Genomic DNA, 72,089 nt, shown 5'->3' with positions numbered 1-72,089 from the left:
TTGAACGTGTGTACATTACCGGTGTGCTCAACCTCTGGGCAGTGTGCTGAGATTTTTGGAAGTGGAACCCGGTGATGAGTGTACACATTCACAAGTTCCCACTCGCAGTTGGACCCAATGTAAACAACCCAATCTCCATTTGCGCCCGCCCAAGCCTTGCCCTCAAGCGATGGCATCTTAACATCATACATATCATTATCAAGCGTCATCAACTTGCACAGGGCGAGGCCTTCGTCGTGCCGGCGCCAGTCATCATCAGGGTCACGTGTCAGGACCCCGATTCCAACTCACGTCGATCTAGCCGGTAACACCTCATATCATTTTGCAGCCTCACGCACGGTATTCCCACGGGTGTCGCCTTACCATGGCCCAGGACCGTTTGCATCTTTTGGCTCACGTATATGATAGTGTTGCTAGCATCCATATGACAGAGAACCCGGGCTGACATGGCTAGTCGTGAACCCAAAGCGGCACTAACCTATGGGGACAGGCATACATGAATCACATCGAGCATGTCGGTCAGCAGCGTGTAAATCCGGGCTGTAGCACTAGGCTAACAGGACTCCGGGAACCCGGGCTGTAGCAGGCTAGGCAGGACTCCGGATGTTACTGCTTGACGTTTCCCTGAAGGGACAGACATAGGAACAAAGTGAAACACATGCCGGCCAGTCAAGTGTCCTGAGCAGTAGTGCTGGGCTAACAGGACTCCGGTGAACCGGGCTGTAGCGGACTACTATGGCTCATGGAAGCACTAGACTACATTTCCCCATAAGAGAAACTGCCAAGGATAAACAACTAGATTGTCGGATCCCACACATACCAAGCATTTCAATCATACACACAATATGCTCGATATGTGTAAATACAACATGGCATCACAACATAACCCTACAACTCAAGTATTTATCCATTAGGCTCCGAGGAGGGAGATATTACAAACATGGGTCTCATGACCCAACAATCATAGCATACAAGTCAAAGCACATGCAGAAGCTTAACATGTCTGAGTACAGACATCTACAAATGAAAAAGGCTGAGAAGCCTGACTATCTACCAGATCCTGCCGAGGGCACAAGATCGTAGCTGAGGTATCAAGCTAAACATTGAAGTCCACACGGAACTACTAGCGAGACTGACGTCTCTCTGCAAAAACATAGAATAGGCAAACGTGAGTACAAATGTACCCAGTAAGACTTACATCAGAACTAACTACATATGCACCGGTATCAACAAAGGGGGTCGTGGAGTTTAACTGCAGCAAGCCAGCGTTGACTCAGTGGCTAATCTGAACTACGTCTGCAAGCAACTCTTTTGAGGTGGTGCACACGAGTCCACATGTTCACCATTCAATACACCACTATGGATCCGCTCTCGTCTCCCTACGAGAAGGCCATCCATAGCACTCACACTTATCTTGCGAGTTTTAGAGTATCCACTTTCACTTGTCTATGAACTGTTATAGGCAACCCAGAAGTCCATTACCGCGGACACGACTATTCGAATAGATGATGTTAACCCTGCAGGGGTGTACTTCTTCACACACGCTCTCACCACTTATCGCCGTTTACACGACATGTACTCGGCAACCTTCAAGCGGAAGCCCAACGAGGGTGTCGGCCACAGCCTACCTAAACACTCAAGTCTCTAATCCAGGTTTATCGCCTATCCAGGTTCCATCCGCAGGGAGTCCGGCCGAGGTTTCCACATACAGCCCCGGACAATGTGTACAGGGTTCCGAGACAGCAAACGGGCGCCCAGCTTGCCCGGCCACGGTGTATCTACCGCATCATAGCCCACCCCTAGGGTCAGCGCTACGCACGGCTGCCAACACATATCCTATAAACACCAGAAACTAGTTGCAACTCCTGGACAGAGGACAAGGGTGATCAAGAAGCCGAGAGGGTCCATTGGTTTCGGGCCCAATGTGTGGTAGTAACTGTTTCATGGATCACAAACACAGAACTCAGTTCCTAAGGACGGTTTCAATGAGACAACCCACCATGTACTCCTACATGGCCTCTCACCGCTACCTTTACCAAATCATGTTCACACACTTAGCTCACACACAGTAGGACATGTTCATCACTGTTCCAATTCATCCCCGATGAATCAGACCTGACTCAACTCTAAGCAGTAGCAGGCATGACAAATAAGCATGAATGAGTAGGCACATCAGGGCTCAAACAACTCCTACTCATGCTAGTGGGTTTCATCTATTTACTGTGGCAATGACAGGTCATGCAGAGGAAAGGGGTTCAACTACCGCAACAAGTAACAGATGAATCGTTGTTGTCCTAATGTAGTAAAAGAGAGCAGGAGCGAGAGAGTGGGATTGTATCGGAGTGAACAAGGGGGTTTTGCTTGCCTGGCACTTCTGAAGATATCATTGGGTCTTCATCGGTGTCAACGAGCACAACGTCGGTACAACGTCTATCGAGAGGGGACAACCACCGGCAAACACAGAAAGAACACAATCAATGCAATGCACAATATGATGCATGATTATGACATGTCAATATGCTGTGTTTTCAGCTAATGCAACTAGCAACAGGTTAAATGGGGTTGGTTTGAACCCTAAGTTCAAATTCAAACTCCATATGTGATTTCTTAAATGCAATTTAATTGGATTGTCCTAAACAGCAACTTTAAGTTGTTCCAACATGCATGAAAATGCCAGATTCAGATTCTTTGGATTTTTCTGATCATTTTTCATATATAAATCTTTACATTTGGAGCTATGGTTGATTTTCTATGATTTTTTAGAAGTTTTGACTATTTTCTGGAATTTCCTGTATAAGAATAATTCCAGTAATTTAATTACTGCGTCAGCCTTACGTCAGGGTGATGTCAGTGGTCAACGGGGACGTCCAGGTCAAACCTGACTGGTGGGTCCCGTGTGTCAGTAGTTAATTAAACTAATTATTTTTAGTTAAGACTAATTTGATTTAGTTAGCAGAGGGGGCCCACTTGTCATTGACTCAGGGGAGTCAAACTGGGGTCAAACCCCAGGTCAGCGGGGCTAATCCCGCCGGCGTTGAGTCGCCGGCGAGGCCGAGACGGCGGAGGGCTTCGGAAATCGCCCACAGGCGACCAAATCGACCGCGGTTTGGTCCTACGCGTAGCTGGGGCTCACGCGCATCTAGTGGGGCAAGTGGGAGGAGCTGGGGTGGAGCGAGCTCGCCGGAATCGAGCTCGTGGCGGCGGCCGGAGTTCGGACGGGGTTGGGTTCGACGCTACGGTGCATGGGAGAAGGAGTTGGTGGTGGCTACGGGCTCCTGGTGCTGCGCTGAGCAGAACGGTGAGCTTGGCTTCGAGCCACTGTGGCTCTAGCCACGACGGCGCCATGGCCGGCGGCGGGGAGCTTTCGGGTGCGGTGGAAGTGGCGACTACAGAGGCCAAACGAGCACGGGAGCTAGGGGAAGAGGAAGAGGAGCTCACAGCGGGGTCGGAGAGGGGGTCAGCGAGCTCGGGGAGGTCCTGGCGGCGGCGAATCGACCGGAGATGGCTCGGGTGCCCGAGGTTGAAGACGAGGGCGAAGATGGCGTTCGGCGGCGTTTGGAGTCGCGTGGGTCAGCGGAGAGGTCCAGGGCGACGAGGCGGAGCTATTGGGCTCGTCGGAGGGGCGAGGGGGTGGCTCTGGTGGCGTCTACGGCGAACGGCGGCGAGGCTCGCACTCGGCCATCGTGGGAGAGGGTGAGGGAGACGAGGGGGAGAGTGAGGGAGGATGAGAGGGGGACGTGGGGGTCGCGTGGCATCCCTGGACGTCTCCAGGGCGTCGGCAGAAGCAGGAGGTGGCCGGCGTGTGGCCGCGGGCGCCGGCCACGCGCTCCTCGTCCTTCTGGCGGGAGGAGGACGACGACTGGCAAGCCAGTCGGCTGGGCCTAGCCAGGTGGGCTGGGCCAGCACAGGTAAGGCCCAGGTGGCTTCCCTCTCTCTCTTTTTTTCTGATTGTTTCTGTTTTTCTATTTAACTGCAACCGTTGGGCTTTATTAAAAATACTAAAACGTTTCCAAAAATCCTGAAAATAATTGTGGGCTCTGGTTAGAATATATCCAACATCAAACATTTATTTCCAGAATTATTTGAGCATTTAAATTATTTTATAGCATTTAAATGCCCAAATTCAAATACTTATGATTTAATTCAATGACCTTCTGTTGACCTAGAAAATTGTGCACCAGTTTTGCCAGAGGTTCTAACCCAAGACAAAGAGGGTGAACTTTTTAGAAGGGCATTTCAGGTTCATTGAAAATAATTTTAGTAAACCCTAGTTGTTTCCAGGGGGTGTTGGGGGTTTCTGCCTTCCCCATTTCAAATTTATGAGGAATTTAAACATGATGCACACTCTAATGCTTGAACTAGCTAGGGTGTGACAACTCATCCCCACTAAACAAGAATCTTGTCCCGAGATTCAAGCGTAGGGTAAGATAAAGGGGAACGCAACTAACACAACCTTCTCGATCCAATTGCACTTGATAAGAACGTTGATTCGACCACCATCATTGTCTCGATGTCCTGCTCTGAGAACTCCAACTAACATGACAAATGAGAGGAAAGGGAAATCTCTAGAAGGATCGATCTTATCGAAGATCGAACAACTTAGGATTAACTCATGGAGCGAGACGCTGAAACATCTCTCGAGCTGAGACACGGAGCATACGTCCAGAGGGATGGAGTGAAACACATGACAAAGGATCACTAGGTGGGCAACAATTCCACATGTAAAAGGGTGGTGAACGGTTGCCAACGTAGCGAGGAGTTGAGTTTCCAAGACACCGAAACAAGACATCTTGGAGGAGGGTGTCCTGTAGAATCATCCCTTAAGTGGCAAAAAGAATTACTTTTGATCCAGAGATCAATAAAATTCTCTATACCAGCCTAGGGAAAATCTCGAGCAATCGTTTGGAGAAGTTCGAAAGAATGACATACCCTGACTAGAATGGATGATGTGGACTACCTTGTTGAAGACAAAGCAATGGAGGATTTTTGCTGATCACCGGAAATGGATGGGACCCGTGGTAGGACCACTTGAGGATGATCCTGGTTAATAATTACTGAGAAGGGTAGTCTGTAGTAGGATGACACAATGGCGGTGCAAGTTGGGAACAAAATGCAAACGCTAGGAATGATTCTAGTAATTGGGGAGAAACCCAACAGTAGAGAGAGATTCCACTGTTTGAAAGGTTATGGCATAATTGAAGAAACTGAGAACGGATCCCAGTTAATGCCGACGATAAATCCTAGTGCTTACGCGTTCTCTCAAGAACTTGAGCATTTCCGTATTCATCAAGGTTTTACCAATATCCGTGTCAAGGATCCTGGCAACACAACATGCTACCATGATGAATAATGGTGGAAGATGCAGATGCAAAGAAAGATAACACTTTCTCAGATTTCACCTTAGCGAGGCCAAGGGATCAAAATCTGGATGATCGACCGAGAGACATTTAGCGCTCCGCTTCTAATGCTCTCCTTGATGTGCTAGCCTAACCATTCTTTGAAATGGTTTGGTATCTAGAACATCAAGTAGCAGGTCGGACTTCGGAAACACAAAAATCCATAAGGAACTACTATTGGAATAAATTCTACGAGATCCTTATGGGGAGGTGGCCAACTTACTCAATCAAGATACTACAATAATAGGTCTTCCAGCTGGGTGTGTTGGTCACGACATCCACTTTACCGGGTTACAGAGAGATCAATATTATAGCTCTTGGGAAAACGTCCCAACCATCACATCTGCCTGAGATTCAGATCTGGTTGGTGTCAGGATATTCCAGACTCATCGAGTCTGGAAAGATAATGAAAGTTTGCAACACAAATCGACGAGATGACATTGCGAGATTCTCAGGAAATGGACTATGGTAGTAAGCTCCAAAACATGAACTGGTTCTGCTAAACACATGTGAACATGTTGTCCCAGACAAGCATGATCACATAGTAGTCTTACAATGAATCACTGCCGAGTCCTAGTTGGGAACCATCATCAAGGATATCGAAGTCCTTGCATAAGTCATATGATTAGCTCTTATGAAGAAACTTCTTTTCCCTGAACAAATCAGCCAGTGGCTTGGTGTGATAGGGAATACAAATGGAATGGAGGTAGCGAGCCTGTCAAACCATAGCATACTTTGCACATGCATGACTGACTTGGGATGGTACCAGAGGAAACAAAAACAACCTTTCTCGAACTCACAGCGGCAACTTGCATCGTTTGCACGTGAACTTAGAGGAGGTCACTACTTTCATCCAAACATATTCTACATGAACGGGGCATGAATAAAATGCTTACACAAGTTTTCAACACTAGCTGGATGTTCAACACAAATCATGGAGGAGACAAAATGCTGCTGATGGGCTCAACAGCAACTCATCGGAATTTCCATATCACTGGACTTCCACCATCATGTGAACACGGTGATAGCATTGGTCAGCCCAAAATATGTAGTGGTGTATGCTCGAGGGATCAACCACGAGTAAGGCAACATTACGAACATCGTTGGTTCTGATTTGACTTGACGATAGCCCATACTCAAGTCAAAGTTCTGACAAGGCAATAGATCCAACAACTGATCACGAGGACCAATCGATGGAGATATCATCTTTCTTCATCACACACACACACACAAAGATATCCCTTAACATGAACTAAGTCAGACAAGCTTTATCTTCCAACTCTCCAAGTTGTTGTTTAGCTCAACCAACTAGCTCAGGGATATCCAACACAGATTCTTGGAGAAGGGGTGATTTATAAGAAAACCCATTTAATCACGAACTCAACATACCGGTTAGGTGACAACCAGGTAATACTTCCGAGAAGATCTTCGGAAAATCATGAACCATCGATATGTTACTAAACTCGAGAACAATCTTGCTTTTCAGGGCAAGACGATATGATCAACTAAGCAAGGATAGACACAGTCCCAACCCTTGATCGAAGAGTGCACCAGGAAAATGGACTAGGTAGCACGATCAATCTTAGAATGATGATTCAATAACCAACATGCTAAGAATGAGAATATTGTCCATTAACTACTAAGCAACAGAGTTGCTAGGAGTATTGATTTCACACATCACGACTCACTTGCCGGCATTCCGGTTAGAATAACACGGGAACCGAGGAATGAACAATGATGGCAAGAAGTATCACTGCGTCAAGAATTCATAAGAGAAGGTGCAAATCTCATGACGCTCCTGACATAAAGTGGGTAATACTTCAGGGTAGAACAGAACCAAAAGCTGGGTTGCATTTTGATCTGCGGAATACAACTACTTTGACCCAATCCTGGATATGGATGAGGTACTGGAGTTTGTTTCTCCTAGTCATTCTGAAATAGAACGGCTTGACGAACCACAAGAATACTAGGCATCGATGAACACAAATGCACACGTACTCTAGGCTATCAACTGATAGAGGATGGTCGGGATACAACTGAAGAGGAACCACTCAAGGGACATATAATTTTCTGGGTTGTGGACGCATAGATTAGTATGTCGAACAAGTTCAACAGGTTTCTTCCGGATAATCCATGCAGAAAGGTAGGACTAGCAGATTCACAATTCTTGAATGGAGAACCCATTAAGAGCACTCTTATTGTGATCTTTTGGTTCAAAGAACTTCTGCCTTAATGGTTCATGGTATTTGAAAGAAGGAAATACCACGGACCTCGAGGACTGTCGCAAGGTTACTAATATCCTAAAGGGACTAGCAACACTATCAACACGAGATAAGTAGAGTGAATTTTGGGCCAAGAACCCAGGAATAGAATGCGTACTAACTAAACGGCATCACGGGATGCTTTCGAGAATGGTGGCCAGAATCATCACACCGGAACACAAAAGATGGCTAGATTACTAGGTGACTCCCTAAAACACCTAGGGTCATAATAATAGCTCCAACAGATATGTCGAGGCAATAGAGTACCTCAACTGACCGGTTAGTGTGATTAATCTGGCCCAAATGGACATCAGGAACAGGAGGAAGGGGTTTGCAAATGCATCAGACTATTTAGAAACCTGGAATGACTCGGACACCATAACGGCTGTAAATGCTCAAAAAGATTTGAGACATCCTGCAAAATAGTGGCGTAACCACTTAACATCATCATATCAAGGGTCTGATTTGACTGACAACATACTAAAAGTAGTAGAAACTGAACTGAAACTCGGATCCAACAATCCTATAAGTCTATGGATTAGTAACACATCATCCCGATAGATAGATGAGAAGGCCTAGTTCTTAATCCCCTTAGAAGAGAAGAGGATGACTCAGATCAGAAGGGCATAAGATATAAGGAGTAAAAAGAGCCTTACGTTCCCTTCCACAATCAATTCCCTTATATAACTAAAGCATTTCTAGACTCGACTTCGACCAGTTGGCTTGGTAAACCTACAGGCAGTCAGGCTCTGATACCAACGTTGTCAGGACCCCGATTCCAAGTCACGTCGATCTAGCCGGTAACACCTCATATCATTTTGCGGCCTCACGCACGGTATTCCCATGGGTGTCGCCTTACCATGGCCCGGGACCGTTTGCGTCTTTTGGCTCACGTATATGATAGTGTTGCTAGCATCCGTATGACAGAGAACCCGGGCCGACATGGCTAGTCGTGAACCCAAAGCGGCACTAACCTATGGGGACAGGCATACATGAATCACATCGAGCATGTCGGTCAACAACGTGTAAATCCGGGCTGTAGCACTGGGCTAACAGGACTCCGGGAACCCGGGCTGTAGCAGGCTAGGCAGGACTCCGGATGTTACCGCGTGACGTTTCCCTGAAGGGACAGACACAGGAACAAAGTGAAACACATGCCGGCCAGTCAAGTGTCCTGAGCAGTAGTGCTGGGCTAACAGGACTCCGGTGAACCGGGCTGTAGCGGACTACTATGGCTCATGGAAGCACTAGACTACATTTCCCCATAAGAGAGACTGCCAAGGATAAACAACTAGATTGTCGGATCCCACACATACCAAGCATTTCAATCATACACACAATATGCTCGATATGTGTAAATACAACATGGCATCACAACATAACCCTACAACTCAAGTATTTATCCATTAGGCTCCGAGGAGCGAGATATTACAAACATGGGTCTCATGACCCAACAATCATAGCATACAAGTCAAAGCACATGCAGAAGCTTAACATGTCTGAGTACAGACATCTACAAATGAAAAAGGCTGAGAAGCCTGACTATCTACCAGATCCTGCCGAGGGCACAAGATCGTAGCTGAGGTATCAAGCTAAACGTCGAAGTCCACATGGAACTATTAGCGAGACTGACGTCTCTCTGCAAAAACATAGAATAGGCAAACGTGAGTACAAATGTACCCAGCAAGACTTACATCAGAACTAACTACATATGCACCGGTATCAACAAAGGGGGTGGTGGAGTTTAACTGCAGCAAGCCAGCTTTGACTCAGTGGCTAATCTGAACTACGTCTGCAAGCAACTCTTTTGAGGTGGCGCACACGAGTCCACATGTTCACCATTCAATACACCACTATGGACCCGCTCTCGTCTCCCTACGAGAAGGCCATCCATAACACTCACACTTATCTTGCGAGTTTTAGAGTATCCACTTTCACTTGTCTATGAACTGTTATAGGCAACCCAGAAGTCCATTACCGCGGACACGGCTATTCGAATAGATGATGTTAACCCTGCAGGGGTGTACTTCTTCACACACGCTCTCAACACTTACCGCCGTTTACACGACATGTACTCGGCAACCTTCAAGTGGAAGCCCAACGAGGGTGTCGGCCACAGCCTACCTAAACACTCAAGTCTCTAGTCCAGGTTTATTGCCTATCCAGGTTCCATCCGCAGGGAGTCCGGCCGAGGTTTCCACATACGGCCCCGGACGATGTGTACAGGGTTCCGAGACACCAAACGGGCGCCCGGCATGCCCGGCCATGGTGTATCTACCGCATCATATCCCACCCCTAGGGTCAGCGCTACGCATGGCCGCCAACACAACGTCGGTACAACGTCTATCGAGAGGGGACAACCACCGGCAAACACAGAAAGAACACAATCAATGCAATGCACAATATGATGCATGATCATGACATGTCAATATGCTGTGTTTTCAGCTAATGCAACTAGCAACAGGTTAAATGGGGTTGGTTTGAACCCTAAGTTCAAATTCAAACTCCATATGTGATTTCTTAAATGCCATTTAATTGGATTGTCCTAAACAGCAACTTTAAGTTGTTCCAACATGCATGAAAATGCCAGATTCAGATTCTTTGGATTTTTCTGATCATTTTTCATATATAAATCTTTACATTTGGAGCTATGGTTGATTTTCTATGATTTTTAGAAGTTTTGACTATTTTCTGGAATTTCCTGTATAAGAATAATTCCAGTAATTTAATTACTGCATCAGCATTATGTCAGGGTGACGTCAGTGGTCAACGGGGACGTCCAGGTCAAACCTGACTGGTGGGTCCCGCGTGTCAGTAGTTAATTAAACTAATTATTTTTAGTTAAGACTAATTTGATTTAGTTAGCAGAGGGGGCCCACTTGTCATTGACTCAGGGGAGTCAAACTGGGGTCAAACCCCTGGTCAGCAGGGCTAATCCCGCCGGCGTTGAGTCGCCGGCGAGGCCGAGATGGCGGAGGGCTTCGGAAATCGCCCACAGGCGACCAAATCGACCGCGGTTTGGTCCTACGCGTAGCTGGGGCTCGCGCGCATCTAGTGGGGCAAGTGGGAGGAGCTGGGGTGGAGCGAGCTCGCCGGAATCGAGCTCGTGGTGGCGGCCGGAGTTCGGACGGGGTTGGGTTCGACACTACAGTGCACGGGAGAAGGAGCTGGTGGTGGCTACGGGCTCCTGGTGCTGCGCTGAGCACAACGGTGAGCTTGGCTTCGAGCCACTGTGGCTCTAGCGACGACGGCGCCATGGCCGGCGTTGGGGAGCTTTCGGGTGCGGTGGAAGTGGCGATTACAGAGGCCAAACGAGCACGGGATCTAGGGGAAGAGGAAGAGGAGCTCACAGCGGGGTCGGAGAGGGGGTCAGTGAGCTCGGGGAGGTCCTGGCGGCGGCGAATCGACCGGAGATGGCTCGGGTGCCCGAGGTTGAAGACGAGGGCGAAGACGGAGTTCGGTGGCGTTTGGAGTCGCGTGGGTCAGCGGAGAGGTCCAGGGCGACGAGGCGGAGCTATTGGGCTCGTCAGAGGGGCGAGGGGGTGGCTCTGGTGGCGTCTATGGCGAACGGCGGCGAGGCTCGCGCTCGGCCATCGCGGGAGAGGGTGAGGGAGACGAGGGGGAGAGTGAGGGAGGATGAGAGGGGGACGTGGGGGTCGCGTGGCATCCCTGGACGTCTCCAGGGCATCGGCAGAAGCAGGAGGTGGCTGGCGTGTGGCCGCGGGCGCCGGCCACGCGCTCCTCGTCCTTCTCCTCGTCCTTCTGGCGGGAGGAGGACGACGACTGGCAAGGCCAGTCGGCTGGGCCGAGCCAGGTGGGCTGGGCCAGCACAGGTAAGGCCCAGGTGGCTTCCCTCTCTCTCTTTTTTATTTGTTTCTGTTTTTCTATTTAACTGCAACTGTTGGGCTTTATTAAAAATACTAAAACGTTTCCAAAAATCCTGAAAATAATTGTGGGCTCTGTTTAGAATATTCCAACAGCAAACATTTATTTCCAGAATTATTTGAGCATTTAAATTATTTTATAGCATTTAAACCAAATTCATACTTATGATTTAATTCATGACCTTCTGTTGACCTAGAAAATTGTGCACCAATTTTGCCAGAGGTTCCTAACCCAAGACAAAGAGGGTGAAATTTTTAGAGGGCATTTTCAGGTTCATTGAAATAATTTTAGTAACCCTAGTTGTTTCCAGGGGGGTGTTGGGGGTTTCTGCCTCCCCATTTCAAATTAAGAGGAATTTAAACATGATGCACACTCTAAATGCTTGAACTAGCTAGGGTGTGACAAGGGTGTGACATCACGTCGAAGAAGATAGGGGAGATCAAACCGCTCCTTGACTCTTGGGTTCTTTGTAATGATGTTATTAGTTGAGTCGAGAATGGGCTTGAACGAACCTACCATGCTAGCCGAGGTGATGATGTCGCACCGATCAATGAGTTCCTCCACCACGTCATCTTTCAGATCGGGGCAAGAATAACGGGGTCGTTTCTGGCCTGTTTCCTCCATGGAGAAGACGATCAAACAATGGCAGAAGAAAGGGTGAAGGGCTGAAGGAAAATGGAGGAGGGAGAGGAAGAGCGTGCGACAACAGTTCCAAATCGAGAGGGAAAGGCGAAGAGTCAGTGGATGGTTGCGAGTTTGCCATGGTTCACGAAGAGGCGCCCCGGCCTACACATCCGTTCGTAAATACTCCTACTACTCGCCGTCATCTCTCTGATATGTTGGAACGGGACCACATGTCAACGAAACATGGTGTGTAATTTCTCGTGCAAAATGCGATCTGGCCGCGTTGGCCCGAGGTGCCGCATTAGTTATCGACCTTTATTTTTTTAATGGCGTGCCGATCAGTTTTGAAGCACGACTAACTGGTACTGTACGCAGAGAAAATATAAACTACTCTACCACTACTTCACCTCCAGTACTAGTAGTATAAAAAAGATATATAGGTTGGAGCTTGAGCGCTTTCTTGCTAAGGGTTGCCCACTTGCTTCTCACACTACCACCCTCTCTCCAAATCTAAAAAAGATGGCCCCTCTCTCCCTGCTCACCGGTGGTCACAGATCCACCGGGGAAGAAAAGGACGTGCAGCGTTGACGCATTCGTCATCGGCGATCGAGGTCAAGCACTGACGACAAGGCCGTCCTCTCAGACCTAGCGCCCATGTGGGATGGCCTCCGTCCCCAAGCTCACTGCCGTAGTGTGTGCGGAGGATGACGACCACGAGGGAAGCCACTTCCCGCCGACCCTCAGGTATGTTACCTCTTTTCGAACCATAACCTTGTTCTATTGCCCCATCTGCCACGTCGTTGCATGTGGATCTTTTTCCACTCCACCATCTTCCCAGTTTGCTATCCTCTGCTCTGCTGGCCACGCAGACGAAAACCATAATTTGCACTATTAAAGGAAACCCTACTTCATGCAGACTAATCCATGTCTGGGTTGAATAAGGAAAGGAAGGGAGACTGTACTGTCTAAGAGAGTAGGCATCGAACCCGCATCTAGGTTGAAAAGGGGAAAAATCAGTAGCTAAGGAACGAGTCTCGTGTCTCTTGGTTGAAGAAGGGTAGAAAGGCATGACAACGCAATAGAGAATGACCAGGTCGATCGGTTTGTTGTCCTCGCATAGGAAAAAGGTGGCTAAAGAGAGCAAAAATGGGACGTAATCCACATATGCTACCTGGATATTTGTTGCTCTGGGCAACTATACCTCCCTCACCACTCTGTGTCCGTGGAGGTACATCGTACTGGTGCGCCCACTGTCCGAATGGGCCTCCCATGCTCTTATTGCCACTTTTTTGTTGTTAGTATAACGCCAGCAGTCAAGTCAAGCAATGCTACTGCTAAAGTGATGCCACATTTAACTAATGCCGCTCTCAGTCTAATGCCACCGATAAATTTAAGCAATGCCATTTAATGTCACTGGATTATTTCAGGGTTAGCTGTTGATTGTGGATGTATTAAAGATTTTTCAGCTAAGGCATTCTAATGCTGTTGCACAGCCAGTATACCAACGATGAAACTTGTTACTACCTTCAGATTTTTGCACTGTTAATGCTTATAGATTACATACCCCACTTTCATGAGATAAGTTAATTTTTTCATACAGTGTCACCAAAATGCCAAGGCGATGATGTCATTTTATTATGGTTAAACTGCACAGACAATTATGAAGATAAGAGGAAAGGTCAAGAGTGTGCACCTCCTCCTTCGGCTGTTCTCTTGATTCGTTCGATCAAGTTTTTATGTTTGATCGACTATCAAGATTGGGATAGCAATTTTTAAGGCCCCCCCCGAGTTCGAAATGATATTTACCTTGGAGGTACATGGTTTGCAATTTTTTTAGACTGTCATTAGTTAATAATGCTAGTTACCTTCAGACTTTTGTATTTGGTTTAATGCTCATGCAGAGCTAGTATACCATTGCTGAAACTTGTTACCTTTACATTTTGTATTGCTAATTCTTATAGAAACCTTCCAGTGCTAGAGTTTATTGAAATCTGTTCAGTAAAACCATTGTACTGTACCCTGTAATAAACTAACTACTCTACTGTTGCACTAGCCACTGGATTAGTGTATATTTGTAGTATTCGAATGGCGTTGCATTAGCGTATGGACATAAATAAAGTGTGGCAAGCTTTCCCAGATATGTGCTCAAGAAAACTACTACCCAATTTTCTAAATACTAGACGTTTGGGTACTTTAAATTGAACCGCAAAAACGTCTTATATTAAGGAACAAAGGGTGTAGAGTTCACTCAAATTATCCTAGTAAAGCTAGTCACACCTTTGTTAAAATTAATGTTCATTATGTTATCGGAAGAGGTCTGTATGTCTGTCTCTAATGCCTATCGACTACATACCTGACATCATGATGTAATGTTAAGTCGTTTCCTTTTGTACACTGTCACTGAATTGTCAAGGCGGTGATGGCATTTTATTTTAGTAGAACTGCACAAAATTTGCTTAAAAGAAGAGGAAAGGTCAGGAATGGCTCAGTTTTTCAGAAAAAACTATGTATGCCTTCCTGACATCAGCCGTTGTTGCTTTATTTATTCCTTCAAACAGGTGGTTAGAAACAGTCTTGCTACCTTTTCCCATTATGAAATTGGAATGCTTATATTTGTGAGTCTATGCTTAAACTCATGCCACTTTTAGAGTAATCACACTTTCAATATCTATGCAAATAGGGATGCTCGATTTTAGTGGAACTGCACAAAAAGTCCAACTGGTTCAACATTAGGAGCATGTTTTTTTCCAAACCTTTATATCCAATTGGTGGCACTATGAGCTGTTCATTATGAAGGTACATGGTTTGCTACTATCTTGCTACTATTTTTGTACTGTCATTAGATAGTAATACTAGTGGTTTGCATGTGAATTTATTGGCAGGGTGGACCTACATTGGAGGTGCAGGACATGATTCAATGATTGGATGCTCAATTTCGGTTGTATTGATTTCACCTCTTCCATCACTGTGAACATGGATATCCTTGGTCTGATGAAGAATAGGCGCTATATTTTTGCTCTGAACCAGCAAATCAATTCAGTATGAAATTGTCCAGGGCAAAACATAATTGTATCAGATTGTCCAGTGCAGAACATGACAGATGCTAAGCGGAAGAGACATGTTTAAACCGAAAATACAAGGTGTCGTATATGTTTACTAGCTGCTTGATATTTGTGCAGACAGAGATGTATGCCCGTTGCTATTTAGCAAACAAACAAAGTGTCCGCAATTTTGGTTGAACTGCACAAGAGAATAGTATAGTCACTGCATGCGGTGCCATTTGAAAATAGACACAGAAAGATTGGATAGTCACTTCATGGACTGCAAAAAAGTAGTACTGTACTATTTATTGGCCAACACTAGGTGCTTTATTGCTTTGGTCTGATTATACAATGGGCATCATTTTGCCTAAGTTAAAGTTTGTATTCCGAAAATAGTCTCGCGGTGTGATCGAGAGAAGACCAAATCATATTACAGTGGATGTTCCTCCATCATGTGTGGTTCATTCTCATGGTTCTAGCTATTGGTGAAACCACTTACGTTTGCAAGAGGAATTGTAGACTTCACAAACAAATTTGTCTTTCAGTATGTACTGAATGTTGGCCAAGAGAAGCATCCATGTTAGTAGGAAGAACAGATGTTTTTTCTAGATCTCTGCTTTTGGAGCTACATATTTGTATATGATCTGTGAATCATTGAGATGCATTAACATGTCGATCTTATGTATGGGAATCATACTAGTTAGTTTTAGTTGCGACACGAGATCCGAAGTGGCTGATCTTTGCTTTTGGAGCTACATATTTGTATATGATCTGTGAATCATTGAGATGCATTAACAGTTACTTATTTCTGTTCGCTCAGTGTTTACAAGTTACTGATCGATCACTAGCTAGCCTACAAATGTGCTCCTGGCAGTTTTATTTGCGACGCAAGATGCGAAGTGGCAGTTTTTTGAATAAAAATGCCTACCTCTGAAGAAACTGACTGGCTACACTATCGATCCTACACGGATAAAAATGCCTACCTATGAAGAAACTGACAAGCTACACCATCGTCCTACACAGATAAATAGCGGATCACGCACGTACTACCTCCTTTCCGGTTTGCAGGGCTCACTTCAAGAAACGACCAACTCGATCCTACACGAATAAATAGCGGATCACGCACGTACTAGTACCTCCTTCCCGGTTTGCAGGGCTTAATTCAAACCTCTCACCAACCAAGGTACTCCCTCCGTCCAGGATTTATTAGTCCCGTGAGCAAAGCAGCAAGACCAAGGCATGGCAATAATTAACGGCATGCAGAAGTTTAAGCCTAATTAATTCCAGCGATTTAAGTGGTTGCATGAGTGCCCTCGGCTGTGACTCGTTGCATGCTGCTTCGCGTACTGCCTGCGAGCGATTCTGAGTGCCTGCATGCAGACGGCCGTAATTAAGGCAGCTAACTGATGCGAAAAAAGATACGCTTTAAATCCGTGGAATCATTATTGACAAGGAGGGAGATGATTCGAGTGCACTCGTTTGACCGCCATGCCGGCGTGCGACCCAGACGGGACGGGACGACACAGTCATAATTTCAGTTTCTCTAGTTTTCCACGACAAGCTGGCACGCTAAGCCATTATGCATTGAATTCCGATGACCGTCGCGCTACCTTCCGCCTATAAGTACTGTTTCCCGGCCTTCTCAGGTGCCACCATGACCCAACTCGCCATATCCTCATAAGCCCCCACCGTCCCGATGTCGCTCGCCACGTCCGCCATGCCCCGCCCATCCGCGGTAGGCGACACCGGAGGCGGTCACCGCCGGAACTAGTGTTCGGGTTTTCACCGGAAGGCAGACGAAGGGAGGAGGCATTCTATCTGTCTTTAGATGGCAATGTGGAGATCGAGGAGTTGTTGGAGCGTGACCGCATGGCGGAGGAGCAGGAGTTGTTGGAGCGCGACCGCCTGGCAGAGGAGTAGCGTATCGCCAATTTGCGCCGCCAGCGGGACATGGAGCAGCAGCGCACCGACGCTCTGAGTCGCGAGCAGAGCGCCCGCAACTGGGCCGACTACGTGGAGGCCAGCGCCCGGCAAATAGCCCTGGAGGCTGTCGGGCACGCACGCGTTCGCGACGCTGATTTTTACTACCAGCTCGTCAAGTGGGTTTCCCGCTTGGAAGCCGAAGCTTCGGTGGACCACGCCGGCATGGAAAGGGCCAACACGCGCAAGCAACGCACCCTATCGCACCTCTGGCAAGTCCGAGGCGAGGCGGAGGACGCCGGTGCCGGCGTTTAGCATGGACAGCAGATGGCGGCCGGCATCGTCTAGTTAGCTAAGAGTAAGTTAGTACTTGTACGCTACTAGAGTGTTAGTGGGAGTAGATAGTTAACTTGGCTATGATGGTTGTCAACATGGAAGTTCAGTACTCTATATGTGGACCAGACCTGTTACTTTGGTCTGAATGTTGAACTTTCCGTTTGAACGTATGGAATGGGCTGTTATTTTTTTAAATGGGTTGTATTTGTCCTCCACGGTTTAGAGGCTGACTTGTGGGCTTAGCAAGTTGACGCGTACACAATCAGGAGATGATTGTACATGGAGAGGATGACAGCAGGGACCCGCCAAGGTCATGGCAGTACGCAAGCAAGTGCCTCCTTATTTCAAGCTAATAAAAAATGGCTCCTCCTAGTGGATTTCTGACATCTGGGTCCCATGCCATTGTCAACGTAGTCAATAAACGAGAGAATTGCACAACGAGCGGCTGACACCAGGGACCCAGCAGCTCGCCCAGTTATTTTTGTTTTGGGTTAATTTGATAAATGCCACTCCAAATCTGGTGTATCCGAGAAATGCCACCGCAATTTCCAAACTTTGAAAAATGCCATTTCATGCCATTTCTAGTGGCATTTTTTTGAATTCTGGAGTGGCGTTTTTCAAAGTTTGCAAACTGCAGTGGCGTTTTTCAAAGTTTGCAAAAATTGCAGTGGCATTTTTCAAAGTTTGGAAATTGCAGTGGCATTTTTATGAATCGCCATAATCGGAGTGGCATTTATCTAATTTGTTTTTTAGACGGAAGCAGGGTGTCAACTGGGCTGTGCGGGACACTCTGGCCTGTCTAGACAACCTTTCTTTTATGTTTACCACAGACCAGCCCAGTAGTTTTTTTTTCTTTCTGAAAATGGCTAGCCCAGTTCTTTTGTGATTTGTCAAGTAAGTCGCTTTATCAGGCTTGTTGGGCTGCAAATCTTTCAAGACGAGGAGAGCTTCATTCGGCTGGCCGAGAAAATGGCCTATCAGTAATGAGAAATGGGCTGTACATTTTTAAAACACATCAAATCGGCAATTATTTTCAAATATCTTTTTTTCATTTCGAGATTTTAAATTGCATTGATTTTTATGCATGGACAATTTATTGGATTTTATATTGATATAAATTTATTTTTAAAATCAGTCTGAATGTGACTCGAAATTTTGGGATTAAAAACAGTTCAGACCGCACCGACATAAGCAAAATTTCGTATAATTTTTTAACTGTGGCCACAATATGGGCTGTAATGCTAACATAAAGAATATGAGCTCCAAAAAAACCCGTAAGAATTAGCAAATGGGCTGTAAATTATTTGAAATAATGGCAGATGGGCTGTATGCTGTTTTCCACAGATTTGAGGCTTTCCACAGATGGCTTGTATACTATTGGATGTCCATCCAATGGCCGTCGCGCTTCTTCAATCTCTGCTCTTCCTACTCCAGCCGCTCAAACAAGCACCAGCGGGACTGCCTGCTCCCTCCTCCCCGCGGCCGGCTGTGCTGCCGTGCAGGCCTCACTACCCCACCGTACTCCCATCACTGGCCTAGCCATCCCTCTACTCACCCACACCTGCTGTTATTCTCCGGCGACGGCAAACGAACCAGTAAACCCTCGTACAGTCGTACTCCCCTCCGCGTGGGAAACAAAAACAACGGCCAAGTCTTCCCTGCCTCCGTGTCGTTCCCTTCCTAGGCCTCGCTGTTGTTCACCGCCCTGGTGCTCTCGGCGTGGCGTGGTCAGCGTGGTCAACGACCGACATGCATCTGAAGTGGACTATACGTGGAGAGGCTGACAGCTGGGTCCACGGCCGCACGCAAGGAAATGCCTCCTTATTACGCGCAAAATAATGATTTCCTCCACCAGACATCTGGGACCCACCAAAACGGCCTCTGTATTTCGCGAAAAAAACGTTACCGCCGCTGACAGCTCGGACCCACCAGCTATATCTTCGCACGCAAGGAAGTGCCTCCTTATTACGCACAAAAAAAATGAATACTCCCCCTGCTAGCTGGGACCCAGTATAGTGGGCCTACTAAGTTGACGGGTACGAAGGGTTTTGTCAACTTAGTCAATATGCACGATTCTAGCTCGACTGACCGTACGATGTCCATCCAACGGCCGTAGTGCTTCTTCAACCTCTGGTCTTCTTGCTCTAGCTGCCCAAAACAGCGCCGGTCGTGCCGCCTGCTCCCGCCTCCCGTGGCCGGCTGTGCTGCCGCGGAGGCCTCACCGCCCCCATACTACCCCCACCACTGGCCAGGCCATCCCTCCACTCCACTCACCCACACCCCCTGTTATTCTGCGGCGACGGCAGCGCAGCCGAACCAGTGAACCCTCGTACTCCTCTCCGCGTGGGCATCCACTGTCGCGTCTTCCCCGGCTCCGCGTCGTCCCCTTCCTAGGCCTCGCCGTCGTCCACCGCCGTGGTGCTGTTGGCGTAGCGTGGTCAATGTGGTCAACGACCGAATTCCATCAGAAGAATACTGTACGTGGAGAGGCTGACAGCTGGGTCCACGGTAGCCGCAAGGAAGTGCCTCCTTATTACGTGGAAAATAATTATTCCTCCACCTGACAGCAAGGACCCACCGGACGCCCACCAGTATATCGTGAAAAAAACATTTGCCCCTGACTGCTGGGACCCACCCGACGGGCCACCGTATTTCGCGGAAAAACGTTCCCCCTGCTGTCAGCTCGGACCCACCGGAAGTGCCTCCTTATTACGCACAAAAAAATGAATACCCCCTGCTAGCTGGGACCCACCTTGGTGGGAGGCTGACTTGTGGGCCTACTAAGTTGACGGGGACGGAGGGCTTTGTCAACTTAGTCAATATGCACGATTCTAGCTCCAGTGACCGTACGATGTCCATCCAACGGCCGTAGTGCTTCTTCAACCTCTGGTCTTCTTGCTCCAGCCGCCCAAACTAGTGTCGGTCGTGCCTCGTGCTCTTGCCTCCCGTGGCCGGCTGCGATGCGGCGGAGGCCTCACCGCCCCCTACTACTCCCACCGCTGGCCAGACCATCCCTCTACTCACCCACACCCCCTGTTATTCTGCGGCGACGGCAGCCTCACACCGCAGCGAACCAGTGAACCCACATACTCCTCTACGCGTGGGCACCCACTGTCACGTCTTCCCCGGCTCCGTGTCGTCCCCTTCCTAGGCCTCGCTGTCGTCCACCGCCCTGGTGCTCTCGGCGCAGCGTGGTCAACGTGGTCAAGGAACGGCTTCCATCGGACGTGGACTGTACATGGAGAGGATTACAGCTGGGTCCACGGCCGCAGCAAGGAAGTGCCTGCTTATTACGTGCAAAATAATTATTCCTCCACCTGACAGCGGGAACCACCGGGCGGGCCACCGTATTTTGCCCCCTGACTGCTGGGACCCACCAGCTACATCTTCACACGCAAGGAAGTGCCTGACAGTCGGGACCCACCTGGTCGAAGCGTATGTAGCGTTGTCATTCTGGTCGCGAACGTGTACGTACATATATACTGGTGGATATAGAGGCGCGCACGTGTCGTAGTAGAGGCGGCCAGGGTGCAAGAAAGAAAATACGGCCACGTATGTGTACATACGGGCGGGGTCTCGAACGCCTACTCGCGCATACGTACAGCGAGGGCTCGTTGACATGGCTGGGTCGGAACGGAGAAACAACATCGTCGTCGTGTTCATGGGGAGGCAACGGAATGCGTCATGTTCATGGGGAGGTAACGGAATGCGTCGTGTTCATGGGGAGGCATCGGAACGCGTGGGAGCCAACCGGCTGGGTCGGAACGGAATGCGTGGTCGTGTTCATCGGGAGGGCTTGGACGGAACAGGCGATGGAAACGAGGCCTGGCGTACCGCACAATGGAGGAAACGGACCTCCTACGTTCGGAACGGGGTCCTGTTGATCGGGAGGGGTCTGGCATACCGCAAAACAGAGGAAACGGACCTCCTACGGTCGAAACGGGGGTCCTGTTCATCGGGAGGGGTGTGGCGTACCGCAAAACGGAGGAAACGGACTTGTGTTGGAGCGCTACGGTCGAAACGGGGTCCTGTTCATCGGGAGGGGTGTGATGTACCGCAAAACGGGACTCCACGGGATACTGTTCATCTCCACCGTCGACCCCCTCCAGCCTCCACGAGCTACTGTTTATCCATCGTCGACCTCCTCCAGCCTCCACCTGCGACTGTTCATCCACGGGCTCCTGTTCATCCAGCCTCCACCGCGCGCTACTCCACCGGCTACTGTTCAACCAGCCCTCTCCACGGGCTCCTGTTCAACCACCCCTCCACGGGCTACTGTTCATCCTGCCCTCCACCATCTACTGTTCATCCTGCCCTCCACCATCTACTGTTCATCCTGCCCTCCACGGGGTGGTCCTGTTCATCCAGCCCTCCACGGGGTCCTGTTCATCCAGCCCCAACCGGCTCGATCGATCGGGGTCCTATTCATCCAAAGGAAACACCACGTGGTCCTGTTCATCCACCCCCACCGGGAACTGTTCATCCAAACCCCCCCGCAACGCTCACTGTTCATCCAGAGGCAGCATCGATCGGCTTCAGTTAGCAGCAGTAGCGAAGGAATCGCTCGATCAGGTTTAGTTAACAACCATCGATCGATCGCTCGGGTTCAGTAACGCGTAGCCTGCAGTGCAATCGCTCGGGTTCAGTTAGAGCCCAACGCCTCGCTCGGGTTCAGTTAGAGCCAACGCCTCGCACACACGCACGTACGTGTACGAGAGAAACGCGCATCGCTCGGCCCCCGACCTCCCACCGTAACCGGGAACTCCCCGAAATTTTCCTCGCCCTCACTTCTACCATGGTTTTTTCCGTCATGTACGGCCCAAAGAATGTCATGCAGCTGCGTCTCCGGCCCGCCCAGGACGAAAATCCCATTTTCTGTCATGATTTTTTGTCATAGAAGTAGGATCCCACCACATCTATGATGATACCGGGTTTTGTCACAATTATTGTCATAGAAGTGCCATATGTATGACAGAAAAAAAATTCATTCGGCCCAAAATGTCACGGATGTGTCTTTTTTTATAGTGTTACCTGATCTGCACACAAACCAGCGAACAACATCACGCCAAGGTCACCAACGCCGTCATGAAATGACAGGCTTCTTCCACCTTGATAGACTTGCTCGCGCACCAAGATATGAGAGGGGGCCTTCTACTTCTCCCTCGCTCATCACCCCTTTGTCCAAACCATGGATCAACCTTCCTCTACTCTGACCCATGCCATGGACCGAGCTCACTTCCCTCCTCAAGGTCATCTCTTCACCCCTTTCCTCGTGTGGCATGTTGCACCGCTAACCCTCACCTTATCTCCCTCCCTTTCCTCCCATATTGAGACATGCATGTGGTTCTGCTCGGCCGCTTCACCTCACGGCCGCCCTCATCTCCTTATACAATGTCGTATCCGCCGCCTTCTGCCAGCTGTAGAAGAGCATGTTCGATTCTTGAACCTACAAAATATAAAATGCTGAGGTCAATAAGTATGATTTTCTCTTGTCCCTAGTACTATATTTTTATACATGCTTATTGCATAACCAACCTGTGTGTCGTAGTGTACTGTGGACTTGCTGAGCTGCTCGACCTTGAGCTTGTCAGTTTGGCAGAGAACGTTCTTCGTCTTAACCTCCATCTGCAGCTCGGCATCGCGGATGGCGACAGCCTTGGCGGCCTCAACCTCGGCGACCTTGGCCTGCCAGTCCCAGCCTTCCACTTCATGGCGAGGTCGGTCATTGAGGCGGTGTTGTCAGCCTTCCTAGTGTTCTCAAACACCCGCACCTCCACCTTGCTGTTGGACTTATCCTTGAGCGCCTCGCCCTGCTGCCGCATAGAGAGAACCTTGTTCTCGGCGTCCACCTTGGCAGCGTTCTGGCACGTGAGGCCATCCCGCTCCACAAACATCCACCTTGGCTCTACTCGCTGCCTCTTGTTGTGTCTTCTCGCTGAGGTAGGAGAAGTACTCATGCCCCGGCATGTCCACCGGCTGCTTCACGGTGACATTGTAGATGAAGAGGCCGAATTGGTCCAGCTCCTTCTGCACACTACTGAACACCTCCTACTTGAACTTTTTGGTGCAGGTGAAGATCTCGTCCATGGTCAGCTGCGCCACTAGCATCCGGGTCTTACCCTCGATCAGCTCTTTAGCCCTTCACCATGTCGTGCCCATGGCTCCTACCGTACGAGTGCAACAGCGCGATCAACTTCATGTGGAGTAGGAGCTTCGCTTTGACGGTGGGCAGGGCTGGACGTACCACTCGTGGTTCAATCGGTGTTTGACACGCTCGGTCCTGGTTTGTTAGAGAAAATGGACGATCTGGTCTGCTAAAATTGGCCTGGAAAATTGTCAGTCCGATCCGGTCTGGTCTTCAACTGGTCCGACCAAGAGGACTAAGAAAAAAGGGACAATTCCATTTCTGCCCCTAACTGGAACCCACTACTCAAATTTGCCCCTAATTTCAATGTGTGCTCAAATTTTCCCCTCTGCCGTTAGTTGCCCTTATAGAAATGCCCTTCTGTGTCGTTACCGTCCGGTCAAACAACTTTGTGTTGGAAATATGCCCTAGAGGCAATAATAAAATGGTTATTATTATATTTCTTTGTTCATGATAATTGTCTATTATTCATGCTATAATTGTGTTATCCGGAAATCGTAATACATGTGTGAATACATAGACCACAACACGTCCCTAGTGAGCCTCTAGTTGACTAGCTCGTTGATCAAAAGATAGTCATGGTTTCCTGACTATGGACATTGGATGTCATTGATAACGGGATCACATCATTAGGAGAATGATGTGATGGACAAGACCCAATCCTAAGCATAGCTCAAAGATCATGTAGTTCATTTGCTGTAGCTTTTCCGAATGTCAAGTATCATTTCCTTAGACCATGAGATTGTGTAACTCCCGGATACCGTAGGAGTGCCTTGGGTGTGCCAAACGTCACAACGTAACTGGGTGACTATAAAGGTACACTACAGGTATCTCCGAAAGTGTCTGTTGGGTTGGCACGAATCGAGACTAGGATTTGTCACTCCGTATGACGGAGAGGTATCTCTAGGCCCACTCGGTAATGCATCATCATAATGAGCTCAATGTGACCAAGTGGTTGATCACGGGATCATGCATTACGGTACGAGTAAAGTGACTTGCCGGTAACGAGATTGAACGAGGTATTGGGATACCGACGATCGAGTCTCGGGCAAGTAACGTACCGATTGACAAAGGGAATTGTATACGGATTGATTGAATCCTCGACATCGTGGTTCATCCGATGAGATCATCGTGGAGCATGTGGGAGCCAACATGGGTATCCAGATCCCGCTGTTGGTTATTGACCGGAGAGGCGTCTCGGTCATGTCTGCATGTCTCCCGAACCCGTAGGGTCTACACATTTAAGGTTTAGTGACACTAGGGTTGTAGAGATATTAGTATGCAGTAACCCAAAAGTTGTTCGGAGTCCCGGATGAGATCCCAGACATCACGAGGAGTTCCGGAATGGTACGGAGGTAAAGATTTATATATAGGAAGTCCAGTTTCGGCCATCGGGAAGGTTTCGGGGGTTGCTGGTATTGTACCGGGACCACCGGAAGGGTCCCGGGGGTCCACCGGGTGGGGCCACCTATCCCGGAGGGCCCCATGGGCTGAATTGGGAGGGGAACCAGTCCCTAGTGGGCTGGTGCGCCCCCCCTTGGGCCTCCCATGCGCCTAGGGTTGGGAAACCCTAGGGGGGGGGGGGCCCCCCCCTTGGGTTGGGGGGGGGGGGGAAGCCACCCCTTGGCCGCCACCCCCCTTGGAGATCCATCTCCTAGGGCCGGCGCCCCCAAGGCCCCTATATAAAGAGGGGGAGGGAGGGCAGCCGCACCCCTTGCTCTTGGCGCCTCCCTCTCCCTCCGTAACACCTCTCCTCCCCGCTTGCGCTTGGCGAAGCCCTGCCGGGATCCTGCTGCATCCACCACCACGCCGTCGTGCTGCTGGATCTTCATCAACCTCTCTTTCCCCCTTGCTGGATCAAGAAGGAGGAGACGTCTTCCCAACCGTACATGTGTTGAACGCGGAGGTGCTGTCCGTTCGGCACTTGGTCATCGGTGATTTGGATCACGACGAGTACGACTCCATCAACCCCGTTCTCTTGAATGCTTCCGCGCGCGATCTACAAGGGTATGTAGATGCACTCCTCTCTCCCTCGTTGCTAGATGACTCCATAGATTGATCTTGGTGATGCGTAGAAAATTTTAAAATTCTGCTACGTTCCCCAACAGTGGCATCATGATCTAGGTCTATGCGTAGTTTCTATGCACGAGTAGAACAAAAAGCAGTTGTGGGCGTGGATATTGTCAATTTGCTTGTTGTTACTAGTCTTATCTTGATTCAGCGGCATCGTGGGATGAAGCGGCCCGGACCGACCTTACACGTACGCTTACGTGAGACTGGTTCCACCGATTGACATGCACTAGTTGCATAAGGTGGCTGGCGGGTGTCTGTCTCTCCCACTTTAGTCGGATCGGATTCGATGAAAAGGGTCCTTATGAAGGGTAAATAGAAATTGGCATATCATGTTGTGGTTTTGGCGTAGGTAAGAAACGTTCTTGCTAGAAACCTATAGCAGCCACGTAAAAACTTGCAACAACAATTAGAGGACGTCTAACTTGTTTTTGCAGCAAGTGTTTTGTGATGTGATATGGCCAAAGAATGTGATGAATGATATATGTGATGTATGAGATGATCATGTTCTTGTAATAGGAATCACGACTTGCATGTCGATGAGTATGACAACCGGCAGGAGCCATAGGAGTTGTCTTTATTTATTTATGACCTGCGTGTCAACATAAACGTCATGTAATTACTTTACTTTATTGCTAAAGCGTTAGCCATAGTAGTAGAAGTAATAGATGACGGGACAACTTCAAGAAGACACGATGATGGAGATCATGGTGTCATGTCGGTGACAATGATGATCATGGAGCCCCGAAGATGGAGATCAAAAGGAGCAAATGATATTGGCCATATCATGTCACTATTTGATTGCATGTGATGTTTATCATGTTTCACATCTTATTTGCTTAGAACGACGATATCTTAAATAAGATGATCCCTCGTAATAATTTCAAGAAAGTGTTCCCCCTAACTGTGCACCGTTGCGAAGGATCGTTGTTTCGAAGCACCACGTGATGATCGGGTGTGATAGATTCTAACTTCGAATACAACGGGTGTAAGCCAGATTTACACACGCAATACACTTAGGTTGACTTGACGAGCCTAGCATGTACATACATGGCTTCGGAACACAGAAGACCGAAAGGTCGAGCATGAGTCGTATAGAAGATACGATCAAACATGAAGATGTTCACCGATGTTGACTAGTCCGTCTCACGTGATGATCGTACACGGCCTAGTTAACTCGGATCATGTTACACTTAGATGACTGGAGGGATGTCTATCTGAGTGGGAGTTCATTGAATAATTTGATTAGATGAACTTAATTATCATGAACTTAGTCTAAAATATTTACAATATGTCTTGTAGATCAAATGGCCCACGTTTTCCTCAACTTCAACACGTTCCTAGAGAAAACCAAGCTGAAAGATGATGGCAGCAACTATACAGACTGGGTCCGGAACCTGAGGATCATCCTCATAGCTGCCAAGAAAGATTATGTCCTAGAAGCACCGCTAGGTAACGCACCTGTCCCAGAGAACCAAGACGTTATGAACGCTTGGCAGTCACATGCTGATGATTACTCCCTCGTTCAGTGCGGCATGCTTTACAGCTTAGAACCGGGGCTCCAAAAGCGTTTTGAGAGACACGGAGCATATGAGATGTTCGAAGAGCTGAAAATGGTTTTCCAAGCTCATGTCCGGGTCGAGAGATATGGAGTCTCCGACAAGTTCTTCAGCTGTAAGATGGAGGAAAATAGTTCTGTCAGTGAGCACATACTCAAAATGTCTGGGTTGCATAACCGCTTGACTCAGCTGGGAGTTAATCTCCCGGATGACGCGGTCATTGACAGAATCCTTCAGTCGCTTCCACCGAGCTACAAGAGCTTTGTGATGAACTTCAATATGCAGGGGATGGAAAAGACCATTCCTGAGGTATATTCAATGCTGAAATTAGCAGAGGTGGAAATCAAAAAGGAACATCAAGTGTTGATGGTGAATAAAACCACTAAGTTCAAGAAAGGCAAGGGTAAGAAGAACTTCAAGAAGGACGGCAAGGGAGTTGCCGCGCCCGGCAAGCAAGCTGCCGGGAAGAAGCCAAAGAATGGACCCAAGCCCGAGACTGAGTGTTTTTATTGCAAGGGAAGTGGTCACTGGAAGCGGAACTGCCCCAAATACTTAGCGGACAAGAAAGCCGGCAAAACAAAAGGTATATATGATATACATGTAATTGATGTGTACCTTACTAGTACCCGTAGTAGCTCCTGGGTATTTGATACCGGTGCAGTTGCTCACATTTGTAACTCAAAGCAGGGGCTGCGGAATAAGCGGAGACTGGCAAAGGACGAGGTGACGATGCGCGTCGGGAATGGTTCCAAGGTCAATGTGATCGCCGTCGGCACGCAACCTCTATATTTACCTTCGGGATTAGTTTTAAACCTTAATAATTGTTATTTAGTGCCAGCTTTGAGCATGAACATTGTATCGGGATCTCGTTTAATTCGAGATGGCTACTCATTTAAATCTGAGAATAATGGTTGTTCTATTTATATGAGAGATATGTTTTATGGTCATGCTCCTATGGTGAATGGTTTATTCTTAATGAATCTCGAGCGTAATGCTACACATATTCATAGTGTGAGTACCAAAAGATGTAACGTTGATAATGATAGTCCCACATATTTGTGGCACTGCCGCCTTGGTCACATAGGTGTCAAACGCATGAAGAAGCTCCATGCAGATGGACTTTTAGAGTCTCTTGATTACGAATCATTTGACACGTGTGAACCATGCCTCATGGGTAAAATGACCAAGACTCCGTTCTCAGGAACAATGGAGCGAGCAACCAACTTATTGGAAATCATACATACTGATGTGTGCGGTCCAATGAGTGTTGAGGCTCGCGGTGGCTATCGTTATGTTCTCACCCTCACTGACGACTTGAGTAGATATGAGTATGTCTACTTAATGAAACACAAGTCTGAGACCTTTGAAAAGTTCAAGGAATTTCAGAGTGACGTTGAGAATCAACGTGACAGGAAAATCAAGTTCTTGCGATCAGATCGTGGGGGAGAATACCTGAGTCACGAATTTGGCACACACTTAAGAAAATGTGGAATAGTTTCACAACTCACGCCGCCTGGAACACCTCAGCGTAATGGTGTGTCCGAACGTCGTAATCGCACTCTATTGGATATGGTGCGATCTATTATGTCTCTTACCGATTTACCGCTGTCATTTTGGGGCTATGCTTTAGAGACTGCCGCATTCACTTTAAATAGGGCGCCGTCGAAATCCGTTGAGACGACACCGTATGAATTATGGTTTGGGAAGAAACCTAAGCTATCGTTTCTAAAAGTTTGGGGATGCGATGCTTATGTCAAGAAACTTCAACCTGAAAAGCTCGAACCCAAATCGGAAAAATGCGTCTTCATAGGATACCCTAAAGAAACTATTGGGTATACCTTCTACCTCAGATCCGAAGGCAAGATCTCTGTTGCCAAGAATGGGTCCTTTCTAGAGAAAGAGTTTCTCTCGAAAGAAATAAGTGGGAGGAAAGTAGAACTTGATGAAGTATTACCTCTTGAACCGGTTAGTGGCGCAGCTCAAGAAAATGTTCCTGAGGTGCCTGCACCAACTAGAGAGGAAGTTGATGATGATGATCATGAAACTTCAGATCAAGTTGCTACTGAACTTCGTAGGTCCACAAGGACACGTTCCGCACCAGAGTGGTACGGCAACCCTGTCTTGGAAATCCTGTTGTTAGACAACGGTGAACCTTCGAACTATGAAGAAGCGATGGCGGGCCCGGATTCCGAAAAATGGCTGGAAGCCATAAAATCCGAGATAGGATCCATGTATGAAAACAAAGTATGGACTTTGACTGACTTGCCCGATGATCAGCGAGCCATAGAAAATAAATGGATCTTTAAGAAGAAGACAGACGCGGATGGTAACGTAACCATCTATAAAGCTCGGCTTGTCGCTAAGGGTTATCGGCAAGTTCAAGGGGTTGACTACAATGAGACTTTCTCACCCGTAGCGAAGCTGAAGTCCGTCCGAATCATGTTAGCAATTGCCGCATTCTATGATTATGAGATATGGCAAATGGACGTCAAAACGGCATTCCTTAATGGTTTCCTTAAGGAAGAATTGTATATGATGCAGCCAGAAGGTTTTGTCGATCCTAAGAATGCTGACAAGGTGTGCAAGCTCCAACGCTCGATTTATGGGCTGGTGCAAGCATCTCGGGGTTGGAACATTCGTTTTGATGAGATGATCAAAGCGTTTGGGTTTACGCAGACTTATGGAGAAGCCTGCATTTACAAGAAAGTGAGTGGGAGCTCTGTAGCATTTCTCATATTGTATGTGGATGACATACTGTTGATGGGAAATGATATAGAATTCTTGGAAAGCATAAAGGCCTACTTGAACAAGTGTTTTTCAATGAAGGATCTTGGAGAAGCTGCTTATATATTAGGCATCAAGATCTATAGAGATAGATCGAGACGCCTCATTGGTCTTTCACAGAGTACGTACCTTGACAAGATATTGAAGAAGTTCAAAATGGATCAGTCAAAGAAGGGGTTCTTGCCTGTATTGCAAGGTACGAGATTGAGCACGGCTCAATGCCCTACCACGGCAGAAGATAGAGAAAAGATGAGTGTCGTCCCCTATGCCTCGGCCATAGGGTCTATCATGTATGCTATGCTGTGTACCAGACCTGATGTAAACCTTGCCGTAAGTTTGGTAGGAAGGTACCAAAGTAATCACGGCATGGAACACTGGACAGCGGTCAAGAATATCCTGAAGTACCTGAAAAGGACTAAGGATATGTTTCTCGTTTATGGAGGTGACGAAGAGATCGTCGTAAAGGGTTACGTAATGCTAGCTTCGACACAGATCTGGATGACTCTAAGTCACAAACCGGATACGTGTATAATTTGAATGGTGGGGCAGTAAGCTGGTGCAGTTGCAAGCAAAGCGTTGTGGCGGGATCTACATGTGAAGCAGAGTACATGGCAGCCTCGGAGGTAGCACAAGAAGCAGTCTGGGTTAAGGAGTTCATTACCGACCTAGGAGTCATACCCAATGCGTCGGGCCCGATGACTCTCTTCTGTGAAAACACTTGAGCTATTGCCCTTGCCAAGGAGCCCAGGTTTCACAGGAAGACTAGGCATATCAAGCGTCGCTTCAACTCCATTCGTGAAAGTGTTCAAAATGGAGACATAGAGATTTGTAAAGTACATACGGACCTGAATGTGGCAGATCCGTTGACTAAACCTCTCCCTAGAGCAAAACATGATCAACACCAGAACTGCATGGGTGTTCGATTCATCACAATGTAACTAGACTATTGACTCTAGTGCAAGTGGGAGACTGTTGGAAATATGCCCTAGAGGCAATAATTAAATGGTTATTATTATATTTCTTTGTTCATGATAATTGTCTATTATTCATGCTATAATTATGTTATCCGGAAATCGTAATACATGTGTGAATACATAGACCACAACACGTCCCTAGTGAGCCTCTAGTTGACTAGCTCGTTGATCAAAAGATAGTCATGGTTTCCTGACTATGGACATTGGATGTCATTGATAACGGGATCACATCATTAGGAGAATTATGTGATGGACAAGACCCAATCCTAAGCATAGCTCAAAGATCGTGTAGTTCGTTTGTTGTAGCTTTTCCGAATGTCAAGTATCATTTCCTTAGACCATGAGATTGTGTAACTCCCGGATACCGTAGGAGTGCCTTGGGTGTGCCAAACATCACAACGTAACTGGGTGACTATAAAGGTACACTACAGGTATCTCCGAAAGTGTCTGTTGGGTTGGCACGAATCGAGACTGGGATTTGTCACTCCGTATGACGGAGAGGTATCTCTGGGCCCACTCGGTAATGCATCATCATAATGAGCTCAATGTGACCAAGTGGTTGATCACGGGATCATGCATTACGGTACGAGTAAAGTGACTTGCCAGTAACGAGATTGAACGAGGTATTGGGATACCGACGATCGAGTCTCGGGCAAGTAACGTATCGATTGACAAAGGGAATTGTATACGGATTGATTGAATCCTCGACATCGTGGTTCATCCGATGAGATCATCATGGAGCATGTGGGAGCCAACATGGGTATCCAGATCCTGCAGTTGGTTATTAACCGGAGAGGCGTCTCGGTCATGACTGCATGTCTCCCGAACCCATAGGGTCTACACACTTAAGGTTCGGTGACGCTAGGGTTGTAGAGATATTAGTATGCAGTAACCCGAAAGTTGTTAGGAGTCCCGGATGAGATCCTGGACGTCACGAGGAGTTCCATAATGGTACGGAGGTAAAGATTTATATATAGGAAGTCCAGTTTCGGCCATCGAGAAGGTTTCGGGGGTTGCCGGTATTGTACCGGGACCACCGGAAGGGTCCCGGGGGTCCACCGGGTGGGGACACCTATCCCGGAGGGCCCCATGGGCTGAATTGGGAGGGGAACCAGCCCCTAGTGGGCTGGTGCGCCCCCCCTTGGGCCTCCCATGCGCCTAGGGTTGGGAAACCCTAGGGGTGGGGGCGCCCCCCACTTGGCTTGGGGGGGAAGCCACCCCTTGGCCGCCGTCCCCCTTGGAGATCCATCTCCTAGGGCCGGCGCCCCCCAAGGCCCCTATATAAAGAGGGGGGAGGGAGGACAGCCGCACCCCTGGCTCTTGGCGCCTCCCTCTCCCTCCGTAACACCTCTCCTCCCCGCTTGCGCTTGGCGAAGCCCTGCCGGGATCCTGCTGCATCCACCACCACGCCGTCGTGCTGCTGGATCTTCATCAACCTCTCTTTCCCCCTTGCTGGATCAAGAAGGAGGAGGCGTCTTCCCAACCGTACATGTATTGAACGCGGAGGTGCTGTCCGTTCGGCACTTGGTCGTCGGTGATTTGGATCACGACGAGTACGACTCCATCAACCCCGTTCTCTTGAACGCTTCCGCGCGCGATCTACAAGGGTATGTAGATGCACTCCTCTCTCCCTCGTTGCTAGATGACTCCATAGATTGATATTGGTGATGCGTAGAAAATTTTAAAATTCTGCTACGTTCCCCAACACTTTGACCATCTCGAAAAAATAGTAAAAAATCAAAAAAATCTGAAATTTTGTGGGATTGAAGCTACTCATGTGTGCAAGGTGCGTGCAAATTTTCGTGCTATTTAGACATACCAGGAGCTCGTGGCAAAGGAAAACAATAAATCTGTACATCTTTGAATAGTAAATTCAAAAAAATAGCAAGAAAATTCAAAAACATATGAAATTTTTTGGCATCCAAGATGCTCGGGGGCACAAGGCGTGTGCAAAATTTTGTTATCAAATGACATGCGAGGAGCTCTCGCCAAAAAACCAAAATAGTGTATTTTTTACAAGTTTTTTCTGAGACAAATTTTGTTTTTTTCTCCACGAGCTCCTACAATGTCCAAACACAACAAAAAATTTCACACACCTTCCACACCTAAGCATCTTGGATGCCAAAAGAATTCTTTTTTTTTGATTTTTTTGCTATTTTTTTGAATTTACGGTTCGCACGCGTACATATTTACTGTTTTTCCTTCGCCATGAGCTCCTAGAATGTCCAAACAACATGAAAATTTGCATGCACCTTGCGAACCTGAGTACCTTCAATCCCACAAAATTTCAGATTTTTTTGACTTTTTTGCTATTTTTTCGAGATGGTCAAAGCTGTTTGACCAGACGGTAACGGCACAGAAGGGCATTTCTATAAGGGCAACTAACGGCAGAGGGACAAATTTGAGCACACATTGAAATTAGGGGCAAATTTGAGTAGTGGGTTCCAGTTAGGGGCAGAAATGGAATTGTCCCAAGAAAAAATGTCAGTGCCGCCGCCATTCGTTCTCAGCATGCCAACCGGTAGCCCCCGGGTAAACTACCATGTCCCCAAGCTTCCCCTCTCCTTCTTTTCTCTCCTCCCCGTGCACCATAGCCTCTTGCTGCTGCTGTCGTGCATGCACCACTGATGATCTTGAGTTCTCAACTTGGCGCTGGCAGCGTTCTAGCTGCGGGTTTCACTGCCATGGCAGTGACCATTTTAGCACAACACACATGCAGGCCATCAACTGGGGAAAACAGTCGATTGGGTGTGAACTTTGGATCGTGCGAGAATCGCGCAGCCGTGATTTCCGCATGAGATTTAATAACCTCCGCCTATAATCACGCACCATGATCCTACGCTGTTGTTTTCTTTGTTGAAGCATATGTTCAGGTCCACCTGCCACCACGTGATTCTCTCTCTCCCATTGCTCTCTCTGTAACAACATTTCCTTATCGTCTGCGTCTTTATCACGAGTAAAGGATTAGCAAGGTCAACTCAGGAGTTAGTTGGGTTACTGCCCGCACCTGCCTGTGTATATCTTGTATAAATGTATACCTCTATAACTGAATATGACTGCTTTCAGTCGTGTTGGTGTGTTCACTTTCTGCACTTCTATTCAGTCGAACAGGAAATAGGAAGTACATGAGAAACATGGCTTGATTCGAAAATCACGGCACCATTTGACAACAAACTGAACGTCATGTCTTTTTTCATGGTTAATCCACTAATTATGACAAGGCCCGAACACAAAAAAACATGGGCTCATGAAAAAAACTACTACAGAAGGTTCATGGCTAACAGCCGCGCACTTGCCGCGGCACATTACCGACCTCATCGCTGGCGCTCACGCATGTCCACCACCTCGCCACAGCACCCGCACACGCAGCCCACCTCGCCGCTGCCCCAGCACATTGACGCCGGTGGTGGTTGGCCGGTCCAAATGGTGGCTCGATGAGGGACCGAACCAACCCGGACCGTGTCGCCATGGTAGCGTCGCCGAGTTCCAGGGTGGTCACCCGGGGACCGATGGTGAAGACGGCGGGAAGGACGAAGGGCATCTTATTGGAGCTCTACCAACACCCACGCCTTCATCACCAGCGTTAAGTCCTCGATGCCCCAGCCGGTGATGGCCAGGTACTACGATGCATACGCGGCGATGAAGCTCGTCGTTGCCTGTTTTGTCGGTCGTACCATTAGGTTTTCTTTCCTTCTTACCTACATAGGACATAGGAGTGTTGACCGATCAAAGGAAATAAATAGAACCTGTTAGTACATATAGCAAAAATGCCCGTGCGATGCAATGGACCTATCAAACTTGTTTTACGTGATCTCGGTTTATGTTATCATTTAATTATGTGATCTCTGTTGTATGTTCTTTCTCTATTCCAAAATTCCACTCACGCGAGTAAGAAGTATTTCACTGTCTTATGCAAGTAGTTCAGTGCATACATATGCTACTAGTTCGTAATTGCAACCTGAACAGAGTAAAAAAAAATGTTTCGGTGCATGGATGGGTTGATGGAAACACACTGTCTAATGAAAAGGATAAGAATCACATCGACATGCATAGGTGATTTGAAATTTAAAAATATAGCATCTACATCTGCGCATCATGAGGAACAATTCCAGAGAAAAAAATTGATCCAGTCAAGTGTATCTTTGGATATTTCATTATCCACTTAGGCCATATTAGTATTACTTCCCATGTGGTGCACATCATCCTGATGCATGGGTGTGCCTCGACCCTTACATTGCAAATGTTATTATTGCAGGAAGAGCACACATTCATAAGCTAACGGTTTCACAATGCGTCCTTGCTAATAGTAATTGAACAAAATGAAACGATGGACAAGCAGATTGATTAAGGAACTCTAGGTAATACTTCATGTTGTAAGCATTGGCTCAAAAAGTTAATTTGTAAGTAACAAAAAAAGGCCTAGAAGAATAGTTCTACCTAAATAAAGTTTACTGCTGCACATGAGCAGATCCACACGAAGCAGAGGGGAGGTGGAGCTGGCCGGTAACCAGAGGAAGGAGCAGAGTGGGAGAAGATTTACACCGCTGTCTCCACTGGATATGGTGTCTCCACCGCATCTGTGGAGGCGCCGCGGACTCCGCCTCAGATGGTGCTCGTGGCTATGGTGAAGAGGAGGGGCGACGCATGGGCGAAGAGGTAGGCGGTGCTTGTGGCCAAAAAAGTGGGTCGTTCGAGCTGCGGGAGGGAGGAGAGGATCGCCGGGAGGCGGCGAGATCGGTGGGCGGCGGCGGCGGCCAGGTAGGGAAGTCGAGGTAGGGCGCTGTGTTTTTTTAGGGGAGTTGCTTGTGAAAATAACGTGCGACGACGACGTAGAGAGTGGATTCCCTTAAGATAGGAATGGATACGATTGATGACGTTGATAAATAGTGGTGAATGTTGGCCTAATTTACTATCATCATGCATGGAAACGAATCATCAAGAAAAAGAATGCTTCCTATTACTACACTCATAGCAAGCTTCTTAATCTCTGCTACCAAACAGTTTCTGCCCAAACAAGGAAGGAAAGTTATGGACGTGATTCGGAAGGAAACAAACGTTATGAAGATTAATTAATTTAGATTTGATCTTTAAATATTGATTGTGATTGATTTTTTTACATAAAGACATTACCGAATAATTTGCGTCAGTATGAAAAGTTCCGATCCGTTCAATTTTTTTCGTTGTGTGAGAGGGTGACGTGAAAATAAACCGATGAAGTAGGGGACGGGTCAAAAAAATCTACGAAAACAAACCAGCGAAGGTGGGAGGAGGTATCAAAAAAACCATGATAGGTGGGACGAAAATAAACCCGGAACGGAGACTATCAACTGAGACATTAGGAGTAGAGATTAGACGGTAATTAACTTATTTATATGCCCTAAACTAATATCAACACCCATATAATAATCACAAAATACACTACGAGTAAAAACTATATTACCGCCTAGGCTGCGCCTAGGATTCTTAGGCACCACCTACGCACTAGGCGAAGGCCAACCGCCTCGCTTACGCCTACCGCTTTTTCCAACCTTGGTTGCAATGCACCGGCCCTTTTGCTAGTGACTTTAAAAGTAAGCCCAGGAACATTTTTAGCTTACTTTTACCCCCCCCCCCCATGGTCAATATGGGTACCCCTATATAAAGACTGATCTCATTGTCAAAAGTAGGCCCAACAGAAAAGTTGAAGACAATGTCACACAATGAGATTAGCCTTTATATGAGGGTACCCCCATTGCAGAGCCCGACAGAGGTGAACCAATTGCAGAGCACCAAACTTTGGACCTCAATAGACTTTAGTCCGGAGGAGATCAGATCAAGGCTTGGGTCTGGGAGGGAGAAGGAGCATGTTGTTAGTCCAACGAGGGAGGGAGGAGAGGAGGGAGCAGCTAACTAGCTAGTTAGGCGAGGGAGGGGCGGGTAGAGTTGGGTGTGCATCCTAGTGGCAATCTGCCTGGCCCCCTTAGGGCTTGTTCGGTACAAAGGAAAACCAAGGGGAAAACATAGGAAATCGATTCCTGTGGAATGGACGCATTTACCATGTTCGGTATGAAGGAATGCGACCTTTCCGATCCAGCGGAAAGTTTCAGTCCCTTGCCGATTTCACAGGAAAAGAACATCCACCCGTAGCTCATGTTTCCGCGTAGGCCCGAGGCAAGGGAGCACAGCGATTGTTGCAAACCATGCATTTGGGACCCATCTGGAGATTGGTCTGTGCATAGGTCAGACTCACATGCACAAGAATTGCAACCGGTGTGCATATTTTAGCATTTAAAAATCACTAGACGGGACCGACTTCAGTTGATTCCCTGTGAATCCTTTCCTCTGTTCTGAATGACTACTGTGCATGCATGTATACCAATTTTGTTTCTAGTGTTCTGTATGTTCATTCCTTTCCCATCCCTACGTTTTCTCAAATCCTACATTTTTCCTTTCCTTTGATATGAACAGGCCCTTATATATAGAACCCCCAAAGGAACAACTGTGGCAGTGGCTGGTGCCGACACGTCCATGATGCATCCAGAAATAAGAATCACGGAAGGAACCCTGCGTCCTCAGCAATTTGGGATTCCTGGCTATCGGATCAATTTCTTGATGCGTTTTGGGTTGTTGGATCTTCCTCAGAAATCACCTCAGCCGTCGGATCAAATTGAAACACTATTGCAATGAATAGTGTCAGAACTGGGATGCCACCGCCTGTAGTTCCTAGAGCCCGCCGAGGGCATTTTTGTCACTTCATGTGGTTGGAAAAGTCACCAATAGCGTTCGGGGTGAGACCATGGAGAGCGAGCACCAGGTCGTTCCCCTCCCCCTCCCGCCTGCTTTCCTCTCTTCCTTCCCCCCCCACAAAACCCTAGCCGCCGCTGCGCTACGAATCCCTCCATGGCTTGATGCCACCGCGCCCTCCTCCTCCTTCCACCTCCTAGACGGCACCCAACCACCACACTCTCTCCCTTCCCTTGCCGCCAGCCTCTCCCTGGGCGGTGGCCAGATCTGCCATGGCCATGACCACAACGGGGGCTTCTGGATCTGCGCCGCCATCGAGCTGGATGCGATCATCAACCTCGGACCACACCGCCGCCGTCATGGATGCACCATATCAAGGTCTCCTCCCCGCCCCTATTCTTCTTCTTTTTCTCCTCTCTCTCTCTCAATCACTGATGTGTTTCGATTTGGTAGGCTTGGTTCCCTCCCTGACCATGATGCGTGTAGATGCACGACAAAGTTAGGTCTTGTGATCTACTTCAAGAACAGCTGCTGCTGCTAGCCTTGTTTGTTGCCACCAACAATTATGCTTAGTGCCTCTCAGGTTTCGATTTTTCTTCTAACCTTTAGGTTATTTGCCAGGCATATCATCTAATTTAATTTACTTACAATCAAGTGCATCCCATCAATCAAATCAATAAAAGAATATATGGTATTAGAGTCCATGAGAGATTTTTCCCACTAAGAAAGATCAACAAGTTATTACTAGAAACTTGGATGCCCTTCAAGACAGATTTATCCGTGATGCATGTCAGATCAATCCTCTCTTCATCATATACTTACTATACTATATTAAATAAATGTAGGGTTCAAGCACACAACTAAACAGTATTTTAGCTTTGAACAAAGCAATGGCTGTGTATTTTTGTGTAGCTCTGGACAAAGCCTAGGCATTTTTGTTGCATTCTATGCTTTATATTGATGAAAATGATTATGACATGGCTCAGAGTTGTGATACTTTGTGTTTGATGAGATATGACAGGGGACGGTTAGCTATCAAAATAGATAAATGATAAAGGGTGGTTAGAGATAAGGTGGGAATGGATCCTGTAAATATTAGCAGACAACTATTTGTACAACAAATACTAACCAGATAAATTGGAATATATCCCACCATTGGTCATTTTATTATACTGAGAATTTTCATATTGCTGAGAGTAATTTGGAGGTAGCTAGATCATGTTACTCTATTTCATGATCCAGTATATCCCTAAGTCAAGGGTGTGACTCCCCGACTTGACTGTGCACTAATCATACGCGCAAATGTGCACGATCAAGATCAGAGACTCACGAGAAGATATCACAACACAACTCTAGACACAAATTAAAGTTGTACAAGCTTTATATTACAAGCAGGGGCCTCGAGGGCTCGAATACAAGCAAGTCAGGGAAAGCAACAATATCTGAGTACAAACATAAGGTAAACAGGTTTGCCTTAAGAAGGCTGGCAGAAACAACAACACAGATCGAAAAGGCAAGGTCTCCTGCCTGGGAGCCTCCTAACTCTTCCTGGTCGTCGGCGGTCACGTAGTAGTAGGCTCCGTCGTGGTGGTAGTAGTCATCGGTGGGATCAACTGGCTCCTGGGCTCCGTCATCTGATTGCATCATCCGGGAAGAAGAAAGTAGGGGGGAAATGTAGCAAAGCAACTGTGAGTACTCATCCAAAGTAATCGCAAGACTTACATCAGATCTATGCTAAGTATGCATCGGTATCAATGGGAAGGGGGCTGTATCTATGGACTATACTGCAGAATTGCCAGAGCAGAGGGGAAGGCCTAGCCTATCGAATATTAGCATCTTGCAACAACAAAAGAGAGTAGAGTAACATAACATATAGTAACAAGTATATTTAAGTAATGCCCAGAGATCCTTCCTTGACTCGTTGTGGGAAAGCGATCCCAGAGCCATCATATCCATTTAGTGTCTCCAGTATCCAGTTTTAGTTGTAATAGATCGGGATACAACTCCGAGCATTCGTTACCGTGGACATGACTATTCGAATAGATTAACTTCCCTATAGAGGTGCACCAACTTACCCAACATGCTCAATTAACTCCGGCCGAACACACTTTCCTGGGTCATGCCCGGCCTCGGCTGATCGACATGCCGTAGTCCTACCTAAGCTCAACAGAGAGGCCAGCACGCCTGTCTACATCCTAAGTGCTCAGGGGTCTTGGGCCCATCGCCCTTTGCACTCCTGCGTGTTGCGTGGACGGCTAGGATCAGTCCTAGCTACCTCTTTATACGAGCAGGTCCTTATGCGGACCACCCGAGCGCGTGCCGCTTAATCGCTGACATTCGAAGAGCTTTCGGAGAATCATACGACACCGAGTGCCCATACTTATTATTGCTTGGTGGTTAGTCGGAAAAAGGCCAGAGGCTAACTTAGATCACATATCCAAACCCGTTAGTGTCTTGGGAGTGCATGGAGACGATCAATGATCCATGATCTGTGGTCCCATCGCCCCGTATCACGGACTTATGACAAGGGCTAAGAATGCCCGGCCGTACCTCGTAGTTATCTCGTGGGTAACCTCCAGGTCAACCCAACTTCACATCACTCACGAGTACCCTCACGGTCAACCCAATTTCACATTTCTCTCGCGGGCACCCCTCGGGGCCGAGCCGACTTCATCATGGTTTGGGGGTAAAGTCAAAGAAAATGTGTGTCCATAACACCAAGGGGGAATCCGAGGAATCACCCTCGATGGATTCCACTTGATGTAACTGCCAAGGTGAACTTGGAGGAATCACCCTCGAGGGTTCACACCTGAGGTGTTGCATGATAGAGTCGTTATCGGGAGTGGTGAAGGAGGAATCACTGTAAGTGCATCTAGTGCCCCTTAGTGATTTTGGTGTATTGAAGACTTATAGGTTAAGGGACTGATGCGTTTGTGAGTGTACACATGTCTATAAGTCTATGAGGAGTTTGATACTTACAGAGAAAGTTGACCCCTAAAAATGAAGTTCTTCGACTGAAGACTTTGGATTTCTGAAGACTTTCTAAATACTTTGAAAGTTAATAAACTGGTGTGACCGTGAAGACTTGGTATTCATTCGAGGAACATGAAGCGTGAAGACTTTTGTTTTCATAGTTTCTTTTTCTCTTTCTTGAGTCATAGGAAACACCATACTATTAAAGGGGGTCGAGGAAATTCTAAGGAAAAGTTTCCAAGTGATGCTTAACTCAAAATCCTACACCTACCAATCCCTTCGAGTGAAGCCATTGAAAATCTCATACAGTTCAGTCAATTTCTTCAGTGACAGAGACAAAGTTCTTCTGGTCTCTGAGGAATTTGTTCTGACCAAGGAGTTAGGAATTCGCCAGTGCGGATTGCCTACAAGTGAGGAACATGATAGCCCTGAGGAATTTGATAGTCAAATTTCCGACCGTTGATGTGCTACGCACCAGCTGTCCCAAAATATCTTCCCACCTAACGGTCATATCATTGAAGGGCATTTATGTCTTATTATGTCAGGCTGCTCCCTAGGCTATAAATAGCCGCCCCCTACAACCACTATCTGGTTGGCTGCTCTGAGAGAAACTGACACTTGTCATTTAAGAGCATTCCATCCTCCGAGGACTTTGAGCGAAAATCATCAAGTGAGGAAAACCCAAACCCAAACACCTACAAACCCAAAGTGATTGAGCATCACTGAAGAGATTGATCCTGCATGGATCCGACGCTTGTTACCTTTGAAGACTGTGCATCTTCTAGACGGTTAGGCGTCATGGTATAGAGCATCCAAGAGGAAATTGTGGATTGCCGAGTGACTGAGTTTGTGAAGGTTAGGAAGTCACCTGAAGACTTACCACGAGTGATTGGGCAAGGTCTGTGTGACCTTAGCTCAAGGGGAATACGGTGAGGACTAAGTGTCCTGGACTGCGTGTTCAGGACTGCGTGTTCGGGACTGTGTGTCCTCGGGTTTGAATACCTAGCCGCCCTAACCAGACGTACAACTGTCACAGCAGTTGGAACTAGTCTACCAAATGATTGTCTTCACCGAGCTAACTGGTTCCATTTCCTCAACCCTTCCATTTCCTCATTACTGTGTTGTGTGTTTGTTCATATCTGTTTGAAGACTTTGACTGAAGACTTTCTCAATTTTCTCAGTTCAATTTCTTCAGTCTGTTTGTCTTCATCCTGTTTATCCTGTGCTTACACTTTCTGTACTCTGTGTCTGTTCTCATTTCATCATGATGACCATGTTTCTGTTATGTTATGTTTGCATCTGAGTACTTATTCCGCTGCAAGTAGTTCTTCTCTTAGGAATTTACTCACCCTGAAATTCCTCAGTGAAGAATTCATAAAAATCGCCTATTCACCCCCTCTAGTCGACTTAACGCACTTTCAATTGGTATCAGAGCAAGGTACTCCCTTGTTCCGTGTGATTTTGGTTTAACCGCCTGGAGTTTTAGTTATGTCGACCGCAGGAATGAATATTGTGACATGCCCCATCTTTGACGGTCATGATTATCCCAAGTGAAAGGCCATGATGAAGAAGCACCTGATGGCGATGAACAATGAGCTCTGGACCGTCACCGAGATTGGTCTTACTGACCTATGCAAGATGGCAGAGGCTGATGATATTCGCAAGTACACGCTACTCAACCTCACGACGAAGGACATCATCTGCTCCGGCTTGTCACAAAATCAGTTCAGGAACGTTATGCATCTCTCCCATGCAAAGCTCATCTGGGACCGACTCTCTGAGGTCTATGAAGGCCATCGATCTCACCATGAACCCTGGTTTGACGACTTCATGGAATCGTGCAAGACTATGACTTTCAATCCAGAATCATCATCCTCTGCACCATGCCTTATGGAAAAAGGTGCCAAGGTAACTGAATGCTACTTATCTGAGTCGAGTGATGATGAATCTGGTGATGAATTTGGACCTAGTTATGTCAAACTTGCTTCCCTTGCCACTAAACAACAAAGAGCTTTGGAAAAAGTTCAAAACATGCTAGATGAGAGCGACGATATGTTGGGTGAAGAAATGGATCATTCTAAAGCTTTGGCTGAAAGTCTTCAGGGACTCCAGTCCAAGTTTGATAACCTTCAGAGTCATCATAACACTCTCTTATCTGATCATTAGAAGCTTTCTTATGAATCTCTTCAAAGAAAGCAAGATCTTGAGCAGTTATGAATGAGTTATGAAGATCTTCAGAAGGAGCGTGATTCACTACTTGCTCAACAAATCAGCGCTGCTCAGGAAGAATTTGTTCCTCCATGTTTGAAATGCATTGAACGTACGTGAATCTGCTAATTCTTCACCTGAATGTTCAAATGCTTCTATTGCTGCAAATTCTTCAACTGTCTCTGCTATCACTTATTCCTCATCTGAGGATACTGCTAGTATCACTGACCATGCAAGGCTAAAGGAATTGTATGTGACAGGCATGTACAAAAGTCTCAAAGGGCATCAGGCTCTTTGTGATGTGCTTAAGAAGCAGATCCTCAACAGGAACCCTAGGAAAGAGGGTATTGCCTTTGAGAGGAGCTCAATGCTGATGGGATTTACTAGAAGCCTGAGCAGTATCCCAAAACCTCATGGGTTGCTGCAAAGGTACCTTCACTGGATCCATCTACTTTATTTGGATTTACATGTGAATCTTCATATTCTTCTGATGAGTCATTTGACTCCAACTATAAACTGTTCAAAAATCAGAATGGTGAGGTATTTGCTAGATATGTTGGCACTAACTGCAGGAACGGTTCCCCTATGAAGAAAATCTGGGTTCCCAAAAGGTGCCTTGAAAATCTTCAGGTGAATGTCATCATGACACCACCTGTGAAGAATAGGAACCCGAGATCAAATTCTTCATATGGACCAAATTCTTCATATGGATCCAAGTCCTCATACGGACCAAATTCCTCACGTGGATCAAATTCCTCAAAAGGATCAAAGTCCTCATATGAACTTCATCGTGCTAACCCTTCTATTTCGCAGGGAAGATCTAAGGATTATGGATATGTGCATTATTCTTCAAATTATTATGTTCATAAGTCCACAAAGAATTTTTCTGCTTATTCATATGCTTACTCTAACCCCTCTTATGTGAAATGAAGTGGATTGGCATCTATGCCACCATTCTCTTATGGAGATTGCAGAATGATGAACTCTTTGCCACCCCTTCAGATGTGGGTGGTGAAGAAAAAGAACTAATCTCTTATGCAGGGTCAGGTCTCCAGACAAACTTAAACGTCTGAAGAATTTGCTGGAGACCTGACTATGCTTGAAAGGACGCAAGCTAATCATGAAGAAATGAATTTTCATTTGTCATGTCCTCATAATGCTTTATCTGTTCTATTGCTTGATGAAATTGATATCATATTCTTCGCTGATGAAGTATATGAGTTCGTAAGCTGCACTAATTCATCTGCAGGATGATCAACCCAAAGCCACCGAGTGGGTCCTCAATAGTGGATGTACAAATCACATGACTGGTGATAGGAGCTTATTGATGGACTCTGCTTTATCTCCATCACATCTGAAGCATATCACCTACGCTGACAAAGGCAAAAGCAAGGTATTGGGTCTAGGTAAGGTTGCAATCTCAAAGGATCGACACATGGACAAAGTCATGCTTGTCGAGTCCTTAGGGTTCAACCTCATGTCTGTCTCAATGCTTTGTGATCTTGATACGGTTGCTGTCTTTGGCAAGTATCGTTGTGTTGTGATCATGGAAGATGACAATTCCAAATTCTTCGAAGGCTTTAGGAGAGGAGATTTGTATATTGTTGATTTCTCTACAGGACCACAACCTGCTACATGTCTACTTGCAAAAGCTTCAGAAGGCTGGCTATGGCATCGACGACTTGGTCATGCTGGGATGAGGAACTTGCACACGCTCGCGAGGAAGAAGCATGTCATTGGCATAGAGGGTGTCAAATTCCTCAAGGACCATTCGTGTGGAGCTTGTGAAGCCAGAAAGATGACCAAGGCCAAGCATCCCTCAAAGACCATCATGACTACCACTCGTCCATTTGAATTGCTTCACATGGATCTCTTTGGCCCTACTCACTATGCCACATTTACTAATGCTACATCTTTATATGGCTTTGTCATTGCTGATGATTATGCTCGATATACATGGGTGCATATCATCACTTACAAAACTAAAGTGCAGGAAGTCTTCAAACGATTTTCCTCGAGGGCTTCAACCAACTTTGGTGTGAAGATCAAGCACATCAGAAGTGACAATGGAACCGAGTTCAAGAACATTGGTCTTGATGACTATCTTGATGAACTTGGTATTACTCATGAGTTATCTGCTCCTTATACTCCTCAGCAAAATGGCGTCGTGGAGCGCAAGAACATGACTCTTGTTGAGATGGCCTGCACTATGCTTGATGAGTACAATACGCCTCCTCACTTCTAGCCCGAGGCAATTGATACTATGTGCCACATCATCAACAGGGTATATCTTCACAAATTCTTCAAGAAGACTGCATATGAACTCCTCACTCACAAGAAACCCAATGTGAGTTATTTCAAAGTCTTCGGTGCTAAATGCTGGATTAGAGATCCTCATCACAGTTCTAAATTTGCACCAAAAGCACATGAAGGTTTTATGCTTGGTTATGGTAAGGACTCGCACACCTACAGAGTCTTCAACACCTATCACCACAAGGTTGTTGAAACTGTAGATGTGTGGTCCGATGAAACTAATGGCTCGCAAAGAGAGCACCTACCTCCTGTGCTAGATGAAAAATCACTCGAGGAATCCATCAAGTTCAAGGCTACTAAGGATGTCATTCCTACCGAAGAATCTGCTGAAGAAGTCATTCCAGAACATGAAGAACGTCATGCTGATGCTGTCGGCGTTCTGGGAACGGGGGTCCCCAGACTTGCCTGCCTACGGCCTGTGGCGTGGCTCAAGTGGGGGCCCAGCGCGGCCCATCTTCATCAGCTCAAGCCCAAGACCCTTGCGGGGCGGGCGACCGGAAGCTTCCTCAGAGGCAGCCTCATCAGGCAGGCTCGCGAGGAGGCGGAGAGATCAAGGCAGGGGCACCTCGCGAGGAGCCCGTGACGCAAGCCATGACGATCGAGACCAGGCGGGCGCCGGCCTGCGCAGTGTCCTTGTTTCCCCTTTGGTGCAAAGGGGCAAGCACAGGCCAAGGCATCAGGCAAAGGTTACCATTCCGGTGCAACAAGACCAAGACCAACAGAGCGGCAGGACGGAGGTCACCATGGAGCCCAAGATGGCATCATCACTAGTGCTTTTGGCAGCCAAAGACCACCTTTGGTCAGGATAACTTGTACTAGATGTTCCCCTTCAAAATGGCCAATTGTTGGCGCCCTTCCCGCTCATTATTTGGGGAGAGGCCCAGCGCCTCTATAAATAGAGCTAGCCACCACAGAGTAGGGGGACATCGATGTAGAGAGGAGGACATCTAGAGATCTGGTAGAGCCCTAGCAGAGAGAGAGAGGCGACTGAACTCACCCAAATAGTTCATCGCACTAGCTCAAGAACACCTCTCGCGAGGTTGTTCTTCCCTTGTACTATTCATCATCAGCCCCTGAGGCAATCCACCACACCACACACTGGAGTAGGGTATTACACCACAACGGTGGCCCGAACCAGTATAAACCTCGTGTCCCTTGTGTTGTTCGTTGTTTCCAGCTTAGATCACGCGAGGAGATTGGACGTAGATTGGTAGGGGAGAGATCTCCGCGCGCACCCCAGTGTTCGAACCTCAAGGGTCTGCCAGAACCCGAAATCCGACATTTGGCACGCCAGGTAGGGGTGCGCCGGAATCTTTCTTCCGTTGTTCGCGTGTGATCTTCCGTCGTGTCCATGGCTGACGCTCATCGGGCTCGCGCCGAGCGCCGGGCTGCTCTCGCCACCCGCGTCGCCCAGACAGCGCCCGTCGGCGGACGCCCTCATCGTTCCCTGTCGCCTGCTGCCAACGCCGCCACCGGCCCGGCGGGGAACAAGCAGCAGGCCTCGTTCCAGCATCCTTCGGTGCGGCAGGAGGGCCGCACCGCTACACCGCCGCTAACTCCAGCCGCTTCGTCGTCCTGCGCCCGTCGTGCCCCCAGGGACGCGCACGCCGCGCTGCTCCTGGCAAGAGAGCTCTTGCACTACCGCCCCGTCGACGACCTCTACGAGGACTGGCTCGCCCGCATCACCGAGCTCGTCAGCACCGTAGGGGGATCCCCCTTGCCGTCCTTCTCGCTGCCTCACCCTCCATTTCGCGCAGGAGGCGAGGATCAGGAGGTGCCTCCACCACCTCCTCCCCAAGAAGGCAGCCCCAGGGCGAGACCCTCCGCGTCCGGCACCTGCAGAGCAAGAAAGGAGCTGCCAAGAGATCCCTCGTCCCCAAGAAGGTGCTCACGCGCTCCCAGCGCCGGCGCGCCAAGATCGTGTCCCTGCACCTCCGTGCCAAGCCCCCGCACTGCTCCAAGTGGCGGCGCGCGGTAATCCCCAGGAACAATCCCAGCACCAGCAAAGGGCGCCGGTGGCCATAGCAGGCTGTCGTGCCCTCACCCCTAAGCTACGCGGTGTCGCATGGCCAGGAAAGTTCAAGCCTGACCTGCCCCCTCGCTACGATGGCACGGCGGACCCCACGGAGTTCCTACAGCTCTGTGAGCTATGCATCGAAGCCGCCAACGGAGACGAAAGGGTCATGGCGAACTGGTTCCCCATGGCGCTTAAGGACGGGGCCCGCACCTGGCTCCTGGCACAATCTCCTCCTGGGACGAGATGCGCACTCGCTTCATCGCCAACTTCTAGGGCACTCGCGACCGGCCCCCGGCCGTGAGCGATCTGTGCCGCATCAAGCAGCAGCAAGGGGAAACCCGGCAGAAATACATCTAGCGCTTCAACAACGCTCGCCTCAAGATCCCTAAGGTGACTGAAGAAGCCATCATCTCGGCCTTCTCCGATGGCGTACGCGACATCAAGATGAAGGAGGAGCTAGCAATCCATGAAGACCTGTGCACATCCTTGGAGCTGTTCAACTAGGCGACCAAGTGCGCGAGGGCTGAGGAAGGGCGCCTTTCCCTCCTCGAACTCCCGGCTGCCGACCCAGAAGAGAAGAAGCCCAAGGCCAAGGACGTGAAGCGCAAGGGGATGTCGTGCTTGCAGCGGAGCTAGACACCAAGCGAGGCAGGGATCAGCCTGAGTCATCCAAGGGCAGCCGGTACTGCGTGTACCACGACCTCCACACCCACAACACCAACGAATGTCAAGAGCTCAGGGCCATGAGAGATGGACGTATCGGCCGACGCCCCGAGCGCAACGACAGAGGCTATGGCCTAGGAGGAGGAAGAGGTGGCGGACGATGGGAAGACCGTGGCCCTCACCAAGGGTGGCGTGACCGACCTCGCGAGGATCGCTGGGAGGACCAGCCTCGCAAGGGAGGCTGGAGAGATCAGCCTCGTGAGGATCGCCCGCACGGCAACGCAGGCCTTCCTCCTCTGCCGCCACCGCCAAGGAGGAACGAAGACCAACATTAAGATGAGGGGGCTGGGGGCTTCCAGGAGCCGCGCGCGATCACTTGCATCTTGGGTGGCGCACAGGCCCTAGCCTCATAGCGCATCTTCAAGCAGTTTGCTCGCAAGGTGAATGCAGTCCTTCCCAAGCTTGAGGCCATGCGCCCTCTCTGGTGGTCTGTGTGCACTATCACGTTCAGCTCAGCGGATCAGCTCAAGTGCGCGGCAACGGCCGGAGTCCTCCCGATGCTTTGCTCCCCGGTCATCAGCAACGTGCAGGTCACCAGGACCCTCATTGACGGCGGAGCAGGACTCAACGTCCTGTCCGTCGAGACGTTCGACAATCTCCAAGTGCCGTACGATCAACTTCAGCTGACCAAGCCCTTCTCAGGAGTCACTGATGGTTTCACTATTCCAATAGGGCAGGTTCGCCTTCCAGTCACCATCGGGCAGCGCAACAACTACCGCACCGAGCTCATCGACTTCGACGTCGCCCACATCCGTCTTCCATACAAAGCCATCCTCGGGTACCCAGCCCTGGCCAAGTTCATGGCAGTGACTCATCATGGATACAATGTCCTCAAGATGCCAGGAAGTGGTGGAGTCATCACCGTACCCTGTGAAGAAAGGGACGCAGTGTGTTCACTTGGGCGCGCGTTCCAAGCCGCAGCAATCGAAGACCCGGACCACAGGAATGGAAGACTTCCCGAGGCGACCCTTAAGAAGAAGAAGGTTTCGCCTGGCCCAAGACATAAGGAGGCAGGCGCCTCCGGAGGTCTTGCGTTAGGATCTGCGCCCAATCAGGGAGCACCACCCTCTCTCACATAGGAAGGCGTGCCCGGCGCCCTCCTCAGGCAGGGCTCGGGGGCTCTTTCTTGGAGAGCCACCGACCTTGCCAAGGTCGCGAGGGAGGCGCTCGGGCACCACTTGGAGGGGTGCTTCCAGGCACGTTTCCCTTAGGAAGGTACAAGGCAAGGAAGACCAAACCCTCAGGAGTTCATCGCAACAAACACCCAGGAGCTACAAGAGTCGAGAGTCATGTGCGGCAGCCGCCGCTTGCCCACCGTAGCCCCACATCCAGGCGAGGATGGTGGGCTGCGCGTCTGCATTGAAGTGCCAGGGCTCAACCGAGCCGCGTATCAGGAGTGCCTCTGGCCTTCGCGCGTGGGGCGTTGTGAGGGTCCACCTCACAGCTACGTTCACATGCCTTTCGGCCTGCCGAACACGGTCGCCGCTCATCGGCGCCTGCTGTGGAGCATTCTGGAGGCCCAGGAGGTCAGGCATTGTGCGGTCCTGGCGGAGATGGAGATGGCCCTCGGAGACCCACCTGTGCCTCTAGAGCCTCTCAAGGCTCCTAGGCCTGGGGGCTCGTGAGGATCGGCGTCATCATCGCACATCGCCCACTTCTTCAACAGCACTTCATCTTCAACGGCACCAGGTGACATTTTCTAAGTTCCGTTCTGAGCTGGGGGCACCCACAGGGCCGCATCATTCCCAGGTCGCGTGGGTTCGTCCCTGCGGCATGTATCTGTTTTGCTTATGCTCTTTACTTACCTTGTTGGGGGCGCCCCTCGGGCTGCATCATCCCCGAGCTGCTCGGGCCTGGCCCAGCGGCGTTTGCTTTTCCCGCGTCTACTTAAAATGAATTTGCTCTTTCGCGCTTAATTGTCACCCTGCTGCTTATCGCGGACTCCTCCGCTTTCACGCAAAGCGCTTGCACGTTAAAAGGGGGGTACCTGAGCATCGCGACTCATGGGCTCCTACTGGCTCTCCAGCCCTCACCCCCTGGCCTTGACCCACGGCATCGCTTCCTGTCATGCCACAGCTGTGGCTGAGCTCGCTCGACGGCCGGGACCTGAGGACGTAGAGCATTTGCATTCTAACCACCCTGCAGGAACACACCATTGATAAAGGCCTAGAGCAAGGCACAACCCGCCTCGAGGTAGGGCCTCGTGAGTCCCGTGCTGGCTCATGAGTGCCTAGATACACCTCTCCTAGCCCTACCGTGTCGGCCATGTGTCAGGGCGGGGTTGTACACGCCCCGGGGGCTCCTCCCGGAGGGGAGCCCCCTCCCACGTACCAGTGGAAGCACCATGCTCCGCGCTGGCTGACGACACTGCCGAGGAGCGGCTATGCCCATACACATACGGAAGCGCTATGCTCCGCGCTGGTGATAAACAACTGAGGGCGGCCTACGGCCGTACCAACCTCAGGGAGCCCAGAGCTCAGTGTCCGGCCCCATCGCAACACCTCCCCTCGGGAGCGCCGCGCGAGGGGGCAGGACACGGGGGCTACGCCCGGGCCTTGCCCGAGCGCACGCCACCCAGCCAGGTCCCTCGGACATGGTCGTCACGCGCCCCTCCCTGAGCGGAGCCAAGGTATGGAAACCCATTTGAACGTCAAGGGGGACTCCTGAGCATCGCGACTCAGGAGCCTAACTTGCCCCGTAGCCCCTCACTCCTTAGTCCCGTCCTGGTTTCCGGTCGGGGCTAACGCTGGGTGAGGTATGCGCGGGGCCGGGCCCTACCGAAGCAGAACGACCAATCCACTCCTTAGTCCCCCTTTCCTACTTGTTGCTTGTGCATCAAGGGGGACTCCTAAGCATCGTGACTCAGGAGCCTAACTTTCCACGTAGCCCCTCACCCCTTAGTCTCGTCCTGGTTTCCGGTCGGGGCTAACGCCGGGTGAGGTATGCGCGGGCCGGGCCCTGCCGACGTAGAGCGCGAGCAAGTAGGAGAGAAAAATGCAAAATCCAGGAAATTCAAAGCAAGTATTACAAGCCATAGATTGTTTCACGGCACCAAACACAAGTTTAAACGCCTCCGCAAGGCATGGTGCATGTTGCAGGAATAAAAACAGGACAGAAGCCGCGAAGGGATCACTCTCCAGTGGCGCTGCCGCCTGTGGTGGAGTCGTGCTGGGCGACCCCGCCTCCTGGGGCCACGGAGCTGGCGGCACCGTGCCCGGGAAAGATGCTGAAGGCGCGGAACCTCCCCAGCAAAGCTTCGGCTCGGCCTTTCACGGCCTCAGCGGCAGCGGCGGCAAGGTCGCCGCTCACGGGTTCCAGCAGGCTGTCGAAGTCGACGTTGGGGTCGCGCAGGTAGACGTGGCTGAGGACATGCGTTAGCGCCGCAGAAGACAGGGCACGCGCCTCGGCCTCGGTCGTTGGGCCAAGGCCGTCTACGACATCTTCAAGCGCACGGACCAGGAAGGGAAGCAGCTTGGCGGGCCGTGCCCCACAGCGGCAAACGGCTCCTCCAAGCCGCTCTTGTAAAGCGTCTTCAGCGCGGCACGAGCCTTCTTCTCCATCTTCGCGAAGGCCACCCGATCCTCCGCCAAGACCTTCGCCTTGGCGTCTAGCTCGGTCCTCTCCGCCTGCAGTGACCGCTCCAGCGTCTCCAATCGGTCGTGGCGATCATCAAGCTCGACGTTCCGGTCCTTGAAGGCAGCCTCCCGAGCCTTCATCTCCTTCTCTCTCTCCTGGCAGCCGTGGACCTCCTTGGCGATCTCGTCGTGCAGGCCTTGCAGCTCGGTTTCTAGCGCCTCATAGCGAGCCTTGGCAGCCGCAGCGCTGCCCAGGGCAGCATCGCGAGCGGCCTTGGCTTAGTTGGCGGCCTGCTTCTCCCCATCGAAGGCCGACACGGCCTGGCTCAGCGCTATTCGGATGGAGGCAGCGGAATGGGCCCAGCCAGAAGCTAGCTCCAGGCGCTCGGTCGCTAGGCGAGGGTCCGCGCTCAGAAGATCCTCCTGCAGCTAGCTCAGTTCGCTGGCGGCCTGGTCCAGGACGGTGACAGAGGGAACAGAAGAAGCGGGAACTGGCGGAGCGGGCAAAGAGGACGGCAGCGTGATCACGGCTTGGCAAGAAGGAACCCCCTGGGCCTTGGCTGCCCCAGCTGCAGCATCGAGCACAGTCGACTCCAGGGTCAGCGGGGCCATGGGGCTGACTCCTCGCCGAGGCATCCCAGTCGGCCTCGCGCCGCGTGCAGGGGCAGGCGCGAGCCGCGCTGTCTTCCTCCCTAGCGGACGAAGGCGCCGCCCCGGCAGATGGACTCGCCCCAAGCAGGGCCGCAGAAGCCCCTCTCAACCTCTTCGCCGTAGGCGCCAGCCTGACAAATAATATGGACATCAAGCCTCGGCGGCAGAAACTAAGCAAAGCACGAATCGAGCACTTACTGGTCGTCGCTCGCAGACTCAAGCAACCTTTGGCCAAACTTGAAACCCGAGAGCCTGCAGCTGGGGTCAGCCTCAGGAGGCCCGGAAGTAGAGGGCACGTCAGGAGGGCTGGAGCTGGCCTCAGACCGCCCAGGGACCAGAACAGACACTGGTGGAACCAGCCCCGACCTGCCCTTCCGTGTGACCAAGGGAGAGTCCCCCCTCCTCGCCTGGCACCGGCCTCGTCGTCGTCCGGCATGGAGCATAGGGCCTGGGACTTGCGCTGAGGAAAAGACTCCCTCGACTCCTCGCCAGTCGCCTCTGAGTCAAACTCTTCCTCATCCGCCTCTTCTTCCCCCTCGCTCCCGCTGGAGCTGCCGGAGGACACGTTCACCATCGCCAGTGCCGCAAGACCCTCGGGAGCTTCCGCAGGCACCAGCCCCTCACCATTGAAGGTATGCATGGCGTTCACCACCTGCTCCCAGTCGTCACGAAGGAACAGGGGGACGGGGGCGCCCACCGGGCTCGCCACGTCTGCCCCAACCAAGGAATGGAGGGCCGCGACCAGATTCTCATCCGTTAGGGCCTCATAGCTTAGATGCAAGGCGGCGTCCACTTCCCCAAGCCTCCACACCGGGAGCGAGTGCTCCTGGAGTGGAGCCACCCGGTGCTCCAAGAACTCCCTCAGGAGTGTGGCCTCGGTCAGATTCGTCGGCCCCAAGTTGCTTGGCCTCAGGTCCGCATTCATCCTCTTCAGCACCGCCTTCGCACGGGGGTCAACGAGCTCCGCGCGGGACCATGCGTCGACAGCCTTGGGCTGCCCCGTAGGCAACACCAGACGGGGGTGGATGCGCCCGACGTCCACCATGACCCACTTGCTCCGGAAGCCTTTGATCCGCTTCCCAGGCTTCGAGATAGCATTGGAATTGGAGTATGCGATGAAGCTCGCACATGCGGAGATATGGCCACCAGAAACCCGGAGGGAAAAATAGTGACGCAACAAGGCCATCGAGGGCTTTACCCCGACGTGAACCTCACAATAGTAAGCAAAAATTGCCAGGAGAAGAACAGAGTTGGGGTGGAGATGTAGAGCCTGCAAGTTGTACTGGCGGAGAACAGCAAAGAAGAACTCAGAGAAAGGAGGCACCAGACCGGCGACGATGGCGCTCACAAAGAGCGGATAGAAGGTGCTCCCCTTGCCTTCAGGATGGTCGGAGCCGGACTTGAGCACAGTTGCCCCCTTGCTGCCCTGCGCCACCGTCATCAGGCGCATGAGGGCGAGGTTCTTCTCCGGCAGGTTCGGGGAATCCAGAGCCGGCGAGTACCAGGCCTCGGTCGGGGACTTGCGAGGCACCATGGTGTGCCGGATGAGGAGGATTGAGACAGATCTGGAGGATTTCGGGAGCAAGAAGGAGGAGAGCGAGAAAGGGGATCTGGGGTGAGGGGAACGAGAACAAGGCAAGTAAGTCTGGCCCGGGCACCTCTTTTGTTAGATGGACAGTTACCGAGGCGTCATGGGGAAGCGCAGACGCCCACGTCCAATCAATCGCCACGCAACGCCCAAGGCCGCAGGCTGTTGGGGCCCGCGACGCTTCGCGCTCGCCCCTTCGCTTCCCTGCTAGGCCAAGCCCGGGCGCGCCTTGGGCCCGGGGGCTAATGTCGGCGTTCTAGGAACGGGGGTCCCCAGACTTGCCTGCCTACGGCCTGCGGCGTGGCTCAAGTGGGGGGCCAGTGTGACCCATCTTCATCAGCTCAAGCCCAAGACCCTCGCGAGGGGCCAAGCTTCGCGTGGCGGACGACTGGAAGCTTCCTCAGAGGCAGCCTCATCAGGCAGGCTCGCGAGGAGGCGGAGAGATCAAGGCAGGGGCACCTCGCGAGGAGCCCGTGACGCAAGCCATGACGATCAAGACCAGTCGGCGCCAGGCCGGCGCCGGCCTGCACAGTGTCCTTGTTTCCCCTTTGGTACAAAGGGGGCAAGCACAGACCAAGGCATCGGGCAAAGGTTACCATTCCGGTGCAACGAGACCAAGACCAACAGAGCAGCAGGATGGAGGTCACCATGGAGCCCAATACGGTGTCATCACCAGTGCTTTTGGCAGCCGAAGACCACCTTTGGTCAGGATAACTTGTACTAGATGTTCCCCTTCAAAATGGCCAATTGTTGGCGCCCTTCCCGCTCATTATTTGGGGAGAGGCCCAGCGCCTCTATAAATAGAGCTAGCCACCACAGAGTAGGGGGACATCGATGTAGAGAGGAGGACATCTAGAGATCTGGTAGAGCCCTAGCAGAGAGAGAGAGGCGACTGAACTCACCCAAATAGTTCATCGCACTAGCTCAAGAACACCTCTCGCGAGGTTGTTCTTCCCTTGTACTATTCATCATCAGCCCCTGAGGCAATCCACCACACCACACACTGGAGTAGGGTATTACACCACAACGGTGGCCCGAACCAGTATAAACCTCGTGTCCCTTGTGTTGTTCGTTGTTTCCAGCTTAGATCACGCGAGGAGATTGGACGTAGATCGGTAGGGAGAGATCTCCGCGCGCACCCCAGTGTTCGAACCTCAAGGGTCTGCCGGAACCCGAAATCCGACAGATGCACCTGAGGAAAATGGTGCTGAAGAAAATGCTGATCAACTTCCTCAACGACAACCAGCTCATCCTCACTTGCAAATGAAGTGCAAATTGAGAAAATCATCAGTGACATTAACATTCCAGGTCCTCTCACATGCTCAAGAGCTTCACATTTATCTAACTTTTTTGGGCACTTTGCTTTCGTCTCTATCACAGAGCCCACTAAGGTAGATGAAGCATTTCTGGAGCCTGAGTGGATTCAAGCTATGCAAGAGGAATTACATCAATTCGAGCTCAACAATGTCTAGGAACTGGTCAAACATCCAGATCCTCGCAAACACAATATCATTGGCACAAAGTGGATCTACCGCAACAAGCAAGATTAAAATGGCCTTGTGGTGAGGAATAAGGCACGACTTGTAGCTCAAGGCTACACACAGGTTGAAGGAATTGATTTCAATGAAACTTTTGCACCTGTTGCTAGACTTGAGGCTATTCGCATATTACTTGCTTATGCTAACCATCATGATATCATATTATATCAAATGGATGTGAAAAGTGCATTCCTCAATGGTAAGCTTGAGGAAGAAGTATATGCTGCTCAACCCCCAGGTTTTGAAGATCCAAAGCATCCTGACGAAGTCTTTAGACTCAATAAGGCCCTCTATGGCCTCAAGCAGGCCCCTCGAGCATGGTATGATACTTTGAAGGAATTCCTCGTGAAGAAAGGCTTCAAACCCGGTTCAATTGACCCAACTCTTTTCACTAAATCTTATGATGGTGAATTGTTTGTGTGCCAAATATATGTTGATGATATCATTTTCGGCTGTACTGACCAACGTTATAGTGATGAATTTGCCTATATGATGAGTGAAGAATATCAAATGTCTATGATGGGAGAATTGAAATTCTTCTTAGGTCTTCAAATTCGTCAACAGCGAAATGGTATATTCATATCTCAGGAGAAATACCTCAAGGATGTACTGATGAAATTCGGCATGCAAGATTGCAAAGGAGTCAAAATCCCTATGCCCACAAATGGCCATCTATGCACTGATGAAAATGGTATTGACTTTGATCAAAAGGTATACCGCTCCATGATTGGTTCTTTATTGTATTTATGTGCATCTAGGCCAGATATTATGCTTAGTGTTTGCATGTGTGCCTGATTTCAAGCTACACCGAAGGAATCACACCATAAGGCTGTGAAGCATATTCTTTCATATCTAGCTCACACACCAACACTTGGATTATGGTATCCCAAGGGCTCAGCTTTTGATCACACTGGATATTCAGACTCTGACTATGCTGGTGATCGTGTGGACCGCAAGTCAACATCAGGCACATGCCATTTCCTCGGACGATCCTTGGTCTGTTGGTCCTTGAAGAAACAGAATTGTGTATCACTGTCTACTGCTGAAGCTGAGTACATTGCTGCTAGTTCTTGATGTGCTCAATTGCTGTGGATGAAGCAAACCCTCAAGGACTACGACGTCAACATGAAGAATGTGCCTCTCTACTGTGACAATGAGAGTGCCATCAAGATTGCTCATAACCCTGTTCAGCACTCGAAGACAAAGCACATTCAGATTCGTCATCATTTTCTTCATGATCATGTGTTGAAGGGCGAAATCTCTATTGAGCATGTGAAGACTGAAGAACAGCTAGCCGATATCTTCACAAAGCCCTTGGATGAGAAGAGATTTAGCAAGTTGAGGTGTGAGCTAAATATCCTAGAATCTTCGAGTGTCCTTTGAAAAGGACACACATCCTAACACTTATGCAAAATTGATGACTTAGATGTGCAACACGCGAAGAAACGTTTTTCTTCAATCAATGAAGACTAACACTCTAAGTGTGAAGAAATTAACGAAGAATTTGATTTTCAGAACCCTGCGACAATTGTACGCGGTGTTTGAAATCATCATTCTTATACGGTGGGTCACGCCACCACCAAAAGTTGAAAATCTTAAATTTGAGTTTTCCTCATTTTTTAAATTCCTCAGTTGTTCTTTTCTTCAACTTTGCAATGTCTTCACCCTTTCCGTTGTTGTTCTTCATTGTAAATATATATATATATGAGTTTATGTCCTCTACATCATTCACTTATTGCTATTTCTTCAAGTTGCTTTTTCTGCTAAGTGAATGTGATCGGACCCTTCCCCCTCTATGCTAAACTCAACCCAGTCTATTCACAAATTCCTCTTATGCATTCTATTTGAAACTCATTCAAAATCTTCATTGTGTCCTTGTCAGCTGAAGCATTTGCGAATGAAACTTTAAACTTATCTTATCTGAATTTTCGGCTTTTGCCGCTCAAACTGTTCCACTTTCCATGATATATTATCCTATTCACCCACGATAGAACACGATTGTCACCTCTCAGTACGTGGGTGACACATGTCACGCGAATGAGAAGGGTCAAGGGCACGTTCGTCCAATTTCCTCGAGCGACCAGTTTTTCACTTCGGCTATAAATACCCCTCCCTTCCTCACTTCGTATTTACTCCGCTCGACCTCACTCCCTCGCTCGAGCTCTCAAACCCTAGCGTCGCCGCTACTTCCATCATCGCCGGTGAGGAAGAGCTTCACTACCTTAACCTCGTCGCCGCCGTACTCGCGCCGGCTGTGGATTTCTTCACTCCGCCGCCGCCGTAGCGGACTTCACCTGCCAAGTTAGGGCGTGGAAGATCCGAACTGACGAGCTTCTAAATCTACTCTTCATAGTTCGTCGTGTTCTTCTTCAAGGGTAATTAAAAGTTACTTTTACTGCCCTTGTTGATTCTGATGTTTTCTACAAAATCTTCAAAAGGTGTTTATTCTTCAAATCTTCACACACTAAACACCTCACATATCATCTGTTCTTGATCTGTTTCCCTAAGCAACATTTTTTCTTCAAGATTCCTCAATTGTGTGGATTTTCAAATCTGTACAACTCTGGAACCTAAGTCAAAGAACACTTAGTGAAATTCCTCAAGACACATCTGGTCAAATTCCTCAAACTTGTTCTTTTTGCAAAAACTTCTGAGAACGCATATGACCTCTCCAAATTCTTCGCACCTATACTCAGTTCACAGGTACACATGTCCGCTGCTGAATCTCTAGGTTCTCATCAACTTAATTCATTTGCAGCATTCCTCGAAGAAAAGTTGCATATCTCTTCAGAGAACTCCATAGTTCAAAATCCTCAGCTGAAGAAAATGGCAGATGGCAAGAAACCTCAGAAGGGAGGTACGAAATTGGAAGTCGACACAGCATTTGAAATCCCTGAGGATATCTATGATGAATATTGCACTCCTGATGAGGCCAAACATGGCAAGGAAACCAAAAATCAGTGCAAGCTGCGCATACAGAAGATTGAGAGGAGATGGGCACGGGAATGGAGGGAATATCACTACGTTACACCCAAGTACATGAAGAAATTCATTGTACACCCTCCTTGCCCAAGACCTCCATTGGCACCTGGCTAAGTTGCTGATCCCTCTAGCATCATAAGAGGTGAGGAATTTCCCAAGGAATGGGCCAAGCATCAAGCTAAGCTGGCCAAAATGGCAAAAGAAGCAGTGAAGAAATTTAATGAAGATTCTGCTGCTGCCACTGCTGAGGCCTCTGCTAGCAAGCCTAAAAAGGCTATGCCCAAGAAGCCTGCTCACAAGCCCAGTGCTTCAACTTCTATGCCCTCACGGCCAAGCTCCTCAACAATGCCCTCATGGCCAAGTTCTGCAAAGCCCTCACGGCCAATTCCTCCTGCTGCACCAGCTCCTTCAAAATCCTCAGCTCCTCCATCCAAATCCTCAGCACCTGCGCATCTCGCCTCATGCCAAAGGACAACAGGCATCTCTATTGCCTCAGGAGCCTCTACAAGTTATTTTGCTCCTCCGCATTCTTCAACTGCCCCCACCTTGCTGAAGACAAAGGCCACTGCTAGACGAGGTTCTCGACCAAGTCCTCACAAGAAGCAGGTCGCTTCCAAGTACCGTCCGATGACGACGAAGCTGATGATGAAGAACTCGCTGAAATCATCAGGGATAGGTAGCACAGGGCCGCTAGAGCCAAAGGCAGTAATGTGCCATTGATGCTGGATCCAAAGTTGATCCTTGACTTCATCGACTTGTGGCACAAGGACCCCAACACACCTCTGCCTGAGATGAACCTCACTCCTGGTCAAAGTCATGTGTTGACTCACTTCATTGACAAAGAAAAATGGAAATATGAACAGGGGAGGAAGGTGAAGAAAGCACAGTACAAGAAAGAGCGTTTTCTGAAGCAAAACTTCCTGAAGCTTTCACCTGAAGAACTTGTAGCTCTGCAATTAGCAATCAAGAATCTGAGTGATGAATTTGATCGCTACTATGCTGACTGGCTTGGAGCCAAGGTCAGATTTGTAAAGATAACTGAAAAGTTCACTACCAATGTTGCAGCCCCAACGCAACAAGAAATTCCTCAGGCTGAGGCATCTGCTCAGCCTATAAAAGAACATGCCAGCACCGCTGATGAATCTGCTAGTACCAAGGCTGATGACTGCATTCCAGCCACTGATGACTCTGCCAGGGCAACCATTAGTGTTGCGCCTGAAGAAACTATCAGGACAGCTAAAGCTTCAACGGTTGTGCCTGAAGAAACTAACAATGCCAGGGCAACTGCATCAGTTGTGCCTGAAGATATTGAACCAATTTCCTATGCTCCTCCTGCACCTACACCAAGTCCAATTCTTCCTTCTATATCAGAAGCGAAGAAGACCAAGGCTGCGGAGCGTGTAGCTGTGAAGAAAAGGGAAGCATCAACTTCATCAGAATCTTCAGCTCCAAAGAAGATGAAGAAATTGACCAGCTCTTTTGAGAATTCGATTGATGCTGTTCCAATCTCAATCATGCCATCAAAGGAACTCATTCCTTTTGATGAAGAATACGTGATCCCAAGCGGATCTGATGAAGATATTCCTGCTGCTTCTTCTTCAGAGCAGTTGGATGAAGAAATTGAAGTGGATGCAGTCCCTTCTACCCCGATTATCTCATTGCTCATGCCTCAGTTCACTGCTGAAGAGGCCGGCATTGAAGAAATGAGTGAAGAAGATGAGGATGTGGACACCGGTTGCACAACGCCAGTGATGAATGATGACTTTTGGGAAAGTCAGCACCCCAATTCTCCTTTGTTCACTCCTCTGCAACAAATTCCTTAGTCCCCAGTGACCACTGAAGTTCAAATGGGATCTGAAGAACCACACCCACTCCGTTTATTCATGAAGAGATTCCAGCCACTAGTGATGATGGCATTGCTGCTGAAGAATTGAAGACCCAGGCCGCCACTAAAGAAGAAACTGAAATTCCTCAGCCTGTGGATTCTGAGATTGTGATTCTTGAGGTTGTGATGCAATTGACTAACACTCCTCAGCCCAAGCCAAAGGATCCTTTCTCAAAGAAGCAAAAATTCAAGGTTGATGACTTCTTCCACGAGCACATATTCTTCACGGACTACAACCCCTATGACTCTGCTCGTCTTAGAAGGAAGCGTCTCTGGACTGCCAGCCAAGCCAACTTCTATTCTTCGCTGCTTTTCAACAAAGGCAAAGTCTTTGACCATGAGCATATTCCTCACGTGGACATGGAATCACTGCCTTGCTTCACGCCAGTCCTTAGTGTTCTTCATGATGCCGGATTGCTAAACTTTTGAACTGATATTGTTGATTGGAATGAAGAGCTAATTCTTCAGTTCTATGCAACGCTGCACATCACAGGAGATGCTTCTGATGTGAACTCTTGGGTATTGGACTGGATGACAGAGAATACTCACTTCAAAGCTCCGGCCTCTGAATTGCTTCATGCCCTGCCTGTTAGTCCTCCCCTTGAAGGTGCACATTGTATCTACCGTGAACCTGAACTTACCACTCACTACATGCAAGTGTTGATGAAGCCGCTGAAGCCCGGTCAAGCCCCAAGGACCAAATTCCTTGTGAAGGAATTGTTGTTTGTGCCTAGAACTGTCTATTGCATTCTGTCAAAGACATTGAGTCCAATAAAAGGCCACGACTCGAATGATGAAGAAGTTGTTGGCATCATCAAGAATCTGCTATTCAATATCATAAATGGCATTCCTATCAACTACCACGATTTCTTCATGAGAACTCTGGCAAATGTTGCACTCTCTCCATTTGAGTTGAAGACTTATGCTCCTTGGATTATGAGATTCCTCAGAACAAGGTCTTCACTCAACTACAAGGCTGATTTTCAGAATCACGTCAGTTACCTGCCCCCAGTAGAAGTCCTCAAACGGACATTTTCCTCATCTGATGAAAAGGGCAAGGCTACTGCTATTATTGATGAAGGCATTCGTCCATTGGATGGTCTATTCCGCAAAGCTGCATCCTACTCCACCAATGATGACTCTACCACTCATGACTCTGCCACAAATGCTTCAAAGCAAAATCGTCAAGGCTCAGCTCCAAGGGTGATGACTGATCGTGAGCTTCTCCTCAGTCTTCACCAGAAGGTCGATCGCAACCACGAATGGGTTAAGCATCAGTTTGCTTCTAATCTTCACAACATGACTGCTACACACAATGTAGTGAAAAAAACCATTACTACCTCCATGAAGTCTTCGGTCGCACCTGGGCTGTTCTGTCACATCTATATGGTGAAGAAGATCTGAAGCAAATGGGTCTCAAGCAGGACTTTGACTGGTCTCATCCACCAGCGAAGAAATTCAAGAAAACCAAAGTTCCTTCCTTGGTAGCCAGCTCATATTCTTCATCACGCACGACTGATGAGCATGAAGACTTGGACGACACTGTGACAGGCCCTACCTCAACAACCGACCCCAACAATGCTGGCGCTCCTTCATTGACTCAGTGATGATATTCTTCAGGGGTGTTAGTCCCTTTTGGTCATTCAATGACAAAGGGGGAGAAATTTGCGTTAGTCTTCAAGCGGGTCTACTTATATTATATGGGCGTTTTTTTGCTAAGTTACAACTATCGTTCTTTTGAAGACTTTGCTGGATCGAGTTGTAAACTTAAACCCGTTGGTGGTCTGATACTTTTGTTGTGTTCTTCTGCATGCTCATTCCTCATATATGTTAATGCACACATGCTAAATTACATCAGTCACCATATTTCATCATGCATTTCAAATTCTTCATATTATATGTTAAATGCGTGTATGAATTACAAGATATAGGAGAGATATCCACGATTCTACTCTTCAAGCGTGCATTGCTTCAAAAGCAAATTCCTCACTATGCACATCTTCAGGGGGAGTTCTTCTATACACTACAAAAAAAGACACATCCGTGACATTTGGGCCGAACATAAATTTTTTCTGTCATACTTATGACACTTCTATGACGATAATTGTGACAAAACCCGGTATCATCATAGATGTGGTGGGCTCCTACTTCTATGACAAAAAATCATGACAGAAAATGGGCATTTCATCCTGGGCGGGCCGGATACGCAGTTGCATGACATTCTTTGGGCCGTCCATGACGGAAAAACCATGGTAGAAGCGAGGGCGAGGAAAATATCGGGTGTTCCCGGTGACGGTGGGTGGTCGGGGCCGAGCGATACACAGAGGTTTGCATGTTTCTCTCGTACACGCACGCGCGTGGTGCGAGGCGTTGGGCTCTAACTAAACCCGAGCGAGGCGTTCACCTACTGAAGCCGAGCGATTGCACTGCAGGCTATGCTTTACTGAACCCGAGCGATCGATCGATGGCTGTTAACTGAACCCGATCGAGTGATTCCTTCGCTACTGCTGCTAACTGATGCCGATTGATGCTGCCTCTGGATGAATAGTGAGCATTGCTGGGGGGTTTGGATGAACAGTTCCCGGTGGGGGTGGATGAACAGGACCCCGTGGTGTTGCCTCTGGATGAAAAGGACCCCGATCGATCGAGCCGGTTGGGGCTGGATGAATAGGACCCCGTGGAGGGCTGGATGAACAGGACCACCCCATGGAGGGCTGGATGAACAGTAGACGGTGGAGGGCTGGATGAACAGTAGCCCGTGGAGGGGTGGTTGAACAGGAGCCCGTGGAGAGGGCTGGTTGAACAGTAGCCGGTGGAGTAGCGCGCGGTGGAGGCTGGATGAAGAGGAGCCCGTGGATGAACAGTCGCAGGTGGAGGCTGGAGGAGGTCAACGGTGGATAAACAATAGCCTGTGGAGGCTAGAGGGGATCAACGGTGGAGATGAACAGTATCTCGTGGAGTCTCGTTTTGTGGTACGCCACACCCCTCTCGATGAACAGGACCCCCCTTTCGACCGTAGCGCTCCAACACAAGTCTGTTTCCTCCATTTTGCGGTATGCCACACCCCTCCCGATCAACAGGACCCCGTTTCGACCATAGGAGGTCCGTTTCCTCTGTTTTGCGGTATGCCAGACCCCTCCGGATGAACAGGATCCCGTTTCGAACATGGCCGGTCGAATAGAAGGCCATTTCCTCCGTTCCGCGGTACACCAGGCCTCGTTTCCATCGGTTGTTCCATCCAAGCCGGTTGGCTCCCACGCGTTCCGTTGCCTCCTGATGATCACGACACATTCTGTTGCCTCCCCATGAACACAACAACGATGCTATTTTTTTCGGGCGACGACGACGCTGTTTCTCCATTCCGACCCAGCCATGTACACGAGCCCTGGCCGTACGTATGCACGAGTAGGCATTCGAGACCCCGCTCGTATGTACATACGTGGCCGTATTTTCCTTCTTGCACACTGGCCGCTGTACGTACGTGTACATGCTACGTGTGCGCCTCTACTACGACACGTGCATGCCTCTACATCGACTAGTATGTATGTACACGTTCGCGACCAGAATGACAATGCTACATACGCTTCGACTAGGTGGGTCCCGACTGTCAGGCACTTCCTTCCGTGCGAAGATGTAGCTGGTGGGTCCCAGCAGTCAGGGGGACGAATCATTTTTTTTGCCCGGACGCACTTCCTTGCGTGCGAAGATGTCGCTGGTAGGTCCCAACAGTCAGGGGGAAACATTTTTTTTCACGAAATATGGTTGCCCGTTTGGTGGGTCCCTGCTGTCAGGTGGATGAATCATTATTTTCTGCGTAATAAGGAGGCACTTCCTTGCTGCGGCCGTGGACCCAGCTGTCAGCCTCTCCACGTACAGTCCACATCTGATGGAAGCCGTTCCTTGACCGTGTTGACCACGCCGTGCTACCTCTTGAGCACTGTGTTGGTTTTCCCTTGAAGAGGAAAGGGTGATGCAGTAAAGCAGCGTAAGTATTTCCCTTAGTTTTTTAGAACCAAAGTATTAGCCCAGTAGGAGACCACACGCGAGTCACCTCGTACCTACACAAACAAATAAGAACCTCGCAACCAACGCGATAAAGGGGTTGTCAATCCCTTCACGGCCACTTACAAGAGTGAGATCTGATAGAGATGATAATAATAAGATAAGTATTTTTGGTATTTTTATGATATAGATTGAAAGTAAAGATTGCAAAATAAAGTAGATTGGAAACTTGAATGATGGAGAATAGACCTGGGGGCCATAGGTTTCACTAGTGGCTTCTCTCAAGAAAGCATAAGTATTACGGTAGGTGAACAAATTACTGTCGAGCAATTGATAGAAAAGCGAATAATTATGAGAATATCTAGGCATGATCATGTATATAGCATCACGTCCGAGACAAGTAGACCGAAACGATTCTGCATCTACTACTATTACTCCACACATCGACCTCTATCCAGCATGCATCTAGAGTATTAAGTTCATAAGAACAAAGTAACGCCTTAAGCAAGATGACATGATGTAGAGGGATAAACTCATGCAATATGATGTAAACCCCATCTTTTTATCCTCGATGACAACAATACAATACGTTTTGGTTCCCTTTCTGTCACCGGGATTGAGCACCACAAGATTGAACCCAAAGCTAAGCACTTCTCCCATTGCAAGAAAGATCAATCTAGTAGGCCAAACCAAACTGATAATTCGAAGAGACTTGCAAAGATAAACCAATCATACATAAAAGAATTCAGAGGAGATTCAAATATTGTTCATAGGTAAACTTGATCATAAACCCACAATTCATTGGATCTCGACAAACACACCGCAAAAGAAGATTACATCGAATAGATCTCCAAGAGAATCGAAGAGAACTTTGTATTGAGATCCAAAGAGAGAGAAGAAGCCATCTAGCTACTAGCTATGGACCCTAAGGTCTGAAGTAAACTACTCACACATCATCGTAGGGGCCATGGAGTTGATGTAGAGGCCCTCCGTGATCAATGCCCCCTCCGGCGGAGCTCCAGAAAAGGTCCCAAGATGGGATCTCTTGGGTACAGAAGGTTGCGGAAGTGGAAATAAGGTTTCGTAGTGCTCCTGGATGTTTGTGGGGTATATGGATATATATAGGAGGAAGAAGTACGTCGGTGGAGCAACAAGGTTGTAGGATCGAAAGTATGTCTAGAGGGGGGTGATTAGACTACTTGACCAAATAAAAACTTAACCTTTTCCCAATTTTAGTCTTGGCAGATTTTAGCTAATTTAGGACAAGTCAAGCAATCATCACATAATTCAAGCAAGCATGCAAAGAGTATATAGGCAGCGGAAAGTAAAGCATGCAACTTGCAAGAATGTAAAGGGAAGGGTTTGGAGAATTCAAACGCAATTGGAGACACGGATGTTTTTCCCGTGGTTCGGATAGGTGGTGCTATCCTACATCCACGTTGATGGAGACTTCAACCCACGAAGGGTAAACGGTTGCGCGAGTCCACACAGGGCTCCACCCAAGGGTAACGGTTGCGCGAGTCCACACAGGGCTCCACCCACGAAGGGTCCACGAAGAAGCAACCACCCACAAAGGGTCCACGAAGAAGCAACCTTGTCTATCCCACCATGGCCATCGCCCACACAGGACTTGCCTCACTAGCGGTAGATCTTCACGAAGTAGGCGATCTCCTTGCCCTTACAAACTCCTTGGTTCAACTCCACAATCTTGTCGGAGGCTCCCAAGTGACACCTAGCCAATCTAGGAGACACCACTCTCCAAGAAGTAACAAATGGTGTGTAGGTAATGAACTCCTTGCTCTTGTGCTTCAAATGATAGTCTCCCCAACACTCAACTCTCTCTCATAGGATTTGGATTTAGTGGAAAGAAGATTTGAGTGGAAAGCAACTTGGGAAGGCTAGAGATCAAGATTCATATAGTAGGAATGGAATATCTTGGTCTCAACACATGAGTAGGTGGTTCTCTCTCAGAACATATGAGTTGGAATGGTGTGTGTGTTCTGATGGCTCTCTCACAGAATGAGAAGGAGGTGGAGGGGTATATATAGCCTCCACACAAAATCCAACCATTACACAGTTTTCCAATCTCGGTGGGACCAAATCAATAAACTCGGTCGGACCGAAAATGTAAACCTAGTGACCGTTAGAGATTTTCGTGGGACTGACATGCAACTCGGTAGGACCGATATGGTTAGGGTTTGGGCATAACGTAATCTCAGTGAGACCGATTACACAAACTCGGTGAGACCGAATTTGGTAATTAGCTAACCAGAGAGTTGGTCAGGCAAACTCGGTGGGACCGATTTGCTCTTTCGGTGAGACCGAGTGGAACTCGGTGAGACCGAAAAGTTACAAAGGGGAAACACTGAGTTTACATTGCAATCTCGGTGGGACCGATTCGCTCTTTCGGTGAGACCGAAAAGTTATGAAAGGGAAACAGAGAGTTTGCAACCCCATCTCGGTGAGACCGAGATCCCTATCGGTAGAATCGAATTGCTAGGGTTTGGCAGTGGCTAATGACAAGTGAAACTCGGTGGCGCCGGATAGGAAGAATCGGTAGGACCGAGTTTGGCTTAGGGTTTAGGTCAAATGTGGATATGGGAAAGTAGTTGAGGGTTTTGGAGCATATCACTAAGCACATGAAGCAAGAGGCTCATTAAGCAACACCTCATCCCTCCTTGATAGTATTGGCTTTTCCTAAAGACTCAATGTGATCTTGGATCACTAAAATATAAAATGAAGAGTCTTGAGCTTTTGAGCTTGAGCCAATCCTTTGTCCTTAGCATTTTGAGGGTTCCACTTTCACATCCATGCCATGCCAATCATTGAGCTTTCCTAAAATAATCATCTTGGAATAACATTAGCCCAATGAGCTATATGTTGTTATGAATTACCAAAACCACCTAGGGATAGTTGCACTTTCAATCTCCCCCTTTTTGGTAATTGATGACAACATATAGATCAAAGCTTCGACAAATGATAATAAGCATGAAAATATATCGTCGCTTTGAGAAGTATGTGATAAGTAAGAGCTCCCCCTAAATTTGTGCATATTTAAAATTTGCTTTGGACTGCAAATGCACAAGGATTTAGAGTCATGGGTTACTCTTCCATGTCACATAGATCTTGGTGGAGCGCTTAAAATGATAAGAATGAAATACATGCACTCATCACCAAGAATAGTGAATGATCACATAAGATAGATAAGATAATAGCATTAAGCAAACATTAAGTGTAGCTTATGATCAAACACATGATCATCAATGTCTCACAAATAATGACGTAGTATCTCAAGCACTCAAAAGCAAACAAGTTCGAAAAACCACCAAATAAAGCAAGAGAGAAAATCAACACACTCTCTCTCTCGAAGCCTATGATCTATACATCTTCTCCCCCTTTGGCAACAAGTTACCAAAAAGTTCCTAGAAAATGCATAGCACTAGATCAACGCTCAGGCTTGATCTTCTGGTGGTGGTGGAGTCCGGATCACTCCAAGGACGAAGGCTTCGGTAGATGCTGAAGTAGACGCTGGAGTTGGAGCTGAAGTAGATGCTGGAGCTGGTGGAACTGAGGCTGTGGCTGGTGCTGAGGTGGTGGCTCTTGTGTCAGTAACTGGCACGGCAGATGACCTTGGACCTCTTGGCACTCTGGCAAAGGCATGAGTGGTAGTCCTGCCTCTCCTCTCCTGCATGTCCTCCTGGAGCTGCTCCACTACAGACTGAACTTCCGTTACTTTGACATCCAAGTCATAGAACTTCTGTTCCATGATTCTCTCTAGGCCCTGCTGATTCTGAGTGAGGGTGGCCAGACTTTGCTCAATCCTCAGCGTGGATGCAATCAAGTAACCAAGCTGCTCTTGTTTGGTCTTCAAGAAGTATTCAGATGCCTCCTCTTGAGTTGGCATCTTGGCAGCTTTCTCCTTCCTCGCCTTCTCCTTCTTTGCGTAAGCTTGTGCAGACGATGGCTCGTTCTCAGTCATCACAACTTCATTGTTCTCAAAATCTGGACGGATGGGCAGGTGTTCCTTGTCCAATAAATATATGCCCATGCCCATCTTGGAGTTGATGAGCTCCTGAATCTGAGGGGCATATCCGCAGCTCCTCTTCTGGTCTGCTGCAGTCCTCTTGATTGTTTCCACTATGAGGCCCATCACTTTGAACTTCTGGGGCACATCAAACGCATGTAGCAAGTTGATAGCATGGCCTCTGATCATCTTGTGATCACCTGACTTGGGCAATAAGGTGTGCCTCAAGATCCAATTGATAGTCGAGAGCCCTGACAGAAGGTAATGTACTGAGCCAAACTTGAAGGTATCAAGTGCTTCATTTGGGATCTCCTTGTACATATTTGACATTGAGTTGTGGTCCATCTTCTTCTTGGCATAGATATCCAAGTCATCATCTTGCTCCTCTGGGGCATTAATGATCTGTGCCCACTCAGCAACTGTGGATTGGTACCTTGTACCCTCAGACATCCATGTGATCCTCCCATCTAGATAAAAATGTGCCGTGGAGTAGAACTGCATTATAAGCTCCTCATTCCACTTTGTGAGCTTCTGCCCAACAAAGTCAGCTACTCCACAAGCTATGAAGCTGTCTTGCACTCCAGGATAGTGCTCCTCATTGTCCTTAATGTATTGCCAATCAACCCATCGCATATCACAGACAATGGGCTTCTTATCTAGCAGCACTGTCTCATAAAAATCCTGCTGCTCCTTGGTGTGAAACCTGTAGTCAACTGCTGTCCTTCTCCTTGAAGCATACGGGTCTGCTTCTCTCCACTTCCTTAGCCCTGAATCTCTCCTGAGCTTCATATCCTCAGCCACAGGATGAGCATCGTTGTGGTCTGGGATCTTGGGTTTTAGCTTCCTTAGGACATTCTCTTCCTCTTCTTCTGCAGATTCAGGCACTGGGGCCTTGTTCTTTTCAGCAGCTGGGATGCTTCTTGTGTTCCTCTTTGGCTTTGGCTTTGGAGCTGGCTTGGCCTTGGAAGTAGCTCCCCCTGATTTTATGGCATCTCCCATTAGCTTGGGTGCCTTGGGTGCTGGTGCAGCTACTTCTTCTTCTTCTTCCTCTTCCATGATGGAAGCTTTGCCAAGCACTCTAGCCACAGTCTTCTTCACCCTTTCCTTTCTTTTCTTGCTCTCAGCTGCAACTGGCTCTATGGGCTTCTCAGTTGACATTCTGGCCTTTGACATTGGCTGCCTGCATGCTGGCCTTTTGATTTTCAGGCCTGGCTTAGTGCCTTGAGCTGGCTCAACTCTCTTGGAAGTGGCCTCTTCCTCTGCCACATAGTCTTCATCTTCGGAATCTGAAGTCCTCTTCTTTCTCTGTCTCATGGCAGCTTTTGGCAAGTTGCTAGGGGTGCTCCTGCTGCCTTCATCAGAAGAGCCGGAGGGACTAGTGCCCTCACTCATCACCACTTGCTGTTCTGACAGATTCTGGCTATCACTTTGATCAGACATGCTGCAAGCTCTGATTGCTGACCCTATGAACAGATTATAGATGAGGTAGAAAGGATGAGCATCACAAAATGAAGAGATTTTTGCAAAAAGAATGATCCAAAAACTTAGTTTTAGTTTCCCACTGAAATCATCTCGGATCTACCGATTTTCAAACTCGGTGATACCGAAGCAGTTTTGGAACCTAAACTAGTGAACTCGGTTGGACCGAGTCACAATTCGGTGGCACCGAGACTGCTAGGGTTTCACAGAGTTCCAAAATCGGTCACACCGATAAGTAATTCTTGGTCAGACCGAGTCTCACTTGTGCAATGGCATAAGCCAAATCGGTAGGACCGAGTTTTTCAACTCGGTGGGTTCAAGATGGTTTCGGCGGAAACCTAAACCTAGAATTTTCGTATCAAAGCTAATCTACGGGCGTATTGACTGGATAGGAGTGTTTCAATCATGGCAAGAATCATGAAGAACACAATGTGCTAGGAATCAGATTGGAGAATAGCACAAAGATCAAGTCCATACCCTAGTTCGGCGAGACTCGCTACGGCGGCAACGGCGGGGCAGAATTCCCGTTGACGGCGACGGAGACCAGCGACTGGAGGCAGCTGGCGGCGAGAAGACGATCCGGAGACCAAGAGGGCAGAGCAGGCTATCGCGTGGGCGAAGGGGTTCGGAGAAATTTCCAAATTTTTTCCCGTGACTATATATAGCCCGACCCTGTCGGTGTGACCGAGTGGAACAACTCGGTGGCACTGAGATGCAAAACTGTATACAGTTGTTGCAACTCGGTGTGACCGAATGGTTCAAATCGGTTGCACCGAGATCGAAAACCTAGATCAACTTAATGATCTCGGTAGGATCAAAATTAGGGTATCGGTCAGACCGAGAATCATAAAGAGGTTTTGGAAGTTTAAGTCTATGACGAATCGGGGACTCCGAGCGCTCCTCACACAGAGTGGTTCGAATCTGACTTGATCAAATTTTGTGATGTAGCATGAATAGAGTTTGAGACGAGAAAAGCATAGATAGCTAGAGGAGGTTCTTAGGCATTCTTGTCCATCCACTTGGCAAAAGGAAATAAAACCAAACAATCAAAACAACAAGTGGATGTCCTCGAATGAGTAAAATATGCAACCGGCATGCTCACACAATAAGATGGCAAATGAAATATGTGACAAGACATGCACAACCAATTCTAGCATCTATCAAGCAATTTGCGATGACTAGGTCATCTATATATGAGTATATTGACTTAGGAGTCAAGTGAGAACACTTGATCATAGGTCATACTCATCGTTTAAGCTCAAGTGGGGTTACCACTTTTACATAAAGCATTGTTGTGTTCACATCTTTAGAGTTGCTTTAGCTCAAGTCTTAGAGTAAAGCTCCCCCTAGATGTGATATCCCCCCTAAGAGGGATGAACTAACCTTGGGTTTTGTCGATGATGACTTCATGTAGATGTTGAAGATGTGGATGCTCAATGTTGATGTAGATCACTTGGAGCTATCCATTTGAGTGTATTGCACTTTCAATACCTACATGGGTTAGTCCCACAAGGAACAAACAAGGATATCCATAGACATAGAGTGATGCACACACAAGATGATGTCCATGAAAACTTTTAGGTTACCTTGTCCCTTGTCTTACCAACAAGAGGGTTTGTGACTCCTTGAACTAGTGCACGATGTGGAAGTTGATTGCACTTGTTCTTGCCAAAATGATAAGAGTGAGGTATGTTGGCGGAGTCACCCTCAAGAACTCTCTAGTTCTTCTTCTTTTGGATCCACATCATCTTGATGGGAATCCTTGGAGTTGTAGTCGTACTTGATGAAGTGGAACTTGAAGTAGTATTGGGAATCCACTTGACTAAGGTCTTAGGAGCTTCTTCAAATGCATCAATTTCCTCTTGAAGCTTGTCCTTGCCTTTTTGCTTGTAGTCTTGTGGTGAAAGATCATCTTGAGCTTGTGTCCCCTTGAAAGAAGTATCATACTTCTCTTGTTGAGGAACAAACTTTGTCTTGGGGTATTGATCTTCTTCCCACTAAACTCCATTGGCATTGAACTTCCGTTCAAAACCAACGCCTTGATTCTTCCAGTGCATTCCTTGCTTGCGCACAATTTCCTCGAATTGCTTACTCCCGGCAAGGCTTTTGTACACTCCTTTCTCTATAATTCCCTTCAATAAACTATTTTCTTGCTCAAGTGTAACTTGGCTAAGAGAATCATTAGTGGAATCAAGAGAACTACTAGAAGCAACAATATTGGATTTAGCATGATCATTGTTACTGCTAGAGGAAGAATCTTTCTTATTACTAGACTTGACTTGAGGCATGTAAGTAGATAAGAGTAAACGCTTGGCAATGTAAGAAGAACTTTTCTTGCGGAGATCATCATTGATTGCCTTTAAGAACTCATGCTCTTGCTCAAGATTGATCTTTTCAAAGCGTAATTTCTCAC

General features: G+C 48.5%; 1 pseudogene; it reads right to left on the bottom strand.

Annotated features, from left to right (window-relative positions):
• Nucleotides 1–22,822: 22,822 nt before the first annotated feature.
• Nucleotides 22,823–34,672, bottom strand: LOC125518650 (annotated as a pseudogene).
• Nucleotides 34,673–72,089: the final 37,417 nt, after the last annotated feature.

This window comes from Triticum urartu, chromosome 7, assembly GCF_003073215.2.
Source record: "Triticum urartu cultivar G1812 chromosome 7, Tu2.1, whole genome shotgun sequence".
Lineage (NCBI taxonomy): Eukaryota > Viridiplantae > Streptophyta > Magnoliopsida > Poales > Poaceae > Triticum > Triticum urartu.
This window is presented reverse-complemented; position numbering and strand designations above follow the sequence as displayed.